Source organism: Macaca fascicularis, chromosome 7 (assembly GCF_037993035.2).
Source record: "Macaca fascicularis isolate 582-1 chromosome 7, T2T-MFA8v1.1".
NCBI classification, from domain to species: Eukaryota; Metazoa; Chordata; class Mammalia; order Primates; family Cercopithecidae; genus Macaca; species Macaca fascicularis.
The window spans coordinates 91401288-91473376 of record NC_088381.1 but is presented as its reverse complement, the minus strand read 5'-3'; the positions used below and the strand labels follow the sequence as shown (position 1 = coordinate 91473376).

The 72089-nt window shown below is 44.2% G+C and overlaps 1 protein-coding gene, 1 long non-coding RNA gene and 1 pseudogene across 17 annotated transcripts; all 3 read right to left on the bottom strand.

The window, feature by feature from the left end:
- LOC135971711 (dehydrogenase/reductase SDR family member 2, mitochondrial-like) overlaps window positions 1-5325 on the bottom strand; it is a 16172-nt pseudogene extending 10847 nt beyond the window's left edge.
- Window positions 5326-26340: 21015 nt separating this feature from the next.
- On the bottom strand, window positions 26341-31763 carry LOC123574499 (uncharacterized). The gene is made up of 5 exons (XR_010588373.2): window positions 31681-31763; window positions 30872-31147; window positions 29888-29981; window positions 28620-28695; window positions 26341-27989 (listed from the first exon to the last, which is right to left on the bottom strand). It is a non-coding gene; the product is annotated as an uncharacterized lncRNA (long non-coding RNA).
- A 17405-nt stretch (window positions 31764-49168) lies between these two features.
- Window positions 49169-71736, bottom strand: DHRS2 (dehydrogenase/reductase 2). Of its 16 annotated transcripts, none has more exons than XM_073997032.1 (10): window positions 71616-71736; window positions 57354-57742; window positions 55840-56017; window positions 55476-55665; window positions 54925-55026; window positions 51579-51646; window positions 50661-50712; window positions 50280-50414; window positions 49938-49993; window positions 49169-49677 (listed from the first exon to the last, which is right to left on the bottom strand). In XM_073997032.1, the coding sequence occupies exons 3-10, from the start codon at window positions 55977-55979 to the stop codon at window positions 49566-49568; spliced, it is 855 nt and encodes a 284-aa protein (XP_073853133.1). In that variant the 5' UTR covers window positions 55980-56017; window positions 57354-57742; window positions 71616-71736; the 3' UTR covers window positions 49169-49565. The 16 variants fall into 16 exon arrangements, 13 of the variants coding, with proteins under 13 accessions (XP_073853133.1, XP_073853136.1, XP_065404737.1 ...); XM_073997035.1 differs by having other exon boundaries at window positions 55488-55665; XR_012415622.1 differs by lacking the exon at window positions 50661-50712 and having other exon boundaries at window positions 55488-55665.
- Window positions 71737-72089: the final 353 nt, after the last annotated feature.

Genomic DNA, 72089 nt, shown 5'->3' with positions numbered 1-72089 from the left:
ATAAAATGTCCAGAACCACACAGACACACACACATACACACATGACTGCATATAAAACTGATGAGATACGAATAAAATTTGTGGATTGTAACAATGTCAATTTCCTGGTTTTGATATTGCACTATCATTATGGAAGATGTTAATACATTATTATAATACCATTGGAACTACTGGATAAAAAGTATGTGAGACCTCTCGGTACTATTTTTGCAACTTTCTCTGAACCTAAAATTATTTTTAAAGTTCCTTAAGAAATTCACTCGACTTTGACTTGTAGAACACAATTGGGCTAAGATCTGTAAAAGAACAAAACGCTAATTAATCAGGCTCAATTTCTGGGACCACTTAAAACAATTTTTTATTAAAGCAGACATCTACACTATAATATTTACTCCTGCCTCTTAATAAGTGAGGCATATCCTTAATCATTAGTTTTTGTGATTTCACAAGTAGTACTTGGGGACAGAGCTTAGAAATGTGTACAATTTGGCTCTTGAGACATGTAAGAACCAAAGGAAGTGCTCTTCTCCAGGTAATGATGGAAGACATCAAAGATCGTCATAAGGACAGAGTGATACCCCCAGGTTGGAGTGGTGGGGGGTAAAAATGCTTGTAAAAATTATGAAGAGGCTGGGCATGGTGGCTCATACTTGTAATCCCAACGTTTCGAGAAGCTGAGGTGGGAGGATTACTTGAGCTCAGGAGGTTTAGGCTGCAGTAAGCTGTGATCGTACTACCACACTTCAGCGTGGGCAACAAAGTGAAACCCTGTCTGAAAAAAAAAAAAATTATAAGGAATTCTTGAAAGATGAATGGTGTTGCCTTGCAAGAGAAAAGTACAGTCCAAAATGCCTTCAGGAAAGAATAATAGCAAAAGATGGGAGCAGCTGTGGGTGCTCCAAGCTTAGAAGCAGCAGACATAACGAGTAGGAGGGTCCTGGGCAATTCACTGCAGAGGTAAGTCATGCACCACATAACAACATTTCAGTCAACCACAGGCCACTTCTACAAAGGTGGTCCCATAAGATTATAACACTGTGCTTTAAGTATACCTTTCCTATGTTTAGCTATGTTTAGATGTACTAATCCTTACCACTGTGTTACAATTGGCCACAGTATTCAGTACAGTACCATGCTGTAGGGGTTTGCAGCCTAGGAACAATAGGCTATACCATATTGCCTAGATGCATAGTAGGCTACACCATGTAGGTTTGTGTAGGTACACTCTACAATATTGCCGTAATGACAAACTCACCTAATGTTGCATTTCTCAGAACACATACCCATCTTTGAGCCACACAAGACTGTATTTGCATTGGGAGGAGCAAAGCCGTGCAAATCACCATCATTTTGCCACACATCTTATGAGAAAAAGTATCAGCACCTGGGAAGGTAACTGTGAGAAGGTCAGAAGAAATTTGGATTAATAAAATAAAATGAAGGAAAAAAGAAAAAAAAAAGCATGATAAATAAGAAACACAAAATAAGATTTCAGAAATAAGTCCAAATATATATGGATGTTCACAATAGATGTGAGTGTGTTAAATTCATGGATTAAAAGAAATTTTAAAACCCAGTTAAATACAGTTTGTAAGAGGTACAGCTAGAACAACGACCAAAGGAAAATTGAAAATAGGAAGAAAGGAACAGAAGGTCACATATCAGGCAAATGTTAATAAAAGGAAGGAAAGTATGACAATATTATAATAAGAAAAAATATAATTCAAGGAAAAGGGCATTAAAGTGGAAAAAGATAATAATTATGTTATTAAAAGATATATAAAACAAAAATTACAATAGTCAGTAACTTTTATAACACAAGTTTAAAATTGGCAAATACAAAGTCCGTGAGTAACTTTAACATGTATCCTTATGAAATCAACACTTTAATGGACAAAATATAATTAAGAATAGAGAGAATTTAAAATAATAATTAATAAAATGTTAATAAATTCCAAAGAGTGGAAATCATGTGAGCCATTCGTAGTCACTGACCTGTATGCAATAAATACAGAAAATGAACATAAAAGTATAGAATCCAAAAAAAATCATTTACTAGAAATTTTAAATCTCCTTATATGATAGTTTTTAAAACAGAAAAATCACAGCAGAAATCACTACTTAGAAATGAAAAACAAAGCCAGACATAGTGGCCACACCTGTAATCCCAATACTTTGGGAGGCTGAGGTGGGAGGATCACCTGAGACTAGGAGTTCAAGATCAGCCTGGGTAACACAGTGAGACCACCCTCTGAACTCCTGTCTCTTAAAACAAAAAGAAAAATTACCAAGAGTGATAGTGAGTACCTGTAGTCCTAGTTACTAGGAAGGCTGAGGTGGGAGGATTGCTTGAGCCTAGGAGTTGGAGGCTGCAGCAAGCTATAATTGAGCCACTGTACTCCATCCTAGGTGAAAGAGCAAGACCCTGTCTTGAAAGAAAAAAAAAGAAAGAAGAAAGAAAGAAAGAAAGGAAGGAAGGAAAGAAAGAAAGAAAGAAAGAAAGGAAGGCAGGCAGGCAAGCAAGCAAGCAGGGAGGGAGGGAAGGAAGGAAGGAAGGAAGGAAGGGAAAGAAAGAGAGGGAGGGAAGGAGGGAGGGGAGGGAGGGAAGAAGGGAAAGAAAGGAAAGGAGAGGAGAGGGAAGGAAAGGAAATGAAAGGAAAGGGGAAGAACGGAGGAAGGGAGGGAGAGAGAGGAAGGAAGGAAGGAAGAAGGAAAGGAAGGAAAGGAAGCAAGGGAAGGAAGGAAGGAACAACAATATGAGGACTTTGCAGGAAAATAAAACCCTGTAGGATGTGATCAAAGCAATATACAGAGAGTAAAGCAGTCTTAAATACACCTGGAAAGAAAATAATTGAAAATGAAATAATCTTTCAATGCAAGAAGTTAAATAAAAGAAAAATGCTAATAAACCCAAGTGAAAAGAATTTTGAAAACAAAGATAAAAGCAGAAATTATGAAATTGAACACAAAGAAAATCAATAAGAGACTGGAAAAGAAAGATATCAAATTGCCAAAATGAATTTCTTTTGATCATGGCACTATCATTTATTTTTTCTTGAATTTGTATTCTTATTTCCCAAATTTTCTACAAAAAGAATGCATTGCTTTTATATTTAAAAGTCTACTATTTCTAATTCCTCAGTTACTCCTCGGAGAAACGGCTGATTCTAGGGCTGAGACAGGGAAAATACGAGATGGTCCTGGAGCATCTTGTAGTGCCAGAAAGTAAGGAAGTGCTCAACAAACAAACATTTAAAAATCCCAAAAGAATGGAGGCCTGGCACAAGGGCACAAGAGCCAAACAGAAAGACCTACCCATGGCCAAAGCTGGAACAATCTGAGCAATAAAATAAGTGACAAATTATTGGATTTTAATCTAAAACAAGATAAATATCTATGTGTCCATATTTATTTTTTAAAGATTCAATAAATAACTAAATGGTGGACAAGAAACAAATCTTCTCTGTAGAAAAATTCCAAATAATATATGAAGATACTTTTCCTTGTAGGTGGAGCTGAATCCCTTCTTCCCCACCATGAAGATGGGTGGGATTTGGAGTCTCACTTCCAAAGAAGGGGGAAATAGTAACTTTACAGTGGAGAAACCCGGCAGACAGTTCCCTAACCAAGCGATGAAGGTGAACATCACTGTCTAAGTCATGCTGATCCCATGTACTCCTTGATATGATGAGATGAGAAGGACACTTCTCTCTGTAGCATTTTTCCCCAAAACTCATCCTACCGTCCCATCATGAGAAATACATCAGACAAACCAAAACTGAGTCACGTTCTACAACATCCAGCCCAATCCTCTTCAAAACTGTTAAGGCCATGAAAAATGAGATGAGAAAATGTCACGGATAAGAAAAAAACTGTGGAGACACAAGGATTAAACACAATGTATTATCCTAGATTGGATCCTTGAACCATATAGGACATTAGAGAAAAAATTGGCGAGATATTAATAAAAGTATATAGTTTAGTTGTAATAATGTACCAGAGTTAATTTCTTAGTTTTGATACACATACCATTTTTATATAAGATGCTAACATTAAGGGACGCTGGGTGGAGAGTATACAGGAACTCTCTACTATACTTGCAATTTTCACAAATCTACAATTATTACAAAACTACAAGTTTTGGGGTTTTTTCTTTTTGATATAAATTTTAAGAGTTAAGGGGTTAAAAATACAACAATTCTCTCTCGTTTGTTTGTGTGTTTGTTTATTTTTCAAACAGGGTCTTACTTTGTCATCTAGGCTGGAGTTCAGTGGCATGATCTCAGCTCACTGCAGCCTCAACCTCCCAAGCTCAGGATCCTTCTGCCTCAGCCTCCCAAGTAGCTAGGACCACAGGGGCATGCCATCATGCCTGGTTGATTTCTTTTATTTTTCTACAGAGACAGGGTCTCATTATATTGCCCAGGCTGGTCTTGAACTGCTGGGCTCAATCAATCCTCCCACCTTGGCTTCCCAAAGTGTTGGGATTACAGACATGAGCCACCTGTTATTTTAAAATGACCAACCACACATGCCTCAGAGAATTTTCAAAGTCTGTTTCTTAAATTTTGAATGTAGAATTTGGCAATGATTATTAAAGTTGTGAATGGTAAAAATCTATTATTAAAATTTCACAACTTTAACTTAGCTGTACACTTAGAGCTTTTGTATGAAAATTGGGCTATTATCAAATTTTCTGAATTAATACGTTCCAGTTTCGTAGCAGAAATCATTTGACATGCTTTCAAGATAGCAGGATTCACAGGACAGCCCCAGGCAGATGCTCTCATCACTCCCATCCCTAATCCTGGGAAGCCCTCCCAGCCCAAGAAGCAAGGCCCAGGGTCACTAAGGGTGGGAATAGCTCAGTCCACGGGTGTCTCTGGCAGCACTGATACTTGCTACCACAGCAGGGAATGGGGATTTGACCTTTTATCTCTGGGGACAAAAGAAATAAGGAAGTTTGCACTTCTTCTGATAAGGATTTGAGTCCAGGCCTTAAGACTGCCCCTGTCTATACTCCAGCACTACTGGTGGTGACCAGTACAGGTTACTGACCGCTGGGTCCCCTGGCAGCCAAACTTATCCCTTCCAAACAAGGGCTGTGCTAAGAAGAGGTATGTGTCTCCTAGAGGACTCTGGCCTCTCCAGTCTCAACAGCCCATTTTCTCCAGGGAGACCCCTGAAGGAAAGAGACATGCCTACCTGGGACCAATGGACTCAGATGCTTACCTTGGATTCCTGAGCAGAAGCTTGGGGCTGCAGCAGTCCTAGAGCTGTGCTGATTGCCACTGAGTATTCTGTTATATAAGAGTTCCAGCCCATTCCCTCTTGTCTTTCAGACACTCCTTTTAAGCTCACCCTGTTCCTTTCCCACCACGCTCCCAAGCCCTTTGTTGAGTCATAAAAACATCTAAGCAAATTGTGGTGTCCTTAGAGCCACCTATAGGATCCCTGAACAACCCCTCATAAGGCAATATTCTGCCTCCGAAGCTGCCCCAGCTAGGTTCCTGGTAACAAAAGATCCTCGAGGAATACAGGGGTTCTCCACTTCCAGAGAGAGAGCACAGACAGAGGAGGCATGGAGTGATGGTTTCAGTAAGAGGGAGAGGACCTTGGAGAAGGAGTGGAGAGCAATTGGGCCATGTTTGTGTGTGTGTGTGTTTGTGTGTGTGTGTGCGTGTTTGTGTGTGTGCATTGCCTGGCCCTGTAGGGATAGCCCCTGAAACTATTGCTACGGAATAAAAGATGAAATGCGCCTGATTATAAATACAAAATCACATGCAAGATTGTGTAAAGACAATGCCAGGTTGGACTGCCAGAATGAGCCAACAGTGTAAGATGTGCTTCCCCCTGCACAGAACCTATGAATGGATGTGCAGTCAGGGAGCTTTCACATCACCAAGATTCCTATCCCAGAAAAGCAGATGTTCATAGCTCTGGGAATGGAATGCAACCCTTGTGGAGAGCCTATAAATGGATGCTTGAGGGGCACCTGTCCATATGGATAAGATAAGGCCATAAACACCCTCATCTTGCCACAGCTCTTCTAGGCCTCTTTAAGATTAAGGCATACTCCCTTCTGATAATTTCTGGTCTAACCAGTTGTCTAGCTTCATGTCCTGTTTCTATGGATTGTTTGTAACCAGTTTTGCTGCAGCTGTTACTGCTGATTAATATCTTGCTAATCGTAGTTACGGAAAGACTGTGTTTCTGTTTTAAGGCTCTGTTAGAAATTACTGATGCACGCACTATATTATAAATTCTTATCTCTGTATACTGTACTTCTGCATACAGATGTTATGTTAAAGAATTACTTCATCCCCACATGACCATCTCACCTCATAATCAAATGACTCTAAATCCCTCACTAACCTACCCCCGCCCTCACTAAACTTAATAATAAATGCTGGTATATCCAGTGCATTGTTGGGACCAGAAGGTAGTGACCCACCTGGACCCTGCTTTCACTATCTTGTGTGTGTCTATTATTTCTTGACCTGCTGATCCACCCAGGAACAAAGAAAGAGCCCTGTTGCATTGTGGGCTGCTGGCCAGATCCTGCAATATGGCCCTTAGGAGACCATAGATATCTATTTGTTAAATATTTATATATCACACAATAAAAGGACAGGTATGTACCCAAATGCCTCTTTATGGCCAAGAGAGAGCCCAGAGAAAAGCAGAATCACTGATTGAACTACTGGAGAACTACAGCCACAGGAAAATATTTTAGTAAGTTTTTATCAAATTCGACCCATTCTAGACCAAGCCACCAGCATCATTTCTGACTCCTCTTGAGGAATGTTTGTCATGACACATCTTAAATTTCCACTGGTGGCATGTTCATATTTCTGTCATCTGTTTGAAATTCTGCTCATTCTCTGCAGAGCCCTAACACGGAGAGCACTGTTACACAACTTCTAGGTGCTCTAGAAATGCTTGCAAAGTGACAGGCTGACACTGAACAGTGGGGTTACATGAGTTTTTAAAATGTGTTTAGCTGTTCTCTGAAAGTGCTGTCATCCATACCTATGCTACAGACTTCTTCTATTGTGAAATATTTATTTTGAATGTGTGGAAAAGAACAGTGTACTGTAGCCAACACCCACATTTAACAAATGTTAACATTTTGCCCAATATGCTCCAACTTTTATTAAGAATAAAACACTACAGGCCGAGCACCGTGGCTCATGCCTGTAATCCCAGCACTTTGGGAGGCCGAGGCCAGCAGATGATTTGAGGCCAGGAGTTCGAGACTAACCTGGCCAACATAGCAAAAGCCTGTCTCTACTAAAAATACCAAAAAAATAAAAAAAATTAACCAGCCATGATGGCACATGCCTGTAATCCCACCTACCTGAGAAGCTGAGGCATGAGAATCGCTTAAACCTGGGAGGCAGAGGTGAACCAAGATTGCACCACTGCACTCTAGCCTGGGCAACAGAGTGAGACTCAGTCTCAAAAAAACAAAAAGAAAAGAAAACAAATACATAGATCTGCACCAAGATGGCCGAATAGGAACAGCTCCAGCCTCCAGCTTGCAGCGTGAGTGACACAAAAGATGGGAGATTTCTGCATTTCCAACTGAGACACCAGGTTCTTCTCACTGGGGCATGTCTGACAGTGGGTACAGGACAGTAGGTGCAGCCCAGTGAGTGAGAGGCAAAGAAGGGCGAGGCACCACCTCATCCAGGAAGCACAAGGGGTAAGGGAATTCCCTTTCCTAGCCAAGGGAAACCGTGACACACAGCGCCTGGAAAATCAGGTCACTCCCACCCTAATACACACTGGAGCCTGTTGTGGGGTGGGGGGAGGGATAGCATTAGGAGATATACCTAATGTAAATGGGTGCAGCACACCAACATGGCACATGTATACATACGTAACGAACCTGCACGTTGTGCACATGTATCCTAGAACATAAAGTATAATAAAAAAGAAAAATTAAAAGAAAAGAAATAAATAAAACTTACAAATTGAATAGAATCTCCACTTTGTGCTGCTTCTCTCTCTGCCCTCCCAAGAGGTGGCTGCTGTTCAGAAGTTGTATATATCCTTCTTGTTCATGTTTTTACATTTTACTGCATATGCATTCACAAATCATATATATTGTTTTGTTTTTTGTTTGTTTGTTTCATTTTTTTTTATACTTTAAGTTCTAGGGTACATGTGCACAATGTGCAGATTTGTTACATAGGAGATACACCTAATGTAAATGACAAGTTAATGGGTGCAGTACACCAACATGGCACATGTATACATGTCTTGTTTGTTTTTAAACTTTACCAAAGATGGGTGTTATCACATTGTACCTATCATTATGCAATTTACTGATTTTCAGCAACCTTATGTTTTTGGAATTGAACCACAACATACGCATCTCTAGTTCATTCATTTGCACCACCATAGAATATTCTCATTGTGCGACTATGTAAAATCTACTTATCTACTTTCCTGTTGATGGACATTTAGGTTGTTTTAATTTTTATCTATTACACATAATGCTGCCATAAGTATCCTGTGCACATTTACTTGCACCACACATGTTTGAGCTTTTCCCAGAGTTTATATCTGGAAGGAAGAAGTTGGGTCAAAGATCACATGCATCATGATTTTTACTGTATATTACCAAATTTGTTTTCCAAAGCCATTGTAGCAATTTACACTTGTATGAAATCTCCAATTCCTCCACATCATTCCTAATGCTGGTGGTCTCAGACATTTTCATCTGTGTCATTCTGGTAGATGTGAAAGAGCATCTTGTCTTACTTTGCATTTTCCTGATTAGCAGTGAGGTTAATCCTCTTTGCCTGCTGGGTCATTTAGGGTTCCTCCTCTGTAAATTGCCTGTTCATTCTCTGCCCATTTTTTGTTGGGTTACTTGCTTGTTTCTTATTTGTTTTTAAAGGTATTTGCATATTCTGAACCTACTCCTTTTTTGGTAGACTTTGCTCATCTTACTTCTAGTTTTTGTGGTCATCTTAAGACCTCCAGGTTACCATTCCTCCTTCCTTGAAGATTTTAGCACCTGGGTCATTGTCTTTTTCTAGGACCAACTCTGTCTTAATTATTAGTGACTTCAATACTCATAAGCATGATCTTCTTAGTTCTTTGAACCTTTCATTCCCGGTGATCCTATCCTCACCCTGCTCCAAGCCACCAACTTCCACAGTCATGCCTGAGACCTTGCCATTACCAACAATAGCATTCTCCCCATTACCTTGACAAGAAACGTCTCACTCTTTCACTATGGCTTCTCATCTTTCAGCATCCTCCCTCCAATAGCCCAGTTTCTAAATTCTTCAAACCTAATGGAACCTGCTCTCCACTGACTTGTCAGTTTGCACATCTGTCACCCCCATTCATGTCCTCACCTCCTATATGACTGAGCTTAATTCCATCTTCCATCATGAGAGTCTCTTCTCTGTAGGTGTAGTTGTTCCCTTGCTCTTCTCTTCCTCTCTTGGACTTTTCCAGGAAAAAAAAAAAAAAAAAACCCAAAACTGGAAAAACATAGCTCTCTGTTTACTCGCTAATAGTACACAAGCAAATGATATTCACTAGGGAAAAACACACAAGCATGGTGAAGGGTCTTTCTTTAAATTCATGACCACTGACCTTAGGAAGGTCTTTAGTGCTGCTCTTCAATCCTGCTTCATTCCCTGGTCAATTCACTCTCTTATACTCTTACAGATTATTTTCTTATAACTTCTCTTTTCTCAAACTTCCAACACCTTCTACTTCCTCACTTAGTTGATGGCCTTGTTTCTTATTGCACTGAGATTGTAGAAGCAATCTAAAAAGTACTACCAATCCCCTACATACATTCCAAATTCTCTGCTTTTCCTTCTAATACAGTGGATAAACTGTCAGTGCTCCTGTGTAAAACCAACACTCCATTTTTACCCTGGGTCCCGTCCTTTCTCACACCTCCTCAAGGATATTGTTCTTTACTGGATCATCAGCATGCAAACACTCTATATATTTTCTATATTTAAAAAACACAATCCCTTAATATATGCTGCCCTCAACTACCATCCCATTTTCCTCCCTCATTCTACAGTAAAACTCAAAAAGATTATCTGTGTGCACCCTCTCTACTTACTCTTCTCCTATTCTCTCTTGCACCTACTCCAAACAGGCTTTCATCACCACTGCCCTGAAACTGTCACTGAGGTCACAGATAATCTCTACTTTGCTAAACCCAATGATAAATGCTCAGTCCTCACTTTACCCAGCCTCTCAGCAGCATTTGACATAATCACTTGCTCCTTCTTGACACACCTCCTTCTCTTTGGTTCTCTTCAAATCTCACTGAATGCTTCTTCTCGGTCTTGTTCACTGGTTCCTTCACTTTCTTCCCAACTCTAAAATTGGAGTATCCCAAGGCCCAGTCCTCAGATCTTTCCTCTGCAAAGACAACCCACTAGGTGAAGTCGTCCAGCCCTATGGTTTTAGATACCATTTATTAGACTGACCACTCTCAAATTGCTATCTCAAGCTCCAGCCTCTTGCCTGAGCTCCAGACTCATATACTGTTCAGCTGCTTACTTGATGTCTGATAAGTGTCTCTAACTTAACATGTTTAAAACCGAGCTCTTAATGCTCTCCCGCAAGCCTGTTCCTCCCATAGAGTTCACCATATTATTAAAAGGTACCATTGTTAGCCCAGTTGCTTAAGGCTCAGAGACACCCCACCTTGGCTTCTCCTCTTCTCTCACATGCCATGTCAGCAAATTGTATCTTTTCTACCTTCAAAGTATGTCAGAACACTTGATTAACATCCACTTCTTACCACCTCTACACCTGTCACCCAGGAACAAGTCCTCATCCCTTACCTGGGCTACTGAAATAGCCTTCTAACAAAACTCCCTGCCCCTTCACCCTTGTGTGTTTCCAATCTACTTTCCACAAGTAGCTAGAGTAACCCTATAAACTGCACTCATATCCTGCCACTCCTTAGCGCAAATCCTCCCATGATTTCCCATGCCTTTTAGATGTCCTTGCCATGGCCTTCAAGCCCTATGTCCCCTGGCCTCGCTACCTCCTCTTTTACCTCATCTGCTATGACTCCCTTCTCCCTGATCCCAGATCTCGTTGTTCTTCAAAGGCCAAGTGCTCTCCGGCCTCAGAGCAATTGTTCAGCTGGTCTTTCCGCCTGAAAATTTATTTTGCCTGAATATCCACATTCCAAACTCCCCCAGTTCCTTCAGCTCTCTCCTCAGGTCAGGACAGCCTTCTCCAACCACCCTGTATAAAGTAGCAAATCCACCTACCCACTCCCTAGCCCCTTACCCTGCTCTATTTTTCTCCATGGCACTTATCATCACCTGACATGTTACATATTTATTCGTTTACTGTTAACATAAACCATCACTAGAGCAGAGACTTTGTTTTATTCACTGCTCTGTCCTTAATTCTAGGCCAGTGTGTAGCAGCAGCTCAATAAATATTCATTGAATGAATGAGCAAATTAACAGTAATTTTATTTAACTGTAAGTTTTTAATTAACTGTAAGTTTTACAGTTGTGTATTTTTCATATTTAGCTCTTAATTAAACTTTAGTTTATTTTTGTATATTGTTTAAAGCAGGAGTCTTAATTTATTTTCATGTGGAAAACCAATCATGCGGTTATTATTTATTGACTAGTCCTTCCTTTCCTGTAATGACTTGTAACAGCACTTCTGTCATTTCCCAAATTTTCATCTATGTGAGGGTCTCTTTCTGGGCTCTCTATTCCATTCTATAGGTCTACTTTTCTATCCCTGTTCCAATAACACAATATTTTATTTACCACAGTGCCATAACAAGCCAAGTACCCTCATCTTATTTTTCTTTGTCAAAATTTTTTTTGCTATTCTCGAAGTTTCCATCTTCTATATGAGTTCCATTATTTAAAAGCAACAACTATTGAGATTGTGATCAGAATTGCATTTATTTCATCTATTAAAGTGGGGACAGATGGACATCTGTATGCTATTGAGCCTTCTTATATACGATATGTCTTTCCACTTAGAGCTTCATTTTGCTCTTCAAAGATGTTTTACATGTGCACCAGCCTGAGTGACAGAGTGAGACCTCATCTCTTAAAAAAAGATAGTTTATAGTTTTTCCATAAAGATATTGAAAAAAACCCTATGTTCTTTTAATTCCTAGATATCTTATAGATCTTGTGAATGTTACCTTTAAAAAACACACACACATACACATTTTTAACTGACACCGTGTTAAATGGCAACTGTGTTGATTTTACATGTTGACCTGGTAGCTAGCAAACTGCAGAAATATCTAACTAGTTCTAATATATTTTCAAAAATTCTATGCATTTGGTAAATATTGAATTTTTCTCTTCTCTGTGAATTCTTATACCTTACTTTTTTTATCTTGTTGTATTGACAGACCCTCCAGTGTAATGTTGGATAGTGGGGTGATGCGGGCATCCTTGTCTTATTCCTGACTTCAGTGGAAATGTAATTAGTATTTACCATTAAATGATATTTATTGTAAGTATTTGGTAGACTTTTATACTAATTTTTAAAAATTTTCTTCTACTGTTAGTTTACAAGTTTTAAAAATCATGAATAGATTTAAAACTATATAGAAGAAAATTTTGCATCTGTTAAATGATCATATGGATTGTTCCTTTGATCTGTTGGACTGGATTATGTCGATTAATGTTTGTTGGTGAACATTCCTTGTATTCTTGGGATAAACCCTTCATGGTCATGATTTATTTATATAAAATATATATAATATATATACTACTGTATATATACTATTACAACTTCTTGATTTAATAATCCATGTTCACCAATGATATTAATCTATAATTGTCCTTATCCTGATTTAGAGTTGATTATTTAAAAATGAGATGGGAGGCGTTCTCCTTCCACTTATGATGTACGAAGCCTCAAGAGAACATCACCCTCACCCCAGTAATGAAAAAATATAGACAATCTACAAAACTGTAGCTTTTCTTCAGTCCATCAGAGAGTTGAGGCCACTGTGTGAACTGAGTTCCAAAGAGTGGCGACAAGACCCTCGTAAGAAAGACGTGGCACATGAACGGCTTCCCTTTTGTCAAAGTGTGGGAGGAAGAGGTGACTGCCATAAACATGGGAAGAAAAAAGAGCAGCTAACGTTCTAACATTTTAGTGAATTCTTAAAGGCCAGGATGGACTATCGCGGAAGTTTAGAACAGGGCTTCTCAGCTTTGGCACTATTAACATGCTGGATAATGATTTGTCGTGGAAGGCTGTCCCATGAGTAGCAGGATTTTTAGCAGCATTCTTGGCTTCTACCTACCAGATACTAGTAGCACACCCTCTCCCAGTTGCGACAACCAAATATTTCTTCAGACATTGCTAAATGTGCCTTGGGGGGCAAAACTGCTTTTGATTGAGGACCACTGGTGTTGACAATGGAAACCCAGGCACGGGAGTGTCTGCTCTCACGAGCTCTTTTCCACGGGCTTTCACCACCTACTAATGAGAAAGACAGGAGACAGAGAGAGCCTCAAATTAAAAACCAGAGCTTGCCAGCTTAGAACCAAAACATGACCCAAGGAATCTGTTGTCTCCTAGACACTCACTTTAAATATAAAGAGATAACTAGGTTACAAGTTAAAAGATGCAAAAAGGTATATCATGTTAGCACTAATCAAAAGAAAGCTGGAGGAGCTATATTAACCATCAAACAAAATAGACTTTAGAACAAAGAATATTACCAGGGATAATGAGGAATATTACATAATGAAAAAAAGGATCAAATTGTCAAAAAGATGTAACTTACCTAAATGTATAAGTGCCTAAAAACAGAGCTTCAAAATAAAGTAAAAACTGACTAGACTAGGAGAAATAGGAAAATCTGTATATTCACAGTTGAAAACTTCAACACACTCTTCTATCAGTAGTTGATAGAACAAGTAAATAAAAAAATCATTAAATATATGGAAGACTCAAACAACACTATTAACCACCTTGACCAAACTGGCATTTATAGGACACACCTCTCAACAAGTTTTTCCCAAGCACACATGGAACATTCATCAGGGTAGATCGTATCTAAGGCCATAAAACAAATCCCAATGAATTTAAAATTTTACAAATATATTCTCTGGCCTCAACAGGATTAAACTGTAAGTAAACAACAAACATATTTAGAAAATCCCTAAATATCTGGAAATTAAACAACTCACTGCTAAGTGCTCATGCATAAAAAAGAAGTCACAAGGGAAATTAGAAAATATTCTAATTAAATGAAAATGAAAAAACAATGTATCAAAATTTATAGGATGCAAATAAGTTGAGTAGTTCTCTCTTTCTCTTTCCTCCAAAAAAGCTTGTATAAAAAATGATGATCCAGGCCAGGCACAGTGGCTCATACCTGTAGTCCCAGCACTTTGAGAGGCCAAGGTAGGAGGATTGCTTGAGCCTAGAAGTTTGAGACCAGCATGGACAATATGGCAAGACCCCATCCCAAAAAAAAAAAAAAAATTTTAAATTATCCAGGTATGGTGGCATGCACCTGTGGTCCCAGCTACTTGGGAGGTTGAGGCAAGAGGATTGCCTGAGCTTGGGAAATTGAGGCTGCAGTGAGCTGTGATCACGCCACTGCACTCCAACCTGGGTGATAGAGCAAGACCGTGTCTCTTAAAAAAAAAAATCCATTTGTGGTTTGTAAAAGACGTCTATAAAATCATCTCATCCTAGTGTTTTTATTGAGAGGGAACAGAGAGACAGAGTTTACCTATTGATTTAATTTTTTAACGATTTTTAAATTTTCTCCAGTTTCCTTGATGCCAGTCTGTTTATTCTCCCACTGATAAGGCTGTTCACAAGTTCGCTCTTTTAAGAAGGGAGGGTGACAAGGCGAAGAGGACCCTGCGGTGGAATGCAGGCCCTCACTGTGGACACAGCAAGGCCCAGCCTGCTCTCCATGGGATGATGGGAGACTCAGCCTTCTCTTAACGACTCAGCCATGTGAGTGTCCCATTTCCCAATAAAACCTACTCCTTTGCCTATTCTCTACGACATGGCTTTCATCCACAACCCCGGACACACGAAAGACAGCAATGGAGAATGAACATGCCTCGCCAGTCATTATTTGTGTATTTTCTCTTTTCCTTGATCAGGTTTTCACAGAGGTTTGTCTATTTCACTATTCATTTTTAAAGAAATAGCTTTTAGTTTTGCTGATCATCTCTATTGATTCTTCTTCCTATGGAGATAAGGGGATGGTAGAGGTGGGCCGATTGGGTGGTGTTGGTGGTGGTTGGTTTGGTTGGGTGGTTGTTTTTCAGGCACCCTCCCACTCCTCTCTGGCAGCCTATCAGGCATCCTCACCAGTGGCAACCAAAGTTCCCAGTTTTTTATGTATCCTTCCAGAAAGATTTTGTGCAGGTGTTGGGAAATGTGTATTTATATACAGACATTCATAAATGGTACTTATGTAATTTTAACTCATTTTATAAAAGAACAGTATATTGTGCACACCGTTGTGCTCATTCCTTTTTTTACTTAGGGGGTCATTATGAGTCACTGCATGCTGAAATCCCTCATTCTTTTTAATAATTTCAAGTAGTATTTATATATTATGGATGTTTATAATATGATTAATCTCTTTCTTTTATAAATAGTAGTGTAATTAATAGCCTTTGTCATTCATCATTTTGCTCATGAGCATCTGCAGGACAAATTGTCTTCATCCATTTGAGCTAATATAACAAAATGCCATAAACTGGGTGGCTTATATACAACAGAAATGTATTTTTTCGTGATTCTGGAAGCTGGGAAGTCCAAGATCTGGCAGATTTGGTATCTGGTGAGAGCCACCTTCTGATTCATAGATGGTGCCTTTTTGCTGTGTCCTCCTTTTGTGGAAGGGACAAACAAGCTCCCTTGGGCCATTTTATGAAGGCACTAATCTCATTCCTGAGGGTTCTCCCCTCATGACTTAATCACCTCCCCAAATAAAATTGTATCATATTGATTTGGGGAGGACACAAACATTCAGACTATAGCAAATAGGGAGAAGTGAAATGTGTAAATCAAAAGGTTTTTATTGTTATATTAGACATTGCCAAATTGTCCTCCATAGATGGTTGTCCCAGTTTGCACTGCCACTAGCAATGTGTGAGAGGGCCTGTTCCATCACACCCTGAACACTGGCTAATCCAATATTTAATCAATTTATTGGATCTTTATCAATCTGATAATTTTAAAATGATATCTCAACATAGCTTATAACTGCATTTCTTTCATTACTATTGAGATTAGCTTTTTTTTCATATATTTATGAACCATTTGGTTTTTTCTTTTCTGTGAACATTTATTCATATCTCTTGCCCATTTTTCCAAGGTTGTTGTCTCTTTCTTATTGATGTGTACAGGTTCCTTATGCACTAAGAAAATTAGCCCTTAGCCTATAATGTAAGTTGCAAATACTTTCCTCTAGTTTGTTATTTGTATTTTAACTTTACTTACAAATAAAGTCTTCTTGGTGGATCCTTCCCGATATAATTATGTACTGTCCCCTTTTGTTCCCATTAATTCTTTTTTGCCTTAAAGTTTATATAATCTGATACTAATAGTTACTCCAGCTTTCTTTTGGTTAACAATTTCCCTGTATATCTTTTTTCATTCTTTTATTTGCAGTCTTTGCAATCACTTTTTTTAACTCCATGTCTTATAACCAGCATATAATTGAGTTTTGTATTCCTTTATTTAATCCAATCTGATAGTCATTTAATAGATGAATTCATCTACTCATTTAGTATGGTTGCTGATAAATTTGAAATTATTTCTACGATATTTTTATTGTGTTTTCTGTTACCATCCACATTAGCTTACTAGGGCTGCTATAACAAATTACCACAAACTGGGTGACTTCAAACAACATAAATAATAAATTTATTATTTCAAAGTTTTGGAAGGTAGAAGTCTGAAATTAAGCTGTTGGTAGGTCTGTGCTGTCTCCAGAGGCCCTGGGGGAGATCCCGTTCCTCCCCTCATGCAGTTACTGGTGGCTGTTGGCATTCCTGCGCTCATAGCTGCATCACTCCAGGCTCTGCCTCTGTCTTGACCTGGCCATCTCCTCCTCTCCCTATGTGTCACTCCTCTGTGTGTCTTTTATAAGAACATTTGCCATTGGACTTAAGGCCCACCCAGATAACCCAGAATGTTCTCATCTTGGGATTCTTAATTACATGTGTAAAGATCTTTTTTCCAAATAAAGTCTCATTTACAAATTTCAGAGATCAGGATGTGGACATATATTTTGGGGGCCATTATTCAACCTACTACACATCATTTTTGTTCTATATCTTTGCTTCTTTTTTGTTACTCCTTTTTTGACTAATGTCAGATTGCTAAAGTTTTCTATAGTATATCTTTTTTATTTCTGCTTGTTCAGAAACTATGGATATTTACACTAATTTAGTAAGTACTCTGACTTATACCCGTAAAACTCTGACTTATACCCATATATACCCATAAAATTTTCTAATGAAATCCTATTTTTTTTCAATATTTCTGTTATTTCATTTAAAAACACGAAAAGGTTAGGATACTTTCATTACTCATTGAATAATCCCTGACCCAATATTCTTTGCTATTTTGCCTAGAACTGTGGTCTCCAGCATTTTCAAATACTCAATTAATTAATTTTGAGCACACACCTGCAATGTAAGTATATCACATATTTATAAACTATAGACATGCATTGCTTATCAACATATTATATAAATTATGAAATATACACATATGTATAATGAAATAGGATATAAAGATGAAAGTTCTAATATTTTCTTTTTGATTACCAGGAGACTATTTTGCTAACTGTCTGGGGTGCATACACCCTATTTTGAATACCATTTGTTTAGAAATGTTATTTTACTATGAGAAAAAATACAAAAAGTGTATTAAGAAATTTATTCTCAATCCTTAAGTGCATTTACTAAATTATTTTACAAAATTCAATCAATACCATTGCTTTTTGCTTCCTACTTCTTCCCTCTCAGTCGCCTTCACTCAGTAATTTAGTCTTCTAGATTATCCAGTAGGCATATTTCAAGCCTTTCAGTTTATTTTCTTTTCTTGTTTCATTTGCCTCTGTGCTACAGAATATCCTGAACTCTCCTCCAATTCACTTATTCTCTTTGACTTTTAATTTGCAAGTATTTGTTCTTTTTTCTAATTCTACTTTTAACTTAGCCGTAGACTGAAATGATTAAGCCTGTGGAATCAACCACTATTCTGCTTTGAATCCCTGTTCTGCCAATGATTCCTGTGACAACTTGGGCAAGTTATTTCACCTCAGATCCCTCATTTGTATATGATGATAATAACTATCTATTTCATAGGACTATTGTTCTGATTAAATGAAATTTAATAACAATATATTTAAAGCATCTAGACTGGTGCCTGGCACTTATTAAGCACTTAATAAAGTTAGCTATTTTAATTTCTAATTTTTCAGAAATACAGGCAAAGAAGGTAGTTGATCCCCTCCTCTTCTGTTTTTCTTTCCCTCCCTCCCTTGAGGGCTGAAATTTTTATTCACATTTCATCTGTGGCTTTATATTGGAAACATTTTTGTGGGAATATTTCTGTGTATGTGTTTCGCAGGTTGAAGACCTGGAAACAAAGTCAGGACCAACTCTCCCCCTAATAACTAGAAAAACGACAAAATATTTTAATGTATTTGAAAGCATCAGAAAGCTACCAAAAGTTATTAGGCTTGAATCCTGGAGATCAACAGAAGAATGAGTAAATACAATGTGAAATATACACATAAAATGAAAAATTATACAGTATTAAAATGGAGTAACTAGATCTATATGCACTGACATGGATAAATTCAAAAACATTCGGTGAAAAAGTACAATATGCAAAATATTATTTGCAGTCTGATACTAATTATGTAAAACACCACACATACACTATGCATTTTCTGTAAGTACAATTTTTTTTTAGGTCTGGAAGGAAAAATACTAAATCCATGAGGGTAGTTAACACATTTACAGGGAGCAAGATTGAACAGGAGCATTTGTCCGATGGGACTTCACTGGTATCTACGATGTTCAAACTTGTAAAAGCCTGAACTATTTTTTGAAGGCTAAAATGAAGTTAGAGTGAAACAAATAATTATGATACACTTAGCTGTATGTGAACTAAGCTCCATTAGAAGCAGAAAGGAGGGATGATGCCCTGTTCCCTGGGGGGCTGGGCCAGGCTCTCCACAGTCCTGTCTGCTATCAGGAACAGGAACCACAAGCAGGGGCCATTGGAACTGGAGATTGGCTTGCTAATAACAGTTATGCTATGAGGGCATATTGTGTGCCTAATGATGTGTATATCCAGGGCTTTGGATTCATTATCTCACTTAATTCTTACAGCAGCCTTTTGAATTAAGTACTGCTATGATTCCCATTCAACAAATGAAAAAGCTAACGCTCAGTCAGGGTAAATAATTTCCCAAGTTACAAACTCGCAGGCGGTAGAGCTATGATTTTAATCCAGGCACATCCGACCCCTGAGCTCAGATTCCTGACCACCCCACTGCAATGTGTGTGTTTGCTGGTAAGCTGAAGTAACATGTCCACACACATATCAGAAAGTTGAGATTAAATCAAACACAATCGCTATGTTTAGAGTATGTGGGATACTTACTCATTAACAAGATGCTGTCCTTATCCCAAGAAAGATGCAACTTACAGAAGCCTGCCCTCTGAGATTTAAACTAGTGAAAATAAATATTTAATGAATGAGAGTAGCTATCTAAAAAATTCACCTTAGGGAACAGATCAAAGCAGGAAGAGATGAGTTGATGCCACACTTCAATCAAGATGTCTGGGGTGAAGTCACATGAAGGCATGATTGCTAAGAGCAATTGGGATTTTAAAATGTTTATATTCTTTGATGCAGTGTTTCTACTTTCTGGAAAATATAGTAGGAGCATAATACTAACTACCAAAAAAGCTTTTTGCATAAATATATTCACACATAAAATGATTTACAATAGCAAAAATGAAAATCAGTCTAAATAGTCAGCACTAGTGAAATGGTCAGGAAAATGGACCTTGCATATGGTGGGAATTATGAGACACACACACTTGAATCCAGTGTAACCCCTTATGCCACTCAGATCCACTCATTCTCTCCCATTATATTGACTCTTATACTATATTAGAGCAATTCTGGGTTTGTTTTGTTTTTGTGTACAGACAAGACACCCTCACTCCTTCCCTAAGAGGGAGATATAGGTCCAATCAGTCACAGTTGAAATCCCCTGGGATAATTCAAGAATGAGGTTCAGTGAAACAAGAGTCCTTAAAAGACATTCATCATCCATCATCTCTCTCCTGCACCACCCATGCTAAAATTCCCTTATCTCCTACCAGCATTTAGTCTCATGCAGGCTGATTGCCTGGTAGAGTAACCCAGCCCTTCAGGCCCCTGGTTCTCCCTGTGCTTGGTGGGTTGCTATAATTCCCATTGACTGTAATTGTAGGACAGAGAAGAACTGAGAGACATCCAAATACATTACCTGAATTTTGGAAATTCTTTTTACTGATCCTTTATACAGAATGAATTCTAGTTCTTCATGCTAATCAGAACTGATTACCCAACCAGTACAATAAAATAAATCCTTCCTTGGTTTACCTGTTCACTGTGGTCTGTGTCCATCCTGGAACCTGCTGACAGTAGCGGTGTATCTACCACAAAAGCTCACACTAACTGCCTTCATTTCTCAACTCAAACTCCTATGAAGGGCCCAGGAAGCCTACCATGGCTGGTCCCTTCCCCTGTCTCTGCTCTAATCTACTTTCCTGCCGCATTCCTTCTCATTCACTACGCTCAGTCTCACTGGCCTTCTTTCAATTCCTGAATCCTGACAACTCCTTGTGTTTGCTTTTCCTTCTACCTGGACCATTCCTCTTACAGATCATTTAGGTCTCGGCTCCCATATCTTCTCCTCAGAGACCTTTTCTTGACCATCCTATGCAATGCTGTCCCCACCTCCCAGACACCTTCCCATAGAATCCCTCATAAAAGCAGGCCCGGGTGGTCAGGCATGCCCAGACATGTACTGAATCCTAGCAGAGTTTAGGCTCAAACAGGAGTACTCCTAAGAGTCCCTCCCAACCCTGCAGCACATGCATATGGAGCCCTGTCTGCAGCGATTGGTGTATTGTCTCCACCTCCCAGACACTGCTCTGTTGAGGAATAATGGCTGAGAGTGTTCAGAATTGAAGGAAAATACCAAATCTCAAGCAATGTAATTAAAGACAAACACCAAATCTCAAGCAATGAATTTAATTAAAGACAAATCCATACTTCTACTGGAGACATCATAGTGCAATTACAGAACATCAAAGAGAAAGAATGACTTGAAAGAACTTCAAAAGTATTACTTCAGCAAGAAAGAATATGAATCATAAAGGGGAATGAGATGAATCATAAAGGGGAATGAGCAGTGGGCCAAGAGGGCAATAAAACATGTTGGCAAATCTAATATCGATGGATGATAAATCATAACTATTGAGAAGTTAAAAGCATGGAGGTCAGCTTGGGGAGTGGTGTGCACCTGTAGTCCCAGCTACTCAGGAGGCTGCCGTGGGGAGATGGCTTGTACCCAGGAGCTCACAGCTCCAGCGGGCGGGGATCATGCTCTGCGTTTGAGCCTGGGCGACAGAGAGGAACCCTGTCTCTTAAAAACAAAACAAAACAAACCAAACAAACAAAGAGTGGAGGAGGAACTAAAATTCTAGATGATATTCCACAATAAAGTTATATGAATTCCATATAATTCCATGATATGGAAGCTAGGGGGAAAGAGAATGTAGAGGGAAATTAAGTTCAGGCAGGACCGTTATGCTCATGGATTCTGGAAGGTCCTCTGCATGGGTAAGGTGTACGCTCTGTACTGTAGCAGGACGAGCTGCAGACAAAACCTCTGACACCAAGTTGTAGAAGGAAGGGCTTTATTCAGCTGGGAGGATCAGCAAGCTACTGCCTTAAAATCTGAGCTCCCCCAGTGCATAATTTCTGCCCCTTTTAAGGGCTCGCAACGCTAAAGATTTCATATGGAAGGGTCGTGATTGATTTAAGCAAGTAGGGGGTACGTGACAGGGGCTGCATGCACTGGTGGTCAGAGAGAAACAGAACAGTGCAGGGAGTTTCACAATGTTCTTCTATACAATGTCTGGAATCTACGAATAACCACGGTTTCTAAGTTATGAGCTGATTTTTAACTACTGGGTTTAGGCCAGACAGGCCCAGGCCTGGTTTCGGGCCTGGCGCCAGGCTGCCTGTCTTTGGTTTTATTTCCTTGTTTTTTCTTAAAACAGGTACTGAGTATAAAACAATATGAGAGGGTCTCTCTCTTTCCTCAGTACCTTTGCTTTTGGTGTCTTTTCTTCTCCTCCATGGACGCTGCCTGTGTTAGGATCCACTTCTCCTGTGACAAGAAGATGGAAACCCTTTGCCCCAATCGGAGTACACTCCATCCCCAACTTGCCCGCATTTCTTCACACTGATCACTGCAGACAATAGGGCTCCTTATGCATGTGCTACAGGTTGGGAGGGAACAGTTCGGAGCGCCCCTGCCTGAGCCTGAACTCTGCTAGGATTCAGTGCATGTCCGGGCATGCCTGGCCACAGGGCTTGCTTTTGTGAGTGATTCCATGGTAAGGGCACAAAAGAGCACTGGGCACTATGGCAGGCGGGAGCTGTGGGGGCTGGATTAAGAACACAGAACAATAAGATTCATCTTCTGGTCCAGACTCATGGCAAAAAGAGTGATAGGACTATTATCACCATGACCTCTGGGAGACACAGGGGTAGACTTCACTCTGTACTTGTGCCATGTGACCAAGTGTCCCATGAGCTGCCCAAGGTTAGAGATAACCAGGTCTATGCACATTTGTGTCTTTCCACAATGTCAGACTTTTACTGATGCTGTCTCAAACATAAAACACATGAGCTACATGGAGTTCAGCGAGAAGGCAATCCTCCTTAGTACTTCTCATTCACTCAGTTGTCAGAGCCATGGGCACATAGGTCCAAGTCACTCCACAAATCAGTCATTATTGCAAACCATACATAATACTATTTGATCAATATGTAAATGTTATAAATTAAACATTCCACAACAAACAAAGTAACGTTTATCATCAAGAGAGAAGGGATAGAAAAAACATTAATGAATCAGTCCAGGGCGACCAAAGTAGACAAAATAATCTTCTGGTCTGGCCTGCAGTAGCTGTTGGTCTTGCAAGGAAAAGTCTTTGATGCGGCAGAGCTTTGGGTGGCAGATGCCAGATGCCAGATGCATATCACGAGTGACAGCAAGACGGTGTCTCTAAGGTGGCCTTTTTGAGCAGGTGAGGTCCTGCTCTTTTAATGGCCACCCCAGAGTCCTCTGGTGAGAACTGATAGTGGAAGAGTGTGCTTAGTTATGTCCTTATCTGGTTAGATGTAGTCCTTATTGATCAGGCAAAATATCTGTTCTCTTTTGGCAAGGTGCCTTTTGAAATGTAAGGTGGAGTCTTTTTTGGAGATGGAGTTACTTATGTCACAGGAGCTCTGTACAAAGTGCCACACTTAAGACCACAGAGGGATTCTCTCCCATGGAATACAACTCTGTGGAGCACGAGTCCATTAAACATAGTTTATATTGACAACTGAGAGGACATGCAGGATGACATCAATAGGTGTGGTGGCTAGCTCCAAGACGGTTAGTGGTACCTGTCTCTTGGTATTCACACCCTTGTTCTCCCCACATTGTACCATGGTTAATCTGTGCAACCAATAGCATATGGCAGGTGTGATGGCATGTCACTTCCAAGGCTGAGGCATAAAAGACATCATGGCTTCTTTCTTGCTCTCTTGAAGAGAGTAAGTTGCTGTGTCTTGAGCAGCCTGTGGAGAAGCCTACTTGGTGAGAAACTGAGGGCTCTTGATAACAGACAGAGAGAAACTGAGGCACAGCCATGTGAGTGACTCTCTTGGAAGTAGCTCCTCCAACCCATCAAGTCTTCAGGTGACCGCAGCCCTGGCCATCTTCTTGACTGCAACTTCACAGGAGACCCTGAGCTAGAACCACCCAGCTGAGCCAGTCCTGGATTCCTGACCTTCAGAAATTGTATGAGATAATAAACGTTATCTTAAGGCATTGTAGCAATAGATAACTGATAAAACAACATTCTTCTAGAATAATTTTAAACAAATGGAATTAAATGTAATAAATCCTGTATAAATATTGATAAAACTCTAAATGTGTGAAATGAAAGTAAATGTTTAATAATACTAAGATATATTCAATAGCATGGTGGGGAAAATGTATTATGCAGGAGATATATTGGGAGAATTTATGAGATTTATTTGGGGAACACTGATAATTTCTCACTCCCTCACCTGCAGGAAGAGAATAAGAAGCTACTTTCCAACATAAACCTATTGAGAGGGAACTTCCGGGGCACACTGAGAGAGCTTGGTGTGTGTTCTCTGCAGCTGGGAAGGGGAGATCTTAGAGTCCTGCCTAACTCAGGCCTGAGAAAGCTGAAGTTGCTTGTGGCCAAAAGACAGATGACCTGCATTTCCAGGATTTGTTGGAGGGTTGAAGGTTTTCCATAGAACAAATATTTGCCACTCAGCATAGGGAAAGCCAGGCTGGAGCTCTTTTAAGTTCTTCCCAATAAGATCACATGAAGAGTAAAATTTGTTGGTGTATTGTGGGCCACCAGATCAGGGCTGGTGGCAGAGTCAGGGGGTGGCAGCTGGACAAACAGAATCCATTGCCCACATCACAGATCGTGTTGGGCTCTGCTGAACCCAAGGGTTACAAGAGTCTATTTTAGACATCGGCCAGGTCAAAAAGCAAGCCAAGTGAGAACCGTCCTGTCCTCTGACTATCTCTCTTCAACCCTGGTAGGAGAGGAGTTGAATGAAGGAGCAGAAGTCACTGCAACCTCGTTCCTAGATCACAGACTCTCTCACTGCTGGCCCCGGCTGGGGAGCAGCAGGGAGAGGAGAGGGAGGAGTCTTACCTATGGATGAAGTGTGAGGCATTGATTATTATCTTGGCTAGACATCTCTTCTAAGTTTTTTATTATGAGAATTGTTGAACATAAAGAAAGGTGTCCATCACCTAGATGTAATGATTGTTACTGTTTTGCATATTTGCTTCATCTTGTTTTTGCTGAAATGTTGGGGTAGATTGAAGATGTGGTGTTTCACATTTCTGGATACTTCAGACTGCCTCTTCAGAGACTAAGGATGTTTTCGTGCATGCCACAGCAATGCTGTGGGATTAATGATGATTTCTTGGCATCTCCTGGCACTTGTACATATGTGGGTTTCCTAACTGTCTCTAAGGTATGTTTTCATATATAATTGGCTTGTTCATGCCCAGAAAGAAAAACTGGATACTTAACATCTAAACTGAGGCTGTTAATTTATGACTTAAAATGACTCAGAACTGTGCCCAAAGAAAAACCATAATAATTTTATTCAGGAGTGGAGGAATTTTATCCCTGCTGAAAAAAGCTGAAAGACACAACAGAAAACAAGACGAGAATGTGTATTCTCACAATTTCAAAAACAAGAAAAGTTTATGTCTTGTAAGGTGACAGGCACTGCTGGAAAGATGCTGTAATAAGTTTATTCACATCTTTGAAACCCAGATGTTTAAAAACTGCACGGGAACCTTATACATTGCTGATGTGCATGCAAATTGGTGCAAATTCTATGCAGCGTGCTGCAGCTGAATCTATCAAAATTTTTAAAGCATACATTCTTTGATACAACAATCCCTTCCTATAAATAAATTCCTACAGGATTTGTTCTGTACGTATCCTTACCAGTGAAATAACAGTAAAAGGATTTGCCTTGCAGCATTGTTTGTAATAGCAGAAAATTGGAAACTATCTTAAAAGACCATCAGTGAGGGACTAGTTGAATATATGGTTGTATATATTATTATTTTTGTGATATATTACGTGTGTGTGTGTGTGTGTGTGTGTATGGTGTCTTAGCTCAGGCTGGCATAACAAAATACCATGACCTGGGTGTGTTAAACAGAAGACATTTCTTTCTCCCAGTTCTGGAGACTGGAAAGTTCAAGATCAAGGTTCCTGCTGCTGGGGTTTCTGATGAGTTCCTGGCTTGCAGACTGCCATCTTCTGGCTGTGTCCTCACATGACAGATAGAGAGCTCTTGTGTCTCCTCTTAATAAGCCTTATTCTAGGCATCACCCTTATGACCTCATTCAACTTTAATGACTTCCTCCTCTACATACAGTTACTTTGGGTGTTAGGACTTCAACATATAATTGGGGTGGGAGTCACAATTCAGTCCCTTGCTTGTGGCATGGTATTCCACAACAGAAATGCAATAGAATAAGCTAGCAGAAAGAATGAGGCTATATGTACAGATAGACTGTGAAGTGGAAAACAGCAAAGAACAGGATGAGGTGCTGAGTGCATGAGCTGAGTGCCCACATTTGCCCTCCTTATCCACTCTTGGCCCTTCCCCACCTGTTCCCTGCCCCAGAGTGACCTCTTTAAACTGCATCAATAGACTCTTGTACTCTGCCTCAGGTTGAGTTCAGCCCATGAGGTGCTACAGCAAAAGATCAGAGGGAGGAGAGGAACGACAGGTGATTATGCCCCTGAACCTCCCTGGAATGCTCCTCCGCTGGCTGTGTTGCTCACACTATGTCACCGTGCCCTCTCACTCAACTGTTGCTGGCTTTGGGCTTTTCCTACACGTTGGTAAAAGCCCATTTATTAAACTCTACTCAGATGACTCACTTTATGTGTGCCATCTGTTTTCTGTCAGGACTCTGGTTGAATCAGTACGTTAGCATTTGTGTTTTTTAAAAAAAACAACTGGTACGTATGTTTGGAGGGTGGGGTACATGCACTTATTTATGCTTAGAATATCTCTGGAAAAATGCAGAAGAAACTAGTAACAGTGGTTGCCTCGAGGGAAGGAAACTGGGTGGCTGGGAATAGGGGGAGAAGAGGAAGGGATATTTATGTTTGCCGCACCCTTTTTGTTCCTTTTAAATTTTGTACTCTGTGTATGTATTGCTTATTCAAAAATAGGCTTGATTTAATTATTTAAAAATTAAAAAACAAACCTCAGAGGGAGTTGGTGCCAGAAGGCTTCACAGGCAGCCGTCCCTGTAGCACCAGGGTACCTCCCTCCCGAGGGGCGCCTGCCTTTCCTGGCAGATACTCCAAGCTACCAACTAAACAAAAATACAAACAAAAGCATAATTAACAAGCTTCTTCCACTCTGCACTATGTAGATGAGAGGTGCAATGTTCTGAAAAACTTCGGTGCATTAACTCAGACTATTTGCTGATACTCATTGGCAGGCAAGAGGTTCCTACTAAAGGCAGTAATTCATAACCACCATCAGCATGTGTGCTGACCACACCTTTGTCCCTCCCCCGGTGGAGGTCAGAGCCACAGTGACCAGGATAGAGCCTGCTGGGGATTTTCACTTAGGCCCACCCTCCAATCCCGCTCTGACATCTTTGCCACATGAGGGACTCAAAACCATCGATGGCCTGGTTGAGCAACAGTAACACATCAGGGGGTCAAGCTTGGAGACCACACAGGAAGGCCTTATCTAATTCCTTTGGGCTTGGCTCTTTCTCCTGCTCCTCAGCCATGGCCGACCCATTATTTAGCAACATCTCTATTTTTATCATGCTCATTATACTGCAGTGTTCTTCATTTTCATCTCGTTATTGTTGGCGGGGTCATCCAGCGGCTTTGTCACCCAGGAGACAGGGAAGGAGGCTGCACACTCAACTCTCTTCCCCAGGCCTGGCTAATCCATCATCTGACAATACATTGTTAGATGTCTGTCTTCTGGTTGTAGGGTGGCCACCGGAGCCTGTGAGTCCTTCCAGTTCTTCTTCCTGCCAGAGATGTCTAGTTTAATCAGCTCCCTGCATCGATCCTTCCCTGCTTAGACAGAAAAACATATCTATATTTTATAGAGAGATATATAATTGATAGAGAAAACAGAACATGCATGCAAATCCTTTGTATGACTCTTGGGGGAGTAGTGTCTCGAAGTAACTGACTGCAGTATTGGAAGCATATAGGATAGAATCACTCCTGCCCTAAAGAACACATGTTGCTGCTACTTCCCCAGCTAACATGACACGAGGGCTGTGGATAGAAGTCCCCAGGACATTTTTGCAAAAAGGCTACCATAATTTTGCCCCAGTTCTGCAGCATCGCAAAACTGGTTAGGATCTCAAGGAGGTGACCACAGGAAAGGAGTGGACCAGGCACTGCTGTCAGGGGAATTGATATCCATTGTCTCCACCTGAGGGCCCTGCCCCTCTCTCCTCACATTCTGCTCTCCAGCCCCATAGCGGAGATATAGGGCTCTAAGTCCCAAGCTCTCCCACCCTGTGCCTTTTCTCATATGGTATATCTGCTAGAACTGCTTCTTCTTATCCTGTGAAACCCAGATCTCCACTGCTGCCTCTTTGGTGAACATTTCCTGGATCCCTACCCTATACCCATCCATACCCCTCCAGCAAATCAAAACCCACTTTCCTCTGTGGTCCCATAGCACTTTACCCCTGGAATTGTTGCAGTTGGTTGTCCACTGTCTGACTCTCCCATCGCTTGTGCATCACCAGATTTTGCTGGGTACCTAATGCACAGAACATAGCTTAACTGAATAGTACTACATCCAGAATGCTAATTAGAGATACTTACATAAAGCACTGTCTTAGTCAGTTTGGGCTATTATAACAATTGGGTGGTTTAAACAACAAACATTTATTTCTCACACTTTTAGAGGCTGGCAGTCTTGGGTTCTTGGTGAGATCCCTCTTCCTGGTGAACAGACAGTTGCCTCCTTGTTGTGTCTTCACAAGGTAAAGAGAGCTGTGGTCCCTTCATCCCCTTATAAGGGTTACCCATCATGCACGCTCCACCCTCACAAACTCATCTAAACCTATTTACCTTCCAAAGACCCCCCACTTCCAACTACCATCACACTGGGGATTAGGACATCAATATATGAATTTTGGAGGGACATAAACAGCTCAGAGCAAGCATCTAACAATTTATGGTTTGCTTTTGGGCCAGGCACTGTGCTGAGAACTTCACAGGTGCTATCTCACTTAATCCTCACCACAAGCTACAGTCTCCTCATCCAGCAGCTAGAAGACCAGGGCTAGAAGAGGGTAAGTAACTTAGTCAAGGCCACATGGCTAGAAATGATAAGCAGTTGGACTTACATCCAAGTCTGACTCCACAGCATTTATTTTTTAAACTTTTTAAATTCAAAAATAATACCTGCATATGGTAAAGAATAAAAAGAACCTAACTCCCTTGAAAGATAAACAGTAAGTGTCCCTACTACCCAGATCATCAACACTTCTCCCAAAAGCAATCACTGTTGTCAACTCCCTTTTTCTTTCTAAAATTAGTCTAAATTTAGTCTATACATATACTCTTCTGTTTGCTTTCACACAGTAGCATATGCTAGATATTCTTCTACACCTTGCTTTGTTTTCACTTTACTTATATCTTGGAGATTGTTTCATTATCAATGGCTACAGATGTAGCCTCATTCTTTTTAACAAATGCAGAGTATTCTATAAATGGATATGCTATAACTTATTTAGTCAACCCCTGTCAATGGGCATTCAGTGGTTTCCCATCTTTTGCCATTATATTGGGGCTCTAAAGTGTATCCTTGTCCATAAGTCTTGGCACAAGCTCCATTGCATTTAAATCTTTGCTCCCTCTGGAACTTTTGGCATAATAAATGAGGTTCAGAATCAGTAAAGCATGTGCTTTTGACCACTTACACTCTACGATGCCAAATATCTTACCTGGTGCATAGCAGATGCTTGTAAATGGTTACCAGTAACAATGGCAATAGTGATACTCACAGCAGCATCCAAGGCAGCACAGCCTCAGGGAACGCTGTTGGATATATGAAGAGGCCATTAGTCCACACCATTAAGGAGGGCTACCTGGAAGTCTTCTAACCCTCAGTAAGACGAGGACCTAATAATCACTTACCCATCAGAATGAATGAGTTTGCAGATCTTTCCTGAGAGTAATTTTTGACATGGGGAGGGAAGAAAGACATCACAAGAATATAGTGATGGGATGCAGCCGAAGGATGCTGACCCAGGATGGAGGAGCTTCTGAAGGCACACTCTTGGTGCTTTGTTTAAGGAACTCCTAGTGAACAGTTCAGAAGAACCGCTGTCTGCACAATATTCAGTGGATGCAGACTAACAGGGATGGCCAAGCACCAGAGGAAATGGAGGCAGGTACTTGTGTTAGGAGAGGTGATGGGCAAGGAGACAAAGCCGGCAGGGGCCACACCAGACATCTGAACACAGAACGGACCCTTTGGTTGCATGACAACACACAGGGCTTATGGCAAGCAGTAAGAGGCTCCTTTTGGGGACTGGGTGATGAGACACCTTCACTCCCTAGACAGTTGGTGCACACAATGCAAAGCAGATGCTGCTCTTCAGCTTCGGAGTTGATGGGAACAAACAAATCCCCTGCTGGGTGGAGGTTGGGGTGTCACAGAGAATAACTGATCAGTAGGGTGTGTGTGTCCCCATACTTGGTAGGAAGACTTGGTATTAAGACATCGTAATAACAGCTAATATCAATCATAAACCAGGCCCAGATGTTAATTCATTTCCTTCTCTCAACACCCCTATAAGCGTACTCCCATTTTACACATGAGAAAACTGAGTCACAAAGAAGTTGACCCTCTAGAATTGGAGTCATATAACTTTTGTCTATTATCAAAATTTGGATATCAGTTTGGCTCTGAGGGATGCACTTACAAATGGCTGGCTGTCCCCTAAGATGTGGTCTTCACAAGGAGGGCCCTCAGCAGGGTGATCAGGCTTTAGGTCATGTCTGTGCCTTTTATAAGTCCCTTGGCCCCACTCCAGGGACGGGCCGATGTCAGTGCTGCTCTGCTCCTTCCTGGTCCTCCTGGATGAAGATTACAGTGAAGGCACAAGCTGCTTCTCTGAATAATGCAACCATGGAATAGTGGGAGTAAGAGCACTGGACAGAGAGTCAGGAAGCCCAGGTCAGCAGATGGATGAGAGAGCCTAGGAGGAAGGAAGGAGATGGTCAAGCCTTCTGACCCAGCTCTGCAGGAAACCAGCTATGGGCTGAACACAGAGGTCCCCAGATCCATCCGTGTCAAGCAGGCTCCAGTAGGAGTCAGCAAATGCAAGGGTCAGAAAGGGAGGGTGTAGCAGGCCTCTGGCCTCACACCAAAGTCTACTGATTAGATGAGCCAGGACGTGCCATCACAGGGATCACAGCTTGCTTCTGCTTCAACTTGTCAGCAAGCTCTTGCCTCCACCATCCTGAGAGAGGTGGGCTGACTCCTGTGAAAGGCACTTGGGTCATCTTTCAGGGGAATGCTCCTTCCTCCTCCCTGCCCCACCCCCTACCCAGGGCTAGATGGATTTGCTGTGCTCTGATTTTACCATGTCTCCAGACACCTACCAGCTGGCCTGGCCAGGGACAAGCAAAACATGAAGTCAGAAAAGAACAAAGCCAATTTCATTTAGCAGTCCAAGATCTTGACTTCACCAGCCCCAGCCCCCCACCCCCACACCCATCTCTAGCTCACTGCTCAGACAGAGGGAGTCCCCCTTCATCAGCTGCACTTGTGAGAACCACAGTGTCTTCGGGTCCCTGTCCTGGCTCTCATCTGAGGGGTGCTTTGAGCTGTCCTTCTACCCCCGCAGGTTGTCATGGTGACTGCCACTCAAACTCTCCATTGGACAGAGCAGCAGATTGTCTCCATGGTGATCAAAAGGATCTGTGAAGAAAGGATGTTTGGCCTTGGAAACGAACTCATGTTAACACTCCTGGGAAATAAGCCTCTTCCGGGGGCATCAGAAGAGATTCTCTTCCTTGTGACACAGTTCTTCAGCCATTCCACTGGCCCAGAAAGCTTAGCTTTCTAACGGTTGATGCCATCATCTGTGTTAACATTCTAGCCATAGAGGATGCCAACTCCAGATTCCTGGCTGTGCCAAGGAAAACTTGCAAGTCAGGAAAGTATAGCTGAGATGCTGAAAAGCACCTGCCCTTTCAGTGGTCTGCAGCAGCGCCCCCTGCACACCTTCCTCCCCAGTCTCTGTGGAGCCTGGCTTCACTCCCACTCTGACAAGATGCTGGGCCCACTTCTTCCTGATAGGGTGTGAACTGATACAGCTGAAAACAATGCTCTTCCATCACTCCGCCTCAAAACATGTGAATTTTAGGAGAACCTTTGATAACAAAACAAACAAATCTCTACTGTTGCCCAGCAGTCTCTGGTAGATATTTTTCTGCCCCATGTACGCATATTTCTTTTCTATCTTTCATACCTTGAATCTTGGCTGTTGCACAATTAAAGCTCACAGTATAGCAGGGAGGTGGCTAGGGCTCTTTGAAACACCTAGCCCCTTGCTAATCTGACACTTGTACTCCTGGAATCAGGCTGAGCTAGGTCAAAAGAGATTGGCTTTCCTCCCTTTGCCTTTCAGGCAGGAACCATTTCCCTACCTACCTCAGGCAGCCCACAACTTCTTGTCTCTCCCTATCAATACTTGCTTTCAAAGAAGCATCAGAAACCCATTCACACCTGAATGTGGCTAATAACAGATTAAAGTATATTCTTCCCCAGGGAAATCAGAGGATAAATTGTAAGGAATAATTCTTAAGTGGAATTTAGGCACCAGCTCAAGGATCCGTGCTACAAGAGTACAGTTTGAACTTTACTCTTAGAAAGAAAAAGAAATTACATGGGTCTTCTTTTCTCCAAAGCATTTCTTTTTATTTTTTATTTTTTTTTTTTTTTTGAGATGGAGTCTCGCTCTGTCGCCCAGGCTGGAGTGCAGTGGCGCAATCTTGGCTCACTGCAAACTCTGCCTCCCGGGTTCATGCCATTCTCCTGCCTCAGCCTCCCAAGTAGCTGGGACTACAGGCACCCGCCACCATGCCCAGCTAATTTTTTTGTATTTTTAGTAGAGATGGGGTTTCACCGTGTTAGTCACGATGGTCTCGATCTCCTGACCTCATGATCCGCCCACCTCGGCCTCCCAAAGTGCTGGGATTACAGGCGTGAGCCACCATGCCCAGCCTCTCCAAAGCATTTCTTTACACTTGCAGACTCCCTTAGGTGACAAAGGGAGTTGGTTTTGTTTCAGCTCCTATTTCTAAAACCTAGGATGTGATTTGTCATAAAATTCTGCCACACTGAAGCTAGATATAGCAGCACACTAAGAGAACTCTACCTCCACTGCCCAATGGCACTGCTTCCTTCCCAGCTGCCTGGCCCGAGGGCACAAGCATGGTGGTACTCACCAGCATATTCAAGTGGGGCAGCCCACCATAGGCAGCCACTCCCCCAGCTGCCTCCTCATCTTCACCTCCTCTTCGTGACCCTGAGTTTCTCCTAGGATGTCTCACTCGCTAAAAGCAAATCAAAAAGTATTTTTCAGATACACCTAAGTTCGAGTATGAGCTTCGCCACTGATGTCACTGAGTGACTGTCTGCTTGAATTTCTCCAAAAGTAGAGTATAAGACAGGTAAATCCTTTGTGATGTGGCTTTGGGGGCAGCAGGGAGGGGACAGGGAGAGAGATTCAGGTCAGCAAACAGAGCTAATATAAATAAGGATGTGGTGTGGGGTCGCTGCTGTGGGCAACAGGAATCAATTCCACCAGGATCCACTGAGAAATTAACAGAATGTCTTCCTGCCCATGGGAGGAAAACTATTCTCTGTCCCGTGATCGTTAACCCTGTGCTTCTGACTGGTGCATGTTTGAGGTGAGTCTTGGCTCCCTGGGAACCATCCACCTGGGCTGAGCTGGGGGCGCCAGAGGGATGACCACGCTTAGGCAGGTTACCGACCGTTTCCGGAATCTAGATTCTTCACAGGCAACCTCTGCCTCACAGAGCTGTTATAATCTATAATTGAGAGAACTCCTGAGACACTGTTAGCACAGTGCCTGACCCAAAATAAAAGCTCAATAAATAGCAGCTACTATTCCAGTGCTGCGACTGGAGATGTGGGAGCACCTCTGTTGAGCCCTAAGGCTCTGAGAGTCTGTAGTCCCCACCCCACCCCCATCTCTCCGGCAGGATCCAGATGGGTAGGACTGGAAGTGACACAGGAAATGGCTGCTGAGGAAGCAACCTGATTTCCAGATCTAGGAAACTCCGACAAGTTTTTGCTTATTTCTCAAAAAAAAGACAACCCCATTAGGGCCTGGAGTGCATGAGGCAGAGAGGTCTGTAGCTCCGGAGTGGCCAGGCGGGTGGAATCCTCCACTTTTCTTTCAAAGAAGGAACAGTTTTCTTATATGGTTTGCCACTGCCAATGCACCAGGCTGACCCTTCAGAAGAGGAATTCATTCATTCAGAATTCATTCATTTATTCAACAAGCCTTCACTAAGGACTTCCTATGTGCCAAGCTCCTTGTTGGAAGCAGGGCCTTCAGAAATGAAAGGTAATCCCCAAGCTAAGAACAGAAAGGTACGGCAATGATGCCCATGCACTATAACAAGTGCCACATTAGAGGCTGCCCTGGAAGGTGAATTCCACCAAAGGGAGCAGCCTGTAAAGGTTTCTCGACAAGAAAGGACACAGCACTTGGCACTCATGAGGCCCTAAAAGTCATTCAATGGGCATCAGTGATGCTCCTAAGGACAAGTAATGTTTACTAAAAAAAAAAAAAAAAAAAAAAAAAAAAAAAAAAAATTTATAGACTGACCAGGGAAACAGAGGTCAGGATCTGAGAAGAGTTGTCTGCCACACAAGGGAATTTGGCCTCATCCTAAAGCTGATGGAAAGCCACACCAAAGAATGTATTCAGTACCCCTCAGTCCATCCCCTCTGCTGTGGTTTGAATGTCTCCTCTAAAATTCAGGTGTTGAAACTTTTTTTTTTGAGACAGAGTTTCGCTCTTGTTGCCTAGGCTGGAGTGCAATGGCACGATCTCAGCTCACTGCAACCTCTGCCTCCCAGTTTCAAGTGATTCTCCTACCTCAGCCTCCCAAGTATCTGGGATTACATGCATGTGCACCACGCCCCGCTAATTTTGCATCTTTTGTAGAGACCAGGGTTTCACCATGTTGGTCAAGCTGGTCTTGAACTCCTAACCTCAGGTGATCCACCCACCTCAGCCTCCCAAAGTGCTGGGATTATGGGCATGAGCCACAGCGCCCAGCCAGGTGTTGAAACTTAATGGCCAGTGTGATGGTATTGATGTGGGACTTTAAGAGGTATTTAGGTCAGGAGGACTCCTCCCCTTGTGAATGGGATTAAGGCCCTTATAAAAGGGGCTTCACAAGCATTCAGCTCTCTTGCCCTTCACTCCTGCCCTGTGAAGACACAGCGTTCCTCCCCTCCAGGGGATGTAGCACCGAGGAGCCATCTTGGAAGCAGAGAGACCAGGTCCTCTGTAGCCAGCACCTTGATCTGGAACTTCCCAGCCTCCAGAACTGTGAGAAGCTGTCTTTTACAGATTACTCCATCTCAGGTATTTTGTTGTAGCAGCACAAATGGACTAAGACACCCCTCATTGTCATAAATGCTGCAACTTCTACATCAACAGTGATGTTCTAATCTATAAATGAAGACAGAATCAAATCAAACAATAGGCCTCTTTGCAAATAAACTTTTGGTAGCTGTTTAAAATCACCACAAACAACCAAGACCTTTCTTCTCTTGCCTTTACTAATTGAAAAATTTTTGGCCAAGCACAGTGGCTCACGCCTGTAATCCCAGCACTTTGAGAGGCCAAGGCAGGCAGATCACTTGAGGCCAGGAGTTCGAGAACAGCCTGGCCAACATGGTGAAACCCCATCTCTGCTAAAAATACAAAAATTAGCTGGGCGTAGTGGTGCGCATCTGTAGTCCCAGCTACTCAGGAGGCTGAGGCATGAGAATCACCTGAAACTGGGAGGCAGAGGTTGCAGTGAGCTGAGATGGTAGCACTGTACTCCATCCTGGGAGACAGAGCAAAACTCTGTCTCAAAAAAAAAATGAGAAGAAAATTGTTCATACACTATCCTGAGTAACCTTTATCCTTTCACTAAGAAAGTTCATAGCATTGCTGTGGAGTCCTAGGTACAATACTGTGATGATTAATACTGAGTGTCAACTTGGTTGGATTGAAGGACACAAAGTATTGATCCTGGGTGTGTCTGTGAGGGTGTTGCCAAAAGAGATTAACATTTGAGTCAGTGGGCTGGGGAAGGCAGATCCACCCTTAATCTGGTGGGCATAATCTAATCAGCTTCCAGCAAATATAAAGCAGGCAGAAAAATGTGAAAAGGAGAAATGGGCCTAGCCTCCCCCAGTCTACATCTTTCTCTCATGCTGGATGCTTCCTGCCCTCAAATATTGCACTCCAAGTTCTTCAGTTTTGGGACTGACTGGCTCTCCTTGCTCCTCAGCTTGCAGACAGCCTATTGTGGGACCTTGTGATCCTGTAAGTTAATACTTAATAAAATCCCATATATATATATATGGATATATATATATCCCATATATATATATATTCATTGAATGAATATATATATATCCTATTAGTTCTGTCTCTCTAAGAGAATCTGACTAATACAAATACATACTGAATGGATAGATGAATGGGAAGGGGGACTATCGGGGATAACCCCACCCCCGATATTTATCATGGGTTGTTTTCTATTTCCCTAAGCATCTCGGCTGGTTTGAGAAATAAAGGGAAAGAGTGCAAGAGAGAAATTTAAAGCTGGGTGTCCAGGGGAGACATCACATGTTGGCAGTTTCTGTGATGCTCCCCGAGCCGTAAAACCAGCAAGTTTTTATTAGTGATTTTCAAAAGGGGAGGGAGTGCATGAATAGGGTGTGGGTCACAGAGATCACATACTTCACAAGGTAATAAAATATCACGAAGCAAGTGGAGACCGGGCAAGATCACAGGGCCACAGGATGGGGCGAAATTAAAATTGCTAATGAAGTTTTGGGCACGCATTGTCATTGATAACATCTTATCAGGAGACAGGGTTTGAGAGCAGACAACCTGTCTGACCAAAATTTATTAGGCAGGAATTTCCTTGTCCTAATAGGCCTGGGAGTGCTACAGGAGACTGGAGCTTATTTCGGCTTCCACCGTAAAAGGCAGTCACTTAAGGGGGCCATCTATAGACCTACCCTCAGGGCGCATTCTTTCTCTCAGGGATGTTCCTTGCTGCGAAAAAGAATTTAGCGATATTTCTCCTATTTGCTTTTGAAAGAAGAGAAATATGGCTCTGTTCCACCTGGCTCACTGGCACAGTCAGGCTCCAAGTCTTATCTCCCTTGTTCCCTGAAGATTGCTGTTATTCTTTTCGTTTTTAAGGTGCCCAGATTTCATATTGTTCAAACACACATGTTCTACAAACAATTTGTGCAGTTAACGCAATCATCATAGGGTCCTGAGGCGACATTCATCCTCCTCAGCTTACAAAGAAGATGACGGGATTAAGAGATTAAAGTAAAGACAGGCATAGGAAATCACAAGGGTATTGATTGGGGAAGTGATAAGTGTCCATGAAATCTTCACAATTTATGTTCAGAGAGTGCAGTAAAGACAGGTGTAAGAAATTATAAAAGTATTAATTTTAGGGAACTAATAAATGTCCATGAAATCCTCACAATTTGTGTTCTTCTGCTGCGGCTTCAGCCAGTACCTCTGTTCGGGGTTCCTGACTTCCCGCAACAGGGGACAACGGTAATAATGATAAATGCAATGAGCAATGATGCATACCTGCTTGCACAGACATAGACTGTCTTTAATAACAGTAATTGCCTCCAGGGAGGGCAGCTGAATTCTAGAGTTTGAGGGTGAAAGAGAGACTTACTTCTCACTTTTCACTCTTTCAAAGTACTTAAATTTGTCACAAAATTAATCATAAAAAAAAGTTTTAAGTAAATATAAGTGCTGTCAATACCCTCCAGCCAAAGACCACCAGGATCACAACTATGATCAAATAAAACTGGTTTTATTTATTTGCCACAATAAGGGAGAACACACACCATGGGGATCTGTGGGGCATCTCAGTAAAAGAATGTTAGAAAGGACTTATAGGATTTAGCTTGTGTCAGGAGATTTTGAGGAGGATTCAAGGAAACAAGGCTTTCTTTGCCCTGGATTGGATCCTGCCGGGAAGCAGGGGTAACTCTCTGATTAGAGTCTTAACCATAAGTATCTTAACAGTTTGAGTCTAGAAAGAGAAAGGAAAGGAGCAAAGTTAAAGGTGCTTTTGATGAAGCAGCAGCAGTCACTCTTAAGCAGGCTGGGGGAATGGGTGTTTGGTCATTTTTGTAGTTTAGATGATATATTTAGTCCATTCTCACATTGCTATAAAGAACTATTCAAGACTGGGAAATTTATAAAGAAAAGAGGTTTAATTGGCTCACAGTTCTGCAGGCTGTACAGGTAGCATGGCTGGGGAGGCCCCAGGAAACTTACAATCATGACAAAAGACAAAGGGGAAGCAGGCATGTCTTCACATGGCAGAGCAAGAGAGAGAGAGCAGAGGGAAGGGCGCCATACACTTTGAAACAGGCAGATCTCATGAGAACTCTATCCTGAGACAGCACTAGGGGGATGGTGCTAAATCATCAGAACCCACCTGATGATCCAACCACCTCCCACCAGGCCCCACCTCCAACACTGGGGACTAAAGTCAACATGAGATTTGGGTGGGGACACAGAGCCAAACCACATCAAATAATAATTTATTTTGCCTGTGTTCAGACATGATTACAGAGTAATGTTATTTTTGTCTTTATGCATCAAGTTAACAAAGTGACCTGGTCTGAAGGTGGTGTTTCCAGAAATTGTTTATGTTCAACAGAACACCTTCATCTAGCTGTAGGGCCAGGCCAGCTCCTATTAACACTAAGGCCTGGCTGCCAGGGTTGCTTTTCTCTTTTTCAGTGCCTTTCAATCAAAGGAGTACAGATGTTAATTCAATTCTTTACTTTTACTATACTGCCTGAGTGGTACAGAAATTGACCTGATTTTTTTTAAATTATTGATTGAATACCAAGTAAGGATCACTTCAGCAACTTTTTGAGACACCAAAGTCCTTTAATAGAAGATATTCTAAAACTCCAGTGGGCAGGAGCTTTGAGGATGGGCCTGCTGTTGGCTGGGACGCAGTGGGGATCAGTTAGGCTCTCCGACCACCCATAGGTATGACAGTGAAATCATTTGGACTTATCGGTGGGCTGGCAGAGGTTAATGTCAGCTTGGCCATCCCATCTTCAAGAACTATTCCTATTCAAATCCAGAAGTTCCTGCTCTGGGGAGGTGAGGGGGGAGCAGCAGGGGGAAGAACTTCTTAAAGTATCATCAATGCATGAGACCAAGAAAGCAGGGGAACCTGGCATGGGGCTTTCTCATGGACAAGCCCACACTGGGAATTAAGGAATCTGATTTCTGGATAATTTCTCCCACCAGCCCTCCACACTGTCAAGTCCCTGGCCCCTCTGTGGCCATCAGTTTCCTTGTCTATAAAATGGCAAGGGGAGAGGAAAGGTGCAGGTAAACTAGACTTTTGTATTATCTTTTCCAGTTCTCTCTTCCTTAACTCTGGGGTGTGGCTGCTCCCAAGGCAGATGATGGGCAGGTTTCAACCTCTTCTTGAAAAGGTTAGAGACCAGGTGCACTGGAGGAAAACCAGCAGATTTGGCAGGAAAAACACAGCCTTTATGGCAGGCATGCAGGCTTACATCAGGTGAATCCTCAAGCAGTTACACCTCCCCACAGCTGTGTCAATGCTTAACCCCAACAAGTGAAGCAAGGCAGGAATAGAACCAAGCCTCCCTCAAAGGTTTGGCAGGAAGTTAGCTGATAAACTTCAGGACAATGGGGAAGAGAAGAAAGGAGTTAGAGGAGGATTCTGGAAATGGCTCTCTCTGATGTAGACTGTTTTGTAGTTGGGGGTTGGAGGGTCCTATGATCTGAATGTAGCCCCTAAAATTGATAACTAAAACTTAATGGCTAGTGTGATAGTATTAAGAGGTGGGATGTTTAGGAGATGACAAAGTCATGAATCCAGAGCCCTGATGGGTGGGATTAGGGCCCTTATAAAAGGGCATAAGGGAGTGGGTTCATGCTCTTCTGCTCTTCCAGCATGTGAGGGCACAGCAATGGGGTGCCATCTTAGAGGCAGAGAGCAGCCCTCACCAGACACAGAATGCTGGCATGTTGATCTTGGACTTCTCATGCTCCAGAACTGTGAGAAATAAATGTCTGCTGTTTATAAATTACCCAGTCTGCAGCCAGGCATGGTGGCTCATGCCTGTAATCCCAACACTTTGGGATGCCAAGGGAGGCAGATCACCCGAAGTCAGGAGGTCGAGACCAATCTGACCAACATGGAGAAAGCCCGTCTCTACTAAAATACAAAATTAGCTGGGCATGGTGGCGCATGCCTATAATCCCAGCTACTCTGGAGGCTGAGGAAGGAGAATCACTTGAACCTGGGAGGCAGAGGTTGCGGCGAGCTGAGATCATGCCACTGCACCCCAGCCTGGGCAACAACAGCAGCAAAAAAAAAAAAAATTACCAAGTCTGCGGTATTTTGTGATAGCAACAAGAACAGGCTAAGATAGAAAGTGATGGTTTCTTTTCCTTGGCTTCCCATACTTTCATCTCTTTCCTGTTAAAAAGAACCCAATAAAAGAGGACACAAACAAATGGAAGAACATACCATGCTCATGGATAGGAAGAATCAATATTGTGAAAATGGCCATACTGCCCAAGGTAATTTATACATTCAATGCCATCCCATCAAGCTACCAATGAGTTTCTTCACAGAATTGGAAAAAACTGCTTTAAAGTTCATATGGAACCAAAAAAGAGCCTGCATTGCCAAGACAATCCTAAGTCAAAAGAACAAAGCTGGAGGCATCATGCTACCTGACTTCAAACTATACTACAAGGCTACAGTAACCAAAAACAGCATGGTACTGGTACCAAAACAGAGATATAGACCAATGGAACAGAACAGAACCCTCAGAAATAATACCATGCATCTACAACCATCTGATCTTTGACAAACCTGAGAAAAACAAGAAATGGGGAAAGGATTCCCTATTTAATAAATGGTGCTGGGAAAATTGGCTAGCCATAAGTAGAAAGCTGAAACTGGATCCTTTCCTTACTCCTTATACGAAAATTAATTCAAGATGGATTAGAGACTTAAATGTTAGACCTAATACCATAAAAACCCTAGAAGAAAACCTAGGTAATACCATTCAGGACATAGACATGGGCAAGGACTTCATGTCTAAAACACCAAAAGCAATGGCAACAAAAGCCAAAATTGACAAATGGGATCTCATTAAACTAAAGAGCTTCTGCACAGCAAAAGAAACTACCATCAGAGTGAAGAGGCAACCTACAGAATGGGAGAAAATTTTTGCAATCTACTCATCTGACAAAGGGCTAATATCCAGACCCTACAAAGAACTCAAACGAATTTACAAGAAAAAAACAAACAACCCCATCAAAAAGTGGGCAAAAAGGATATGAACAGACATTTCTCAAAAGAAGACATTCATACAGCCAACAGACACATGAAAAAATGCTCATCATCACTGGCCATCAGAGAAATGCAAATCAAAACCACAATGAGATACCATCTCACACTAGTTAGAATGGCAATCATTAAAAAGTCAGGAAACAACAGGTGCTGGAGAGGATGTGGAGAAATAGGAACACTTTTACACTGTTGGTGGGATTGTAAACTAGTTCAACCATTATGGAAAACAGTATGGCAATTCCTCAAGGATCTAGAACTAGAAGTACCATATGACCCAGCCATCCCATTACTGGGTATATACCCAAAGGATTATAAATCATGCTGCTATAAAGACACATGCACACTTATGTTTATTGCGGCACTATTCACAATAGCAAAGACTTGGAATCAATGCAAATGTTCATCAGTGACAGACTGGATTAAGAAAATGTGGCACATATATACCATGGAATACTGTGCAGCCATAAAAAAGGATGATTTTGTGTCCTTTGTAGGGACATGGATGCAGCTGGAAACCATCATTCTCAGCAAACTATCGCAAGAACAGAAAACCAAACATCGCATGTTCTCACTCATAGGTAGGAACTGAACAATGAGATCACTTGGACTCTGGAAGGGGAACATCACACACCAGGGCCTATCATGGGGAGGCGGGGGAGGGATTGCATTGGGAGTTATACCTGATGTAAATGACAAGTTGATGGGTGCTGACGAGTTGATGGGTGCAGCACACCAACATGGCACAAGTATACATATGTAACAAACTTGCACGTTATGCACATGTACCCTAGAACTTAAAGTATAATTAAAAAAAAAAAAAAAAGAACCCCTTCAGATATGGGCTGACTGTGCTTTCAGTAAGCTGTTCAGTTTACTGAAATGGCCCAGGGAACCATTTGCTTTAGATGGAAGGACAGTTCATTTTTCTGGTAAAATCTGACCCAGAACATTCGAGACCCAAACTGCCTGGTGCTCTGACCGGGGTTATTGCTGAGGTTTCCAGACATCAAATCCATACTTGGGGTGCTTCAGGTCACCATGGACCCACCATTAGCATGAACATCCTTTGTCAATTGTCTCCAGAAACCAAATTACCTGAAATGGGACAAGAGAAGGCCCTGTATTCCTCCACTTCTCAAGTCCTCACATTGTAAAACTGTCCTGTTATTTACTTAGGGAAAAGTAAAGGGAGTTTTAACATCTGCATGTAAGCTTTATAGTATTAACTGTTGAATTTAAATAATTCTATTTTGCAACAAATAGAACACTGGTTTTGAAAGACCCCCCAAGCTCTTTTTACTGTCTAGTTAATTAAGGGTTTTCTCTCTGATCCTCCTTTCCTGTCTTCCCTTCCTTTTAATTCTCTGGTTTCTTTCCGTAACCCCAAGAGACAGCCACAGGCACTGCTCAAACCATTAATGAGAGATTTGAGACTGGGCAGCTTGAAAGCCTCCAGTGAAAATTTCTAAACTCTACCCCTTGGGGGAAGTGGACTAATTGTCATTTTGTGCATAGGAAAGATTCTGTTTCTCCCTGGAGTCTCACAGGAGCAATGGATTAAGTGTTTTGTTTTTAAATATATTTGAGCCCATGGACTATTACTTTCTAGAGACCTTGTAGCAGATGTATTGAGTTCCCTGACTCACACCCTCTTGCCCTTATTCTGATTTCAGGTATGGCTGGGGTGGGCCATTTCCTGTGGGTCTCACCTCATTGCACGGTGGATGCATCTTCCTCTTCGATTGGGGGAACTGTGAAGGAGCTGACAACCCCGGGGCAACCCTTGATAGGTGGGAGATAAGAACCCATGAATGAATGCTCCATCTGCCATCCTACACTTCCAGAGGCATTCCACACTCTTATAAGAGGTCCTAGGGGGAAGGACATGTGGGGGCTCCCTCCATGATGCACCCCTGTAATGGCTTTCCTGCCTCCCTAACTCTCTCACCACTCCCTCCATCACTCCTGCTCCCTCCCATATCTTGTCCAAATATTGAAAGCCTCGGGCTCTGCTTTCAAGAGACACAGAACACGACAGAATAGCCAGAGGAGAGAACTGGGCTCATAGAGCCTTGACCATCATTTTGTCATGGAGGATGGTTAAGAAAAAGACTCAGATTCAAATCCCAACTTTGCCTCTTGCAAGCTGTGTGTGTATATCCACAAATTAACTTCTCTGGAGTGAGTAGCAATTAGAAAACATCAAAAGTCACAGATAAAATGATCAGCAAGGGGAGTCATTTCACTCACTAGGATTCATAAGAATGCTGCCTGTATAGAGGACAGCATCTTTTAGCCTTCAAGGGCTAAAGGGACAGAAACTTTAAACTTGAGTCCAGCCATCCAGTGCACACAAAACAGTCATGGCCTGCACTGCTCCTTCAGGTTCCTCCACCTGCCTCGACACTCTCCCAGCCCTACACATGAGGAGGCATGAGGCATATTGTGGCTTGTGGCCTTCATTCTGAACCTTGACCTGTGACCAGTCCTTCCATTTCCATCCTACTCCTGTCACTCCTTTACTTTGTCAATCAGCCAGTGCTTACCCTCACTATACAATTGACCAAAGGGACCATTTACTTTGGAAGGACAACTCCTCTTCTCGGCAAAATCTAATCCAGGATGTTTGCTTCTGAAGTCAACAGTAAATAAACACTGCCTCAGGCATGCACCCTTTTCTGTCCTCACCTGACTCCACAGAACCAAGCCTCCATAAAAACCTCACGTTCTACTCTTCAGCACAGCCATACTGTCTCAAGCCACCCTGGGACCACCCCTTCTGTTATAATTTAGCACTGGGTTCCTCACCCTGGCACTGCCCTGACCTCCCTCCTGCTGGATAAGCCCAGCCTCACAAGCAGAAAATTGGCAGGCACAGCTGGAGATACGCAGTGCCAAGGTGAGTGCTACATTACAGTGGACAAGAGGATCTCCCCCAACCACACAGTAGTCCGGAAAAAGCAAAAACAGGGGCTGAAGCTTGCACCACTTTTTATTCCAGGGTGTGGGGATAACATCCAGACAAGCATGGGTTGCCTGGGGAGTCACCTGACAGAGAACCCATGGGCTGGAATGCCATTACCCTAGTTTACCAGAATGCTTATCTGTGGCCATCCCTGCACACTCTAGAATTCCCCCATAGCCATAGGACTTTTTCTCTTTTCTCTTAAGGGATCAGAGATAAGGGAATTAACCTGAAATGTACAAGTAAGCAACAAAGTGCTCCCAAAGTGGAGAGTCTGCTATTCCAACTCCAGCCCCCAGAGTCTGACCCATCCTGAGGCGCTCTGCCCACACCTGAAGAGCTGTAAACTCAGTCCCACTCACTGCCTTTCATCACTTCCAGGGTTCCATTTCCTCCTCCTTCTCAGCTCCCAGACACTTCCAAGCCAACAGAAACCCTCTGGCTGTTGTTTTGTTTTTTGTTTCTCATTGATTAGCCCAGGTAATAGTCTCAGTATCACCCAAGGCTACTGGAAACCAAATACATACTGAGGTGATTTATCTCAAGAAAGCACATGTGCATGGTTATCCACAACCAGTAGCCCCTGTGCTGGAAACATGGACTGAGAAAGACTATGGGAGAAGGAGATGGGAGACTCAATCAGTCCCAGCCCTTGTCCTCACCCTACCCAGTTAGGCCACAAGACACTGCACTCTGTCCACTTAGGGGGCTGTGAGGCAGCCAAGGAGCATGGCAGGGTGGATGAGCTGAGTCAGAGCACAAAGGCCTTCCCTTCTCTCTGTTCCCCACTCCTCACTCCACAAGGCTTGGCTCAGCTTGGACCCAGGATGGGTATTTCAACAGAGGAAGAGGCAAGAGCCCTAAGTCAAGTGCAAATCCCCTCCACACCTCCCACATCCTTACCCACACTTTCTCCAACCCCTTCCCCTTGCTAAGGTCAGTCCTACTGTATCACACACACACGACACACACACACTTGCATACACACAAACACACATGTCACCAGGACTCCAAATACCCCCTTTGAGCATTGCTCGGCTATGTGCAAAGTCCTCTTCTCCCCACTGTGTACAGAAATGGGGCTTTCTGTCTTGGTGACGTCTCTCTGCTCTTACCTAGGAAGTCAAAGCTTTCCCTACTCTCATTGCAGGGAGGACAAAGATCAGTCCCCTGTTCTGCTTTCGAACTGCAGTTCCACCAGCCTCTCTGCAGCCAATCTCTCCACTCTCGGTGTCTCTCCTGCAAGCCTACAGGACATTGTCCCCTCTTACATGGTTACTTTCTCTGCACTCAGCCCCTGAAGGTGAAGGAGAAGGTCATGGTGCTGAAGCGAGAGTGGCAGGGCCATGTTCACTGCCTTAGCTGTTCCAGAGCTACAGAACCTTTGAGTGAGTCACCTCTCTGGGCCTGGGCTTCTCGCCTGGAGAATTCAGCCTTCCATTCCTTGCTGCATCTCCTACTACACCTTGCTGTGTCTCCCCAGCTCATCCAGGCCGTAGAACCTTCCCCACACTGACTGAAGCCTCAGTGCTGAGACCTTATGCTTTTGGGTCACTGGAGAAGTTGGATCCCCACCATCCCCCACACTGGGATCCCTCCATTGGGCCACTTCAGGTGACATCCTGGCACTGAACTGTGGGACATGTCCCAAACCCAGGAAGACCTCGTTATCCATTTTCCTTCATCCTCACTCCAGAGTTGCTGAGTTTGGCTAGAAAAACCCTGTGTCTATGTTGCCCGATTCCACTATAAATTCACCCACTAGAACCTGTATGGGGTTCTGGGTAACTCAGACACTCTTCTGTTTGGCCCTGATTCTAAGTTGCACCTAGCCCAGTAACTGGTTCAAATCTCCCCTGGGACCCTGGGATGCCCACCACACACTGCCATAGGAGGGATTCACACCCAATTGCTGCATGAGAGAGGGCTGTGAACCAAATATTAGATGAGAATCACACACCTTGAAGTCAGGAAGGATTTTGGGGGACCCCCATTTCTCAGAAACTGAGGCTCCCAATCTTACTTCCCAGTCAGGGCAGGTTTGGGGCAACGACTCCACCAGGGGACTTACTCCAAGCAGTGATGATGCCACCAGCAAGGATCATGGAGGGCTGGAGAATGGAGACCTCATTTGAATTCCGGCTCTTCCTGTCTTCCTCTAGAAGCCACAGAAGCATTGACACCTGGCTCTGCTTTCTGGAGAACCCAGGCTGAGGGGTGTGCTTCCATAAGAATGCATTCCTTCAGCAGCCCATGGAGGTGGGTGACCTGAGGCTGATGCATGGTAGTACCCACCTTCCAGGGTGGGCAGCCTGGATATAGCACAGACGTCCAGGCAGGGAGAGCTGGTTTTAGGGAGGGCCAGCACAGGAGCTGCAGGTGGCCCAATTCCATGAGGAAGGAGGGAGGAAACAACTTAGACAGTGGGAAGAGAAGGAGCAGTAGGCAGGGCCAGGCACTGCTCAGCCGGAAGACCCTCCCTGCTCAACATCCAAAATAGTTTTGGAAGTAGGGACATTGAGGAGCTGTAAAAAGTGGTCTCTGAACCAGTGAGAAATGACTGCTCACCTCCAAGTGACTGTATTCCTCTTCCTTTCCATGGAGTTCCTGGAAAGGAGTGGGAACCTGGCTGCAGAAGGCCAGAAGGAGGGAGGTGATGCCCGGGGGGTCTCAGGCAGGTCCCTGGCACCTCCAGAGATCTTCTTGTATTTGTCTTTTATCTACTGCAGGGCCTGGGCCACAAAGGAGGTAAGTCTGCCATGTCACCCCTTCACCCTTTGGCTGCTGAGTCATAGGAATGTCTGGAGGAACCCAAGGAAGAGGCCAGAGCAGCCTGGCTGGGGGTGGTTAGAAAGATTTCAATAGTTAAACCTATCAGGGTTGCCCCACTCTGACCTGGCTGTGGCTCCCCTGTCAGGCCACATTCAAAGGAGTAATTAAAGAGAATGAAATGAAGGAATAATAAGTGGGTAAGATTAAAGTGACCAGCAAAGGGTAGTGAAGCACCAGGAACCAGCAACAGTGATTCCCAGCATGAAGGGCCCAAGTGGGGAGCCAGTTGGTGGTTGAGGGGGTGTCAGTGGCCTCACAGGAGCTATAGTCCTTGGTGGACACAGCCACTACCTCCAGGAAGGGGGCCAGGGAAACATGTGACCTCTCCAGTTCTACCCCTGAGTGAAAGCCTGAAAGCAAGGGAGCCTCCATGATGCAGTGTAGAGGTCAGCCCGGCACCACGCCAGGCAGAGAAGGGTGGGGAGTGGATCTGGAGGGCCAAAAACACATCCAGACCCTGGTCTTGTCCATTACTATAATATTTCTTCCCATGTCTTGAGGATCCCAGAGGTGCATTTATCCCTTCACCATTAACCGTGCCACCTGTTCAGATCCTGGTCTTCCCACTGAAAGACAGCATTCCTGCAACCCAATTTGTTCTTATGTTTAATGAGTAGGTCTCAGCTCTGATGGCACCTCCACCAACCTCACTGGAAGCCATGGTCCTCTGTGGTTCTGTGATGCTTTGCATATGATGTGCCTACCCTGGCTTGCCCACCACCCCCACACCCTCAACTCCTCTGCTCTACTCCTTATCTTTTTTATTCTGTACTTACTAACACTACATATAATATGTTTGTTATTTATTACAGTCTCTCCTGACTAGCATGTGAGCTCATAGGGCAGCAAATTTTGTTTCGTTCATTGCTATACCCTAAGCTCCTAGAACAGTGACTGGCACAGAGTGGTAGTCAATAAATGCATCAAATGAATAAACATGTTCTGCCTCACTTTCTGATGAGTGTTCTGCCTTCTGTCTTCCCACCACACTGAAAGACCTGGAGGGAGGTTTGGTCTTATTTATGTCCGTGTTCTCCAGGGTGCCTGGCACAATGCATAGCTTGTAGTAAGATGCACAAATGCTTTTGTAATTGAACTATTCACTCCATAAGGACCCGTCCCCGGGTGGCGTGGAGAGGAGGCGTTGTTGAAGGACTTCCATGAGACCAATGCTGGGGGTCAGCTTGGAAGCCTTGTCTCAGTTCCTCCCTCTGGACTGGTTCAGGACAACACTTATGGGTCACAAGAGGGGTGCTCAGGGCCACAGAAAACCTGAGGACCACTGTTCCCCCTCCACTGGGCTGAGCTTGGGTATGCATGCACAGAGGGTAGTGCCCCCAAATATGACTCAGGACAATACACAGAGCCCTTTCCAAGACAGTCGTGTGTTCACCCCAAGAGGAACTTCAGCTCTGACTCTCTCTTCTAACTGGAACTATGTACAGGATTTGGTATAACTGTTTTCTCTAGGTTCTCAAAGGCCTGTGTGGCCCAGAAAATGTTAAGAAGTACCAGCCTGGAGGACCCCTGGGAGAACCCCAGAATCTTTCCACCGTCACCCACCACCACCTTGCTGAGCCCCCAGCAGGCCCAGTTCAGATAATGGAGCACACACAAAGCCTTCTGCAAGGCAGCACACTCACTCCCACCTCCGTGTGTCTGCAACAAGCTCAGGGCAGCTGGCGGTAGAGGCCTCTTCCCACCATGCTGCCCTGGGCTCTACCCTTGACAGACGCTTCCAGACTTGAGGATAAATTTGAGTTTATTTTAGGGGAAAAAAAAAATGCTTAAATCACAAATTACAGAGAGGAGGAGCTGAGATCCTTCAGAGGCCTGAGCTTCTACTCCTTTCCCTTAAGGTTCCTCCAAAGCAACAGCTCCATAAAATCCTTCAGCTCCCCAGCCCCACACCGAGAACCCCACATGTTGATTGGATCAGCCAAATCTACAACAGTCATGCAGATAAGTCCTAAGGAGAATACTGAAGGGTTTTTCTTCTCCCTCGAGCCTAGCATGAGTAAGTCCCCAAATTTCTAGTCTGGCAGAATGGCAGACCCTGTCTCCAGATCCAAAGAATCACCTAGACACCCCCTCAGGCTCCTGGGCCTGGGACCGCAGCTGCACAGCCACCCCCACTCCCCTCAGAGCCGAGAGGAGAAGCCTGCCACTGCGATGTTCTCCCCGGTGATGTAGCTGGCATCTGGAGAGCACAGGAAGGACACGATTCCTGCACAGTCCTCCGGCTCCCCAATCCTGGATGGAAGGAAGACACAGTGTTAAGCATCTTGTACTCTGATTCTGCTGCTCTGGGGCTCACGGACGATAGGTGGGAGTGGGCTCTATGGGGAACAAGGTGGACGCAACAGGGCTAATTGCACCCTCCAGGGCCATGTGGACTCCAGATTTCAGCAAAAAAGAACTGTCAGATGACAGGGAGGGGTCTGCTCTTGCAATAGACTCAACTGCTCCTGCCCAGCCACACACAGACCACCAAATCTCCAAATCCCACTTGCCTCTGCATCTGAAGATACTCCCTGAGGTACTTGAGGAGAGATTCATTCCCATGTAACTGGGGAAAGGGAAGAAATGAAAGAGTCAGTGCTACTAAAACAAGGATATGGGCAGGGCCCCGGGAAGGCCACCAGGCAGAGCACCTAGGGCAGGTTTGCCCTTCTCAAAAGAAGGAGCATCTTCTCAGGATGGATGGACTGCACCATGGCTGAGTTCAGAGAACAATGAAGACCTCAGTCATAAGCATGCTGACCTAAGGATTCAGTCACCCCTTTATCCCTTAGTCACTGGGCAGGGTTCCCACTTAGCCAGACTGGGAGATGGAGGACACACCCAATCCTCACCACTTTGCTGAAGTCAGTCTTGATTACTCCTGGAACCAGGCAGTTTACCCGGATGTCCTTGGGGGCCAGCTCCAATGCCAGTGTTCTAGTGAGAGCCAGCAGCGCTGTCTTGCTGACATTGTAGACACCCAGCTCCTGGGAGGGGAATTGCGAGAGTGATTAGGATATGGGAGAGTGGGGGAAAGCATTGGTTGGATTTCTCACCTACAGGGATCTCACAGGCGCAGCAGCCGTCCCACCCACATGGAGACAAGCTCAGCCCAGGGCAGCAGGAGGATGGTGGGGGTCTGTCTCAGGCATTTTCTCTGTAAGGCTCTGAGGAAGAGGACAAAGTTGCCCTTCACCCTACACCACTGAGGAGCACAAGGACCAAGCACTTACCATTCTTGGAAAATAAGCTGCAACGGAAGAGACCAGGGTGACAGCACCCTTCCTGAGATGAGACAAACACAAGAGAAGCTGAAGCTAAGAGCTTACCACTGATGGTGATACCATCAGGCGGTCACTAAATGATGTAACCCTCACAGAAGCAACACAGGTCCTATTACTATCCCCATCTCAGAGTTCAAGAAACTGAGACTCAGAGAGGTTTAGTACCAGCCAATACATGGCAGAGCTGGGATTCCATCCCTATTTCTCATAAATACAATGTCCATGCTCAGAACCCTTATACTCTGCTTCCTCTCTTGCCGCGTGCTTGAAGGAGAGCGCAGGGTGGATTTGGTGAACAGGCACCCAAGGCTGATGGTGAGTGCCTATCCATGGGCAACCTCTAAGGAGCAGATGGGGTAAGGGAGACCTGAAGTGACGGTCAGGAACTTTCCTTCTACTGAAGACAGCCCCTAGCCAGTTCCTAAGGGTGTGTCTGTGAGGAGTACAGTCAGATCTGCAGGACCTAGAACACAGGCAGGGTCCCTGGAGACCAAGCGCGGGCATGAGGAAGGCTTTTTCCTATGGAGAGGAATGGGGCTAACCCTGTCATTGGTTTTAAGTTGGTAAGAACAGAGAGCAGGTAAGGTAACAATGACCAGCCAACAAGGTCAAGGAACTAAAGCATAGCCTTGTACCAAACCTGCTGATGTCAATGCCTGGGCCCCTGGAATACTGCTCTCATCCTGCAGCCACTGGAATTGGGAATGGCAGCCACACAGAAGGTGAGGCAGGACAAGATAAGGGATGTGGAGATCCCAGAGACACCTCTTCTGTCCTCCACCCACTACCGGCTGTGCTACTGACTCTACTTTGGTGCCCAACTCAGGTCCCCAACTCCCACTGGTCCCCACCTCCACCCTGCAGTACCTCTTCTCCATGTAGGGCAGCAACTGGCTCAGCAGCAAGGCTGGGGACTTCACATTCACATTTAGGATCTGAAATCAGAGCAAAGCATGGATGAGGGCAGAGACATGGTCAACCCAGGTCCTGATCTCATAAGACACTTGGAGCCCTGTAATTTGTGCAGCAGACCCAATTTGCGTGCAGGTAAGAGAAACTAATCCCCCTTCTGACTAGTGCAAGAGGTATTTCCAATTTGCTAATGGTTTCATAGGCAGGCAGGCTAAGTCACAGGCCTGTGAGCCTGTGAAAACATGAATTGTTCAGGACTGACACGAGGAAGGAAATGTTCAGGCCTTTCAAAGAAAATGGGGACTGGGGGCAGTGGGTCATGTCTGTAATCTCAGCACTTTAGGAGACCAAGGTGGGAGGATTACTCAAAGTCAAAAGTTCAAGACCAGCCTGAGCAACATAGTGAGACCCTGTCTCTACAAGAAATTTTTTAAATAATTGGCCTGGTGTGGTGGTGCACACCTGTAATCCTAGCTACTCAGGAGGCTGAGGCGGGAGGATCCCTTAAGCCCAGGAGTTTGAAGCTGCAGTGCGCCATGATCATGCTATTGCACTCCAGCCTGGGTGGCAGAGTGAGATCCTGTCTCTTAAAAAAAACAGCAACAACAAACTGTAAGCAGAGGCCTCTGGAGAAAGACTGAAGACAGTCTGATGGAGCGGAAGCAGGTGCTAGAAGCAAGGGAGATTTCTGGAACAGTCTTTTTTGTCTCTCTGAGCTTTCATTTGCTTGTGCTCTCGCCTTGTCCCCATAGAATTTAAGGCATACTCACAATGCAACAGCATAAAACAAATCAAATAGGTACAATGTGTGAAGAAATGGAGAAAAGGAAAAATCAGTGCAGAAAAATAAGAAAAAGCAAGAGTGAGGTTGGTGCCTACAGTTCACAGCATGTGATAAGGACTGAGCATTTACTCTATTATTTGGTTACCAAAACGCAGGCTGTGAAGGCCTACACACACCAGATTGTCGCAGACTTGGCTCTGAGCTTTCCTGCAGCCAATACAAACAGGGAGACAAAACAGAATTGCCATTCTGGGAGCTAGATGTCTATGCTGATCCTGCTTGTGACTAAAGTCTGAATCCAGGCTAAGCCACACAGGTCCTGACACTCTGGAGGATCTGTCTGGTGGGTCTGGGAACAGGGGAGAAGTGAGAGAGGAAGTGGCAAGGAAAGATGCAGAGGCAGAGCCTGGGAGCTAAGGCAGAGCGCCAGGTGGGACTGACATGGCACCAGGAACCCCTCCTGCAGGGATCTATCCTGATTCAGGTCATCTGCATCCTGCGTCTCTAGGGAATGAGACTGCACACCTGCAACTGACCAGGACTGTTCAATGTTTTTTCCACTCCCTGATCTCATGCCCACTCAATCCCTTGGATGTGGGCGGGGGAAATACTTAAGCTGAATGTTGCTGTGACCCATTTGACGACACGTTACCAGTGTGGGGGATGACCCCCCCATGACTGCAAGAAGTGGCCCAGATGTCAGAAGAGGGTACCTCCCTGAGGTCCCTAATAAGAAGGAATTAAGGATTAGGCTAGCTGTAAGGGTTTTCTGGACAAAATAGACCCCAACCAGCCCACAGGATATCTGTCCAAAACTCCATGTGCATCAGGCTGAGTGATGGGCTGAGGTAAGGCCCCTCCTAGACTCAGGAACAAAACCCATGCCAAAGAAAAGGTGAGACTCCCTCCCTTGATGAAGAAAACTGCCCCATTAGAAAGTAGGAGAGAGTAGCTCTGTGTGCCAAGTAGTCCTGAGCAGAGAACTACCCATGAGCCTGAAAGAGGGTGCACGCTGGAGTCACTGGGTAAGAAGAAGGATGGAGGTGATGTGGTTTTGGTGGTTTAAAAGATTAGAGGTTTCCCTAATGGTGAAACCTGCTAGAGAGAAGGGGGGGTCTACCTGGAGATGGCCTCAAAACTGGCTCAAAAATAAGATGAATGGTAAGGAATTCTCCTTACAGGACACCTACTGAAAACTGCATTTAGTTGAAAGCAGAGCATCTGGTAAATTCTAAACTCATTTTGTGACAATTTCACCTCCGAGGTGATGGCAGATGTGATCGGGGATGAGTCATCAATGATTTCTGTCCAGTGGTACAGAATCGCTCACTGAAGGCCAAGTCCTTGGAGAACAGGGGAGAATCCGAGAAAGTAAGGTCAGATCGTTGGCATCTGCCCTCAGCTTCAGGAGGGAAGACTGCAAACAGTTTCGAGAAAAAGAGTCATGATCCTGTGAACTGAGACACTAAACAGGAAAATGATTCAGGAGGGTTAGGAGACTGTCAGCAATAAAATCCCAGCTATAAACTCACAAATGATCCTTTGGAGGCATTAAGAATATAGCTAAAGAGCCTGGGGAAGCAGCTCAGCAGGGGCTGCAGGGAGCTCAAATTTCAGATCATCTCTGAGGATGTAGCCAAGGGCACCCAGCCAAGGGCAGATAGAAGGGAGGGGCCAGCCTGAAGATGATGTTGGCAAATGAGAGTGCAGGAGCTAAGGAAGGCAGAACACACTAAGGCCAGAAGGCAGGAAACACTTTGACCCAGTGCTTAGGGCAGAGTGGGGAATGCTCACAATGGCAGAAAGAATGAGATTCATCACCATGCATTCTGACAGAGAGAACAGGGAACAAAACATGAGAGTGAAAGGAACATAAGTCATTGGGGAACAATTAGGCCCAAGATGGGCTTCAAGGCATTTTACAAGGTCTCTCCCAGTCCCTTGTGGACCAGGTGGCAGAATCCTTAAATGGACTGGCAGCAGGCTGGGATGTCTAATCCCCTGGAATGCTGATGGCTGGATCTGGTCCTGACAGCAAGTTCTTGTAGACTCAATGAGGAGCCCCCTTCCAGGAGAGAGTGCGTCTCCGCAAGAGGCACAGGTCACCAAAGAAAAACACAGGACCTGTATCTTCCTCTACAAAAGGGTGCAACACACAGAAATGCTTGACTTTTACAGAGAGACTCTGACTAACCATTCACAGCTGTATCCCTAGAGCCTGGAATGGTGGTGCCTGGCACACAGCAATAAATATCTGCTGAATGATTAAATGCAAAAGGGATGAGAAGAGAAAAGAAAGTGGAAAGTGTAGGGGCCAGATTTAAGAATCAACAAGCCAGAAAGTAGCATCCGGGCACATTTTGGGAGACAGCTAGCCAGGCAGGACTACCACCCAGGGCCTGCTTCTCCAATAACCTCTGGAGGGAAACAGAGAGTCTTGGTGGGCACAGGCATGCTGGAGCCCAGTGCAGAGCTGGCACCGGGACCTCAGCCGCCTCCCGGGGGCAGGCCTCTCACCTTGTCCCAGATCTGCTCACTGGTCCCCAGAGTGCTCCCCACCAGAGGGTTGACCCCTGCACAGCACACCAGGAAGTCGATGCCCCCACAGTGCTCCAGGGCCTGCGGAGAGGACTTGGGTGAGTGTGGAGATGGCCTAAGGAGGGCTCTCCCTCCCAGGGCAGTCCAGATCATAGGGCCTTTAGGCAAAGCTTGCAGAGCAGATGCTTCAGCCAGAAATGGTTACAAGGCTCCTGCGAAAACCAAACTCTCCTGAAGGAAAGTGACCTAGGTGTCCCAAGGGCAGGCTCCTGGGGCCAGGCACCGAGAGAGGAAGGTCACTCTGGGGACCTCCCTCACCCCTTCAGACTCTTCCTCCACAATGATTCTCCCAGGGCCTGGGGGTGGGGTGAGGGTCTGCTCACAAACAGGCCACTTTCCCGAGGGAACTTCTGGGCAGCAAGGTCAGCCTGGGCACAGTCACGGTCTCAGGACATATTCTAGGCCCCCTCCCAGGTCTGAGCAGTGAAGGAAAGGTTCTGCATTTTCCCCTCTCTGTGTCCTTCCACCACCTGCCCCCTCACTGTGGCCACCAGCCGCTCCCGGTCCTCAGCCTTCCCCACGTGGCACACAATGCCCGCCACACTCAGTCCCTCCCTCTGCAGCTGGGCCGCAGCCCGGTCCACGTTCTGCTGCTTCCGGCTGCTGATGACCACGTGGGCCCCGTCCTGGGCTAGACGCCGTGCGATGGCAAAGCCGATCCTGGATGCAGAAATGGAGGGCACAAGTCAGCCTCAGCCTCTCCCCACTGTCCTTCCTCTACCCAGTTCTGGAAATCAGCAAATAAAGGTGGGTCTTGCTTTGAAACTCTGAGTCCTTGTGGAAGCCACAAGGACCCTGTGAGGGGTCAGGACCCATGGGCAATCCAGCACTCACCCACTGGTAGACCCTGTGACCACAGCTACCCGTTCAGCTAGGATGCCCTTCCGGTCTATCCCAGTGCTGCTCATCCTCACAGAAAGCCTAGCACAGGGATGAAACCAGCCCCGGTGGCCCCGGGCCACTGCTGGCAGCATGGTGGTTGGTGTCTGCGATGCTTCCTGCTGAATCAGGCCTAGGGCAAATAATCAGTTTCACTTATCACTGATGCCTCAGTGAGCATGAAGGTAATCTACCCTCCTCCTTCCTCCAGACAGACAAGGCCAGCAACAGAGAGTGGCAGAGAGTCAGGCTGGTTAGGGTAAATTTCAAACATGAACCTCAGGTCAGGAAAGCAATCCATGAACACTCCTAAGCTATAAAACTGGGGAAATTATTCACAAATTAAAATGTGAGACTCAACATTCGGTAGACAAGGGTGATTTTTCCATTCATTGCATAGCAAACATTGAGCACTGGCAATGTGTCAGGCACTGGGCAGTAGACACAGAGTGCTGATTGGTGTGTTTACAATCCTCTAGCTAGATACAAAAGTTGTCCAAGTCCCCACCCTATTAGCTAGACACAGAGTGCTGCACCCTTGCCTCTCCTCCTAGACCACAAGGAGGACCAAGAAAAATTGGATTTAGTGGCCCTTATTGATGCATTCTCAAAAACCTGTTAGAGTCCTAAGCATTCTCCTGTTAGTATTGGGAACTTACCCATGTCCTATAACCATGTTATGCCCCAAAAATGAATTGTAGGGCCATACCCTGAGGGAGGAAAGAGATCTCCAGGGTTGGAAGAGTGACACCTTTTGTCCTCACTTATATGAAAAGGAAGGATACAATTTCTGAGATTCCCCATATCCTAGTTTCAGGAATAGCTTTTGTTAGGCCTGCTTGTCTGAGGAGGGATCCTAAAATCCCAGATAGTCCCCCCCTACCATGGGGCTTTGGGCAAAAATTATATCTTTCTGATTGGTGAGCCCAGATGCCTAAAGAAGGTAACAGAGTACTGAAATTTATACTAGAAATCATTCTTATAGGAGAAACTAGAAAAGCACCAGAGACAGGGAGTGGTTTTTTAGAAGCGGGACTAGCCTTGGAGAAGAGAGGCAAGAGGAAGTATGTCTGGCAGGCATTAGGACCCAGGGGACAAGGGTCAGGATAGATAGGACAGATGGGCGAGTCTCACTTGAGCGACATGCCTTTAAGAATTCCACTCGTGGCCACAGGGTCAACCAACTTGTTGGGACCCCAGAGCTGAATGGCTTTCCTCTCTGTCGACCTTCAGCTCAGCCCAGAAGTACAGGAAAAGCAGAAGCTGCTTCCAGGCAAACCAACGTTCCCAACTCCGAAGAGTTGGGGGTTGTTAGAGAGCCCTTTCCCAGAAGGCCTGACACCCATGTCTTTAGTCCAGCGGCCGCACTAGTCGCTTTTAACTGGCCGACAGGTGCCCGGTATTTAGCCCCCAAACTCTAAGGAAAAATAGGACAGAACAGGAAGTGAAAGGGGTCTGGTGGTACTCACCACTTGGTGATAGTCTCCCAGCTTGGTGATAGGCGATGGTCTCACCACTTGGTGATAATCTCACCGCTTGGCGATAGGTGATAGCCCCTTTGTGGTCACCAAAATGTGTTTGGAATTGGTGGGTTCTTGGTCTTGCTGACTTCAAGAATGAAGCCGTGGACTCTCAGGTGAGTGTTACAGTTCTCAAAGATGGTGTGTCCGGACTTGTTCGTTCCTCCTGTCCAGAGTTGTTCGTTCCTCCCAGTGGGTTTGTGGTCTTGCTGGCTTCAGGAGTGAAGCTGCAGACCTTCACAGTAACTGTTACAGCTCTTAAAGGCGGCACATCTGGAGTTGTTCATTCCTTCCAGTGGGTTTGTGGTCTTGCTGGGCTCAGGAGTGAAGTTGCAGACCTTCGCAGTGAGAGTTTCAGCTCTTAAAAGCGGCACGGACCCAAAGACTGAGCAGCAGCAAGATTTATTGTGAGGAGCGAAAGAACAAAGCTTCCACAGCATGGAAGGGGACTCCAGTGGGTTGCCACTGCTGGCTCAGGTGGCCTGCTTTTATTCCCTTATCTGGCCCCACCCACATCCTGCTGATCAGTCCATTTTATAGAGACCTGATCGGTCCATTTTACAGAGAGCTGATTGGTCGTTTTACAGAGAGCTGATTGGTCCATTTTGACAGAGTGCTGATTGGTGCATTTACAATCCTTTAGCTAGACACATAAGTTCTCCAAGTCCCCACCAGATTAGCTAGACACAGAGTGCTGATTGGTGCATTTACAAACCTTTAGCTAGACACAGAGTGCTGATTGGTGCGTTTACAAACCTTTAGCTAGACAGAAAAGTTCTCTAGGTCCCCACCTGACCCAGAAGCCCAGCCAATTTCACCTCTCAATGGCACTCTCCATGGGACTTTGCAGCACCTAGCCAGGGCATTCCGGCAGCCCAGAGGGAGCTCATCCCCCGATCAAGCCCAGCAGGTGCCAGCCTGTGCTGGTTCTGGGTGAGTGCAGGGCTGAGCCCATGCCCACCCGGAACCCACACTGGCCCGTGAGTGCCACGTGCAGCCCCAGCTCCTGCCCACACCTCTCCCTCCACACCTCCCCATGAGCAGAAGGAGCCAGCTCCAGCCTCGGCCAGCCCCAGAGGGTACCCCACAGCACAGCAGTGGGCTGAAGGGCTCCTTGAACATGGCCAGAGTGAACACCGAGGTGGAGAGTGAGTGACGGCTGCTGGCACGTTGTTACCTTTCACTTCTAGCTGAAAAAGCAAAACCAACAGAAACTCTCATTCACTGCTGGATACAGGGTAAGTACAATTGAAAGGTAACAATGTACTAGGAGCCCTCACTCTCAGTGCTTCCTCAGCCTTGGTGTCCACTCTGGCAGCACTTGAGGAGCCCTTTAGCCCACCACTGCACTGTGGGAGCCCCTCTCTGGGCTGGCCAAGGCTAGAGCCAGCTCCCTCTGCTTGTGGGGAGGTGTGGAGGGAGAGGCATGGGTGGGAACTGGGGCTGCATGCAGTGCTCACAGACCAGTGCGAGTTCCTGCAGGTGCGGGCTCAGCAGGCCCCACACTCAGAGCAGCCAGCCGGCACTGCTGGTTCAGGGCAGTGAGGGGCTTAGCAGCTGGGCCAGCAGCTGCCGTGGGTGCACTGGGTCCCCTAGCAGTGCCAGCCTGCCCCTTGCTCCACGGCACTCGGTCTCGTCAACTGCCCAGAGGCTGAGGAGTATGGGTGCATGGCGTGGGACTGGTGGGCAGCTCCACCTGTGGCCCTGGCACAGGATCCACTAGGTGAAGCCAGCTGGGCTCCTGAGTCTAGTAGGGACTTGGAGGACTCTTGTGTCTAACTAGGGGGTTGTGAATGTGCCAATCAGCACTCTGTGTCTAGCTCAGAGTTTGTGGATACACCAGTCAGCACTCTGCATCTGGCTCAAGGTTTGTGAATACACCAATCAGTGCTCTGTGTCTGGTTGACCTAGTGGGGACTTGGAGAACTTTTGTGTCTAGCACTCTGTGTCTAGCTCAGGGTTTGTAAATACACCAACCAGCACTCTGTGTCTAGTTCAGGGTTTGTAAATACACCAGTCACTACTCTGTATCTAGTTAACCTAGTGGAGACTTGGAGAACTTTTATGTCTAGCTAGAGGATTGTAAATGCACCAGTCAGCACTCTGTGTCTATCTCAGGGATTGTAAATGCACTAATCAGCACTCTGACAAAATGGACCAGTCAGCTCTCTGTAAAATGGACCAATCAGCTCTCTGTAAAACGGACCAATCATCTCTCTGTAAAATGGACCAATCAGCAGGATGTGGGTGGGGTCAGATAAGGGAATAAAAGCAGGCTGCCCAGCCAGCCAGCAGCAACTGTCTCGGTCCCCTTCCACACTGGTGGAAGCTTTGTTCTTTTGCTCTTTGCAATAAATCTTGCTGCTGATCACTCTTTGGATCCATGCTGCCTTTATGAGCTGTAACACTCACCACGAAGGTCTGCAGCTTCACTCCTGAAGCCAGCGAGACCACAAACCCACCCACCGGGAGGAACGAACAACTCCAGACGCACCACCTTTAAAAGCTGTAACACTCACCATGAAGGTCTGCAGCTTCACTCCTGTCAGAGACCACGAACCTACCAGAAGGAAGAAGCTCCAGACACACCTGGACATCTAAAGGAACAGACTCTGGACTACCATCTTTAAGAACTGTAACACTCACCGCAAGGGTCCGTGGCTTCATTCTTGAAGTCAGTGAGACCAAGAACCCACCAATTCTGGACACATAATCACTTCAGGAAATGATTTGGTGTTATATGGAGAAGTTGAAAATATAGATCTCTGACTCTGTAGAGGGAACTAGCATCCTACAGAAAGGAGGTCATGTGTGCACCAAGACACTGTACACACACGTTCACAGAAGCCTGCTTAGAATGTTCCAAACTGGAAACAAGTCTGTATTAGTTTGTTTTCACACTGCGATAAAGAACTACCTGAGGCCAGGCACGGTAGCTCACACCTGTAATCCCAGTACTCTGAGAGGCCAAGGTGGGCATATCCCTTGAGCTCAGGAGTTTGAGACCAGCCTGGGCAACATGGTGAAATCCTGTCTCTACAAAAATTAGCTAAGTGTGGTGGTGTTCACCTGTAGTCAACTACTCAGGAGCCTAAGATGGGATGATTGCTTGAGCCCAGGAGGTCAAGGCTGCAGTGAGCTGAGATTGCACACCATGCTCCAGCCTGGGAGACAGGGCAAGACCCTCGCTAAAAAAAAAAAAAAAAAAAAAAAAAATCCTACCTGAAACTGGGTAATTTATAAAGAAACAAGGTTTAATTGACTCACAATTCCACAGGCTGCACAGGAAGCAAGGCTTGGAAGGCCTCAGGAAACTTACAATTAGGGTAGAAGGTGAAGTGAAGCAGGCAGGTCTTACACAGCTGGAGCAGAGCAAAGCAGGAGGTGCTACACGCTTTTAACAACCAGATCTCATGTGAACTCACTGACTATCACAAGAACAGCAAGGGAGAAATCTAACCCCCATGATCCAATCACCTTCCACTAGGCCCCCTCCTCCAACAATGGAGATTACAATTCGACACGAGATTTGGGCAGGGACACATACCTAAACCATATCAAAGTCTATATGCCTATTAATGGTGGAACTCATAAACAAATCATGTTGCATTTCTATAATGGAATACTGTACAATAATGAAAATGAATGAACTGAAGTCACACTGAACAACATAAAGGAATCTAAAAAAATATATTGTTGGTCCCGGAGCAAGATGGCTGAATAGGAGCAGCTCCAGCCTCCAGCTCCCAGCATGAGCAACACAGAGGACGGGTGATTTCTGCATTTTCAACTGAGGTACCGGGTTCATCTCACTGGGGAGTGCCGGACAATCAGTGCTGGTCAGCTGGTGCAGCCTGACCAGCGAGAGCTGAAGCAGGGCGAGCCATCGCCTCACCTGGGAAGTACAAGGGGAAAGGGAATCCCTTTTCCTAGCCAAGGGAAACTGAGACACACAACACCTGGAAAATCGGGTAACTCCCTCCCTAATACTGCACTTTACCAAGGGTCTTAGCAAACGGCACACCAGGAGATTATATGCCACACCTGGATGGGAGGGTTCCACGCCCACAGAGCCTCCCTCCTTGCTAGCACAGCAGTCTGAGATCTAACTGCAAGGTGGCAGCGAGGCTGGGGGAGGGGTGCCCGCCATTGCTGAGGCTTAAGTAGGTAAACAAAGCTGCCAGGAAGCTCGAACTGGGTGGAGCCCACCGCAGCTCAAGGGGGCCTGCCTGTCTCTGTAGACTCCACCTCTGGGGACAGGGCATAGCTAAACAAAAAGCAGCAGAAACCTCAGCAGAGGTAAAGGATCCTGTCTGGCAGCTTTGAAGAGAGCAGTGGATCTCCCAGCATGGAGTTTGAGATCTGAGAATGGACAGACTGCCTGCTCAAGTGGGTCCCTGACCCCTGAGTAGCCTAAGTGGGAGACATCCCCCACTAGGTGCAGACCAACACCTCATACCTCGCTCAGTGGGGTACACCCCTGAGACAAAGCTTCCAGAGCAAGAATCAGACAGCAACACTTGCTGTTCAGCAATATTCTGTCTTCTGCAGTCTCTGTTGCTGATACCCAGACAAACAAGGTCTGGAGTGGACCTCAAGCAATCTGCAACAGAGCTACAGCTGAGGGTCCTGACTGTTAGAAGGAAAACTGACAAACAGAAAGGACACCCACACCAAAACCCCATCAGTTCGTCACCGTCATCAAAGACCAACGGCAGATAAAACCACAAAGATGGGAAAAAAGCAGGGCAGAAAAGCTGGAAATTCAAAAAATCAGAGCACATCTCCCCCTCCAAAGGAACACACCTCATCGCCAGCAACGGATCAAAGCTGGACAGAGAATGACTTTGATGAGCTGAGAAAGAAGGTTTCAGTTGATCAAACTTCTCAGAGCTAAGGAGGAACAATGTAACCAGCGCAAAGAAAGTAAAAATCTTGAAAAAAGAATGGAAGAATGGATAACTAGAATAATCAATGCAGAGAAGGCCATAAACGAACTGATAGAGATAAAAACCATGACACGAGAAATACGTGACAAATGCACAAACTTCAGTAATCGACACAATCAACTGGAAGAAAGAGTATCAATGATTGAAGATCAAACAAATGAAAAGAGTGAGAAGAGAAGTCTAGAGAAAAAAGAGGAAAAAGAAATGAACAAAGCCTCCAAGAAATATGGATTATGTGAAAAGACTAAATCTGCGTCAGATTGCCTGAAAGTGAGGGGGGAAATGGAACCAAGTTGGAAAACACTCGGCAGGATATCATCCAGGAGAACTTCCCCAACCTAGTAAGGCAGGCCAACATTCAAATCCAGGAAATACAGAGAACACCACAAAGATACTCCTCGAGAAGAGCAACTCCAAGACACATAATTGTCAGATTCACCAAAGTTGAAATGAAGGAAAAAATGTTAAAGGCAGCCAAAGAGAAAGGTTGGGTTACACACAAAGGGAAGCCTATCAGACTAACAGCAAATCTCTCCACAGAAATTCTCCAAGTCAGAAGAGAGTGGGGGCCAATATTCAACATTCTTAAAGAAAAGAATTTTCAACCCAGAATTTCATATCCAACCAAACTAAGTTTCATAAGTGAAGGAGAAATAAAATCCTTTACAGACAAGCAAATGCTTAGAGATTTTGTCACCATCAGGCCTGCCCTACAAGAGACCCTGAAGGAAGCACTAAACATGGAAAGGAACAACCAGTATGAGCCATTGCAAAAACATGCCAAAAGGTAAAGACCACTGATGCTAGGAAGAAACTGCATCAACTAATGAGCAAAATAACCAGCTAATATCACAATGACAGGATCAAGTTCACACATAACAATATTAACCTTAAATGTAAATGGACTAAATGGTCCAATTAAAAGATACAGACTGGCAAACTGGATACAGAGTCAAGACCCATCAGTTTGCTGTATTCAGGAGACCCATCTCACATGCAGAGACACACATAGGCTCAAAATAAAGGGATGGAAGAAGATCTACCAAGCAAATGGAGAGCAAAAAAAGCAGGGGTTGCAATCCTAGTCTCTGATAAAACAGACTTTAGGCCGGGCGTGGTGGCTCAAGCCTGTAATCCCAGCACTTTGGGAGGCCGAGACGGGCGGATCATGAGGTCAGGAGATCGAGACCATCCTGGCTAATACGGTGAAACCCCATCTCTACTAAAAAATACAAAAAAAAAAAACAAAAAAAAAAAACTAGCCGGGTGAGGTGGCGGCGCCTGTGGTCCCAGCTACTCGGGAGGCTGAGGCAGGAGAATGGCATGAACCTGGGAGGCGGAGCTTGCAGTGAGCTGAGATCGCACCAGTGCACTCCAGCCCAGGCAACAGAGCAAGACTCCGTCTCAAAAAAAAAAAAAAAAAAAAAAAAAAACAGACTTTAAACCATCAAAGATCAAAAGAGACAAAGAAGGCCATCACATAATGGTAAAGGGATCAATTCAACAGGAAGAGCTAACTATCGTAAATACATATGCACCCAATACAGGAGCACCCATATTCGTAAAGCAAGCCCTTAGAGACTTACAAAGAGACTTAGACTCCCATACAATAATAATGGGAGACTTCAACACTCCACTGTCAACATTAGACAGATCAATGAGACAGAAAGTTAACAAGGATATCCAGGAATTGAACTCAACTCTGCACCAAGCGGACCTAATAGACATCTACAGAAATCTCCACCCCAAATCAAGAGAATATACATTCTTCCCAGCACCACATTGCACTTATTCCAAAATTGATCACATAGTTGGAAGTAAAACACTCCTCAGCAAATGTAAAAGAACAGAAATTATAACAAACTGTCTCTCAGACCACAGTGCAATCAAACTAGAACTCAGGACTAAGAAACTCAATCAAAACCGCTCAACTACATGGAAACTGAACAACCTCTTCCTGAATGACTACTGGGCACATAAGGAAATGAAGGCAGAAATAAAGATGTTCTTTGAAACCAATGAGAACCAATATACAATATACCAGAATCTCTGGGACACATTTAAAGCAGCATGTAGAGGGAAATTTATAGCACTAAATGCCCACAAGAGAAAGCTGGAAAGATCTAAAATGAACATCACAACTAAAAGAACTAGAGAAGCAAGAGCAAACACATTCAAAAGCTAGCAGAAGGCAAGAAATAACTAAGATCAGAGCAGAACTGAAGGAGATAGAGACACAAAAAACCCTCCAAAAAATCAATGAATCCAGGAGCTGGTTTTTTGAAAAGATCAACAAAATTGATTGACCACTAGCAAGACTAATAAAGAAGAAAAGAGAGAAGAATCAAATAGACGCAATAAAAAATGATAAAGGCGATATCACCACTGACCCCACAAAAATACAAACTACCATCAGAGAATACTATAAACACCTCTATGCAAATAAACTAGAAAATCTAGAAGAAATGGATAATTTCCTGGACACTTACACTCTCCCAAGACTAAACCAGGAAGAAGTTGAATCCCTGAATAGACCAATAGCAGGCTCTGAAATTGAGGCAATAATTAATAGCCTGCCAACCAAAAAAAGTCCAGGACCAGATGGATTCACAGCTGAATTCTACCAGAGGTACAAGGAGGAGCTGGTACCATTCCTTCTGAAACTATTCCAATCAATAGAAAAAGAGAGAATCCTCCCTAACTCACTTTATCAGGCCAACATCATCCTGATACCAAAGCCTGGCAGAGATACAACAAAAAAAGAGAATTTTAGACCAATATCCCTGATGAACATCGATGCAAAAATCCTCAATAAAATACTAGCAAACCGAATCTAACAGCACATCAAAAAACTTATCCACCATGATCAAGTGGGCTTCATCCCTGGGATGCAAGGCTGGTTCAACTTACACAAATCAATAAACATAATGCAGCATATAAACAGAACCAAAGACAAAAACCACATGATTATTTCAATAGATGCAGAAAAGGCCTTTGACAAAATTCAACAGCCCTTCATGCTAAAATCTCTCAATTAATTCGGTATTGATGGAATGTATCTCAAAATCATAAGAGCTATTTATGACAAACCCACAGCCAATATCATACTGAATGGGCAAAAACTGGAAGCATTCCCTTTGAAAACTGGCACAAGACAGGGGTGACCTCTCTCACCACTCCTATTCAACATATTGTTGGAAGTTCTGGCTAGGGCAATCAGGCAAGAGAAAGAAATAAACGGTATTCAATTAGGAAAAGAAGAAATCAAATTGTCCCTGTTTGCAGATGACATGATTGTATACTTAGAAAACCCCATTATCTCGGCCCAAAATCTCCTTAAGCTGATAAGCAACTTCAGCAAAGTCTCAGGATACAAAATTAATGTGCAAAAATCACAAGCATTCTTATACACCAGTAACAGACAAACAGAGAGCCAAATCATGAATGAACTTCCATTCACAATTGCTTCAAAGAGAATAAAATACCTAGAAATACAACTCACAAGGGATGTAAAGGACCTCTTCAGGGAGAACTACAAACCACTGCTCAGTGAAATAAAAGAGGACACAAACAAATGGAAGAACATACCACGCTCATGGCTAAGAAGAATCAATATCTTGAAAATGGTCATACTGCCCAAGGTAAATTACAGATTCAATGCCATCCCCATCAAGTTACCAATTACTTTCTTCACAGAATTGGAAAAAACTGCTTTAAAGTTGATATGGAACCAAAAAAGACCCTGCATTGCCAAGACAATCCTAAGTCAAAAGAACAAAGCTGGAGGCATCACGCTACCTGACTTCAAACTATACTACAAGGCTACAGTAACCAAAACAGCATGGTAATGATACCAAAACAGAGAGATAGACCAATGGAACAGAATAGAACCCTCAGAAATAATACCATGCATCTACAGCCATCTGATCTTTGACAAACCTGAGAAAACCAAGAAATAGGGAAAGGATTCCCTATTTAATAAATGGTGCTGGGAAAATTGGCTAGCCATAAGTAGAAAGCTGTAACTGGATCCTTTCCTTACTCCTTATACAAAAATTAATTCAAGATGGATTAGAGACTTAAATGTTAGACCTAATACCATAAAAACCCTAGAAGAAAACCTAGGTAATACCATTCAGGACATAGGCATGGGTAAGGATTTCATGTCTAAAACACCAAAAGCAACGGCAACAAAAGCTAAAATTGACAAATGGGATCTAATTACACTGCAGAGCTTCTGCACAGCAAGAGAAACTACCATTAGAGTGAACAGGCAACCTACAGAATGGGAGAAAATTTTTGCAATCTACTCATCTGACAAAGGGCTAATATCTAGACCCTACAAAGAACTCAAACAAATTTACAAGAAAAAAACAAAAAACCCCATGAAAAAGTAGGCAAAGGATATGAACAGACATTTCTCAAAAGAAGACATTCATACAGCCAACGGACACATGAAAAAATGCTCGCCCTCACTGGCCATCAGAGAAATGCAAATCGTGGCACATATACACCATGGAATACTATGCAGCTATGAAAAAGGATGAGTTCATGTCCTTTGTAGGGACGTGGGTGTAGTTAGAAACCATCATTCTCAGCAAACTTTCAAAAGAACAGAAAACCAAACACTGCATGTTCTCACTCATAGGTGGGAATTGAACAATGAGATCACTTGGACTTGGGAAGGGGAACATCACATACTGGAGCCTATTATGAGGAGGGGGGAGGGATGGCATTGAGAGTTATAACTGATGTAAATGACGAGTTGATGGGTGCTGACGAGTTGATGGGTGCAGTACACCAACATGGCACATGTATACATATGTAACAAACCTGCACGTCGTGCACATGTACCCTAGAACTTAAAGTATAATAAAAATAAAAAAGTAAAAAATAAAAATAAAATAAAATATATATACATATTTTTGAGTAAAGAAGTCAGACACAAAAGGATACAAGTTATGTGAATCCACAAGTTGCAGCAACAGGTAAAACAAATCTGTTGCTTAAGAAGGCAAACAGGTGACAAAAATAGAGAAATGCAGGGCAGTGATCACCACAAAAGTCAGGAGAGTGGGTATTTCTTGGGTAAAGCTGTGGGGAGGCAGTTATGACTAAGAAGGGGCAAATAGGCTAGGCACGGTGGTTCATGCCTATATTCCCAGCACTTTGGAGGCCGAGGCAGGTGGATTACTTGAGGTCAGGAGATGGAGACCAGCCTAGCCAACATGGTGAAACCTCATCTCTATGAAAAATACAAAAATGAGCCAGGTGTGGTGGCATGTGCCTATAGTCCCAGCTACTTGGGAGACTGAGGCAGAGGCAGGAGAATTGCTTGAACCCAGGAGTTGGAGGTTGCAGTGAGGCAAGATTAAGCCACTGCACTCCATGCTGGGAGACAGAGGGAGACTCCGTCTAAAAAAAAAAAAAAAAAAAAAAAAAAAAAAAAAAAGAAGAAGGGGCAAATTAAAGAGCTTCTAGGGTGCTGACAATGTTGTATTTGATAAGCAAATGATGCCTACATGACATCCAGGAAGATATATAATATCGCCTATGTATGTGTATGCTTTTTATGTATGTGTTATAATTCACAATTTAAAAGTTTAAAAGTAAAGATTACCTGCTCATGGTAAATTTTAAAATTCAAGCAGGTTAAAACTAATTCAAAAACTAAATCCTCCAATTCCCTTCTCAGAAGAAAATCTGCCAGCATCTCAGATACTTTCTCAAAGATGTTCTATGCAAAGGGCTTTGCTTTAAATAAGCAAAACTTTCTGATTTTAAACATTCAGTTCACAGAGGGTTTCCATGGAGTATCCTAGCCAGGAAGCAGAGGATCAGTAATGAGTGTCACATGAGTTCCTTGAATGCTCCACTCCTCCCTCATGGGGCCCAGGGCTTGGAACACACGAGTGCTCAATAAGGCTGGTGAGATAATCAGGCTGGGAAAGTTGCAGGTATAGGACCTGGAAGACTGAGGATTTTGACACAACAGAATAGATCCTCCTGTTAAGGAGAACAGGCTGAGAGGAGGAATGGAGGGTGTGGATGTCCAGGGTGTTTGGGAGAGAGCAGGGATGCCTATGTGTCTGGAATACAGAGAATGGAGGGCTCATGTCTGAGAAAGCAGACTGCAGTTTTGAATGACTCCAGCAGGCCGGTGCTGATTGAAGCTCTCTGAAGGGAGGTCTGTGGAGCTGGGCCAATTAAAGCAGCCACAGCCAGCCAGGCTGCTGTGTGGAGACCTGTGCCCTCAGGAGGCCCTTCAGAAGGGAAGGGTGTGCCTCTCTAGTTATGTGCAGATGTGAAGGCAGGGAGAGGATCTGGCATGGGAGACTCACGTATGAAGATATTTCACCATGAACTGGAAAATGCTAGGGTTGCTTCTCTAGGTGACCCTCTTTCACCCAAACCCTAATTTCCCAGCTCCTCATTCATGTTAGCCCAGAGGCTCCTGCCTTCCCCCATGTGAGATTCCCATTGGCTTGCCATCCCCTATTCTAATGGAAGAATCTGATCAGCTTCCTGCTGAGAGAGGGAGGGAGGCAGTGGTTCGAGCAAGGGGTTAGCAGGGCACTCAGGGACTTGGGAGTGTGCTTTTCATGTGGGACGGGACAGTGCCAGGAAGGTGAAGAGAGGCAGGCTCTGGCAGCTCTGGGCCAAGGGGCCGACAGATGTGAAATTTCAGGAGGCTCTGGTATGGGATGACTCTGCCTACAGACCCTCATCAGTTCCAGACCTGCTCTGGCCACTCCATCACCAAAGGACTCCTGGTTACTAAGCAACCCCTGCCTTACCTGCTGCATCTCCCCTTGTTCCTTAGCAACCCTTGCATAACTCAGTTCCCTCGAGTTAGGGGTCTGTATCTATAAATTATAAGTGAATGGATGCTGCTCAGGAATTGTGAAGAAATTTTCTATTAAATATCAGTCTGTACTCAGTGTCAAAATGCAGGCGACCAAATGCTCTGCTTTGGGAAGGAAGCTTTGGTTTCCGATTTATGTCTCTTCTGATATTGTATTTCCAAAAACAATCTTTGCAGGTCCTAGACCTCCCCGCTCTTTCCTCCCAACTGCTTCCACTCTGCCTGCTGTTGCTCTCGCTTTCTCTTTCACACGCCCTCTCTCCTTCCTGCAAGGTCATATTTACAGCCTTGCATTTCGTGGAGACAATAGGTTTCAGCTCCTGATTGGTCTACCTTTCTAAACAGGACACCAGATTCTGAACATCGTTATGCCCCCCTGGGGAACTCCTCTCCCTCTGCTGCGAGCATAGATTAACCCCCTTTTGAGGTTGAGGGGAATCCAGTCTCCTTGACTGCGAGGACAGGAGGAAAAAGAGGACTCGCCTTTTGTCGGGACAGGACGCCCCCTGCTGGAAGGCTAGAGTAACAGCACCTCTGAGAAATGTTCCTGTCTCAGCAAGTCTGGCTGTCCCTTTTCTGGCTTCTAACCGTTCTCACCAAGCCCTGCTTGTCTGAACTTGCCTCAATGTGGTTTGCAGGAAAGCTGACCTATTGTAAGGAAAGGCAACTCTGTCTGGCCTGTTGCAGGTAAACAACCTGCAGAAATGAAGTCAGGCCTCCTCTGTCTCCCCTGCTTCCCCTTCCCATGTAAAGCCCCTCTTTTGGCTGGGAGGATGGGAAGAGTGAGCAGCTTCCAAGGCCTCTAGTTCACCCTTCCCCACTCACTCATGCTTTCCCCAAAACAGTCAGCTGGGTCAGCTGGAGCAGAATTGACCACAGGTCCTGGGAGCTTAGAATGGTCCCTGAGCTTGGCACTGCCCACCCTGATACCCCTTTCCATGCTGATCAATTCAGATGCCCAAATTGGGGGTAGGGAAGCTGAATGGACACACCCTTAACCCAGTCCCATCTTGGAGGTGAATGGTCTTCAGCACTGGTCCAAAGAGAGAAGAGAAGGGAAACGGAAAGGGGTGGCGGGTGGGTGGAGGAAGAAAACAAAGATTAGAGGAGAAAGAATGAGAAACATGGAAGAGTTAGAAACATTGAAAATCAGAAAAGAAAGAATAATGTAAACAGAAAATAAAATTCTAAGCTCCCCAACGAACTGAAAGCACTCCTCCACTTGGCAAAGGGCATTCCAAAGTCAACCTTAAAAACCAGTGCAGGCCATGATGGGAATGTGGGATTGGACATGCCTCATTATACCCTCCTCCCTTTTGAGTTCAGGCATGACTGACCAGCATTACATTAAAATGGAGATCTTATGGCTCAAAAAACAGACTTTGTAGCAATAAGATACGAAATTCTAACCTGACTCTAGTATAGCATCACATAACAGATAGCAGGTCCTGAAAAAAACTGAAGTATTTTACACCAAAATGCATTTCTTTGACATTTTTTGAAATGGCCTTGCAAAGCTGTCTTTCGTGAGGAAAATTTACATCCTATAGAAAATCCCCTTCCCTTTCCAGGTCTTTTCCTGATCCAAGAGAGATTTAACTAAGAGTCTGGCACCTTTTAGGGTCTGATAAAATATATTTACAATCTATTATCTATCAGGCCTACTACCTGGAGGCTTCATCTACATAACAAGAACCTTGGCTTCCACAACTCCCCTTATCTTAACTGCAAACATTTCTTTCTATTGACCTCAACTCTTTGGGCAGAGCTTAACCCTTTCAACCAGTTGCCAATCAGAAAATCTTTAAATCCACCTATGACCTGGAAGCCCCCACTCCAAGATGTCCTGCCTTTCTGGGCCTAAACAATGTAACCCTTACATGTATTGACTTGTGTCTCTGCCTGTAGCTTCTGTTCTCCTAAGATGTATAAAATCAAGCTGTAACCCAACCACCTTGGGCATATATTCTCAGGACCTCCTGGACCTGTGTCATGGGTCATGGTCCTCACATTTGGCTCAGAATAAATCTCTTCAAATATTTTACAGTTTGACTCTTTTTCATCAGCACTAAGGAGATATCAGCAGAAGCTCTGTGATCTTGGGCAAGTCTGTTCCCCTCTTGCTCCATCCATATCACAGTAAAATAAGGGGTTGACTTGGGTGGTCCAAAGGACTCTGATAGCCCCAAGAGGTTTGTAACGATAATCAAAGAAGAAATACACTGAGCTGCAGACATAGAGCCAGGAAGAAAGAAGCATCAACATAAAAAGTAAATAGGAGTGAAGATGTGCGGTTCCAGTCATTATAGACCCAACACAAGGCAGTGAGGCACACTAGCCCCAACCAGAGCCATATCATGCCTGCCCTGGGCAGTGGTGATGCTGGCCCAGGCTTACCTTGCTGTACACCTGTCTGTCAGCAGTGCAGGTCGGCAGCCCTTCTGTCAGCCAGTCTGCAACTGAGTGTGAGGATGTGAGTAAGCAGCAGGCTGGATTTCAGGCACTGCAGATTCTATCTGAACAACTCAAAGATTCCTGGAATTTATAGCCCCAGAATTCAGAAAGGGGGGAGGAGGGTTTCTGAAAAGGCCCCACCCATGCCTTGGGAGGAAACCTAGGGGAAGTGCAGGACTCCTTGTCTGAGTAATATTCTGCAGAATGCTGCACATACCACTTAACAAGCATAACCAGAAAAAGAGTACAGCTGCTTGCCGCTTGTGGAAAGAAGTCAAAATAATAGTAGTTATGATAAGAGGGAGCAAGATGTCTTTATTATCCATGTTAGCAGGGGAAGAGTAGAAAGCAATTCCATTCTTCAATTTGTGAAGGGAACATAGGAGTTTTCAAAGAAAGGGTTTGGAATGCAAAATA

Excerpts from the sequence above, each read along its gene's own strand:
- DHRS2 (XM_065548665.1), bottom strand. The coding sequence starts at position 55,979 with ATGCTGCCAGCAGTGGCCCGGGGCCACCGGGGCTGGTTTCATCCCTGT. Across the intron at positions 50,415-50,660 it reads CAGCTTATTTTCCAAGAATG|GAGCTGGGTGTCTACAATGT; the intron begins GTAAGTGCTTGG and ends TTCCCCTCCCAG. Across the intron at positions 49,678-50,279 it reads AGACTGACTTCAGCAAAGTG|GATTGGGGAGCCGGAGGACT; the intron begins GTGAGGATTGGG and ends CCTTCCATCCAG.